This window comes from Zeugodacus cucurbitae, chromosome 3 (genome assembly GCF_028554725.1).
Source record: "Zeugodacus cucurbitae isolate PBARC_wt_2022May chromosome 3, idZeuCucr1.2, whole genome shotgun sequence".
NCBI lineage: Eukaryota > Metazoa > Arthropoda > Insecta > Diptera > Tephritidae > Zeugodacus > Zeugodacus cucurbitae.
The window spans coordinates 35,051,416-35,123,504 of NC_071668.1; the positions used below are offsets into that span (position 1 = coordinate 35,051,416).

At 23.7% G+C, this 72,089-nt stretch overlaps 4 protein-coding genes across 4 annotated transcripts; 2 read left to right on the forward strand and 2 right to left on the reverse strand.

Moving 5' to 3' along the window:
• Nucleotides 1-9,569: 9,569 nt before the first annotated feature.
• Nucleotides 9,570-10,956, forward strand: LOC128920303 (uncharacterized). Its single transcript, XM_054227376.1, has 3 exons — nucleotides 9,570-9,785; nucleotides 9,846-9,968; nucleotides 10,043-10,956. The coding sequence occupies exons 1-3, from the start codon at nucleotides 9,753-9,755 to the stop codon at nucleotides 10,793-10,795; spliced, it is 909 nt and encodes a 302-aa protein (XP_054083351.1). The 5' UTR covers nucleotides 9,570-9,752; the 3' UTR covers nucleotides 10,796-10,956.
• Nucleotides 10,938-12,487, reverse strand: LOC128920302 (putative nuclease HARBI1). The gene is made up of 3 exons (XM_054227375.1): nucleotides 12,252-12,487; nucleotides 11,809-12,182; nucleotides 10,938-11,743 (listed from the first exon to the last, which is right to left on the reverse strand). The coding sequence occupies exons 1-3, from the start codon at nucleotides 12,424-12,426 to the stop codon at nucleotides 10,985-10,987; spliced, it is 1,308 nt and encodes a 435-aa protein (XP_054083350.1). The 5' UTR covers nucleotides 12,427-12,487; the 3' UTR covers nucleotides 10,938-10,984.
• A 1,747-nt stretch (nucleotides 12,488-14,234) lies between these two features.
• LOC128920301 (uncharacterized) lies at nucleotides 14,235-15,622 on the forward strand. Its single transcript, XM_054227374.1, has 3 exons — nucleotides 14,235-14,451; nucleotides 14,512-14,634; nucleotides 14,709-15,622. The coding sequence occupies exons 1-3, from the start codon at nucleotides 14,419-14,421 to the stop codon at nucleotides 15,459-15,461; spliced, it is 909 nt and encodes a 302-aa protein (XP_054083349.1). The 5' UTR covers nucleotides 14,235-14,418; the 3' UTR covers nucleotides 15,462-15,622.
• LOC128920300 (putative nuclease HARBI1) lies at nucleotides 15,604-17,153 on the reverse strand. Its single transcript, XM_054227373.1, has 3 exons — nucleotides 16,918-17,153; nucleotides 16,475-16,848; nucleotides 15,604-16,409 (listed from the first exon to the last, which is right to left on the reverse strand). Exons 1-3 carry the CDS (start codon nucleotides 17,090-17,092, stop codon nucleotides 15,651-15,653), a joined length of 1,308 nt encoding a protein of 435 aa, XP_054083348.1. The 5' UTR covers nucleotides 17,093-17,153; the 3' UTR covers nucleotides 15,604-15,650.
• Nucleotides 17,154-72,089: the final 54,936 nt, after the last annotated feature.

Here is a 72,089-nt window from a genome sequence, read left to right on the forward strand (position 1 = left end):
TAATCAACTTGCAGGGAAGTGAACTTTGATCTTAAATCTGATAAAATACAAAATAAATGATTATGAAAAAATATTCCTTATGTTTTTATTTGTCGATATTCAACTTGCAAGAAAGTGAACTTTGATCATAAATCTGATAAATACAAAATAAATGATTATGAATACATATTCTTTATGTTTTTATTTGTCGATAATCAACTTGCAAGAAAATGAACTTTGATCATAAATCTGATAAATTACAAAATACATGATTATGTATAAATATTCTTTATGTTTTTATTTGTCGATAAAATACTTGCAAGAAAGTGAACTTTGATCTTAAATCTGATAAAAATACAAAATAAATGATTATGAATAAATACTCATTAAGATTTTATTTGTCGATAATCAAATTGCAAGAAAGTGAATTTTGATCTTAAATCTGATAATAATACAAAATAAATGATTATGAATAAATACTCATTATGTTTTTAATTGTCGATAATCAAATTGCAAGAAAGTGAACTTTGATCTTAAATCTAATAAAAATACAAAATAAATGATTATGAATAAATTTTCCTTATGTTTTTATTTGTCGATAAAATACTTGCAAGAAAGTGAAATTTGATCTTAAATCTGATAAAAATACAAAATAAATGATTATGAATAAATATTCATTATGTTTTTATTTGTCGATAATCAACTTGCAAAAAAGTGAACTTTGATCTTAATTCTGATAAAAATACAAACTAAATGATTATGAATAAATGTTCTTTATGTTTTTATTTGTCGATATTCAACTTGCAAGAAAGTGAACTTTGATCTTAAATCTGATAAAAATACAAAATAAATGATTATGAATAAATGCCATTTATGTTTTTATTTGTCGATAAAGAACTTGGAAGAAAGTGAACTTTGATCTTAAATCTGATAAAATACAAAATACATGATAATGAATAAATATTCTTTATGTTTTTATTTGTCGATATTCAACTTGCAAGAAAGTGAACTTTGATCATAAATCTCATAAATACAAAATAAATGATTATGAATACATATTCTTTATGTTTTTATTTGTCGATAATCAACTTGCAAGAAAATGAACTTTGATCATAAATCTGATAAAATACAAAATACATGATTATGTATAAATATTCTTTATGTTTTTATTTGTCGATAAAATACTTGCAAGAAAGTGAACTTTCATCTTAAATCTGATAAAAATACAAAATAAATGATTATGAATAAATACTAATTATGTTTTTAATTGTCGATAATCAAATTACAAGATAGTGAATTTTGATCTTAAATCTGATAAAAATACAAAATAAATGATTATAAATAAATGTTCATTATGTTTCTATTTGTCGATAAACAACTTGCAAGAAAGTGATCTTTGATCTTAAATCTGATAAAATACAAAAAAAAGGATTATAAATAAATATTCATTATGTTTTTATTTGTCGATATTCAACTTGCAAGAAAGTGAACTTTGATCTTAAATCTGATAAAAATACAAAATAAATGATTATGAATAAATGCTATTTATATTTTTATTTGTCGATAAAGAACTTGCAAGACATTGAACTTGTATCTTAAATCTGATAAAATACAAAATAAATGATTATGAATAAATATTCTTTATGTTTTTATTTTTCGATAATCAACTTGCAAGAAATGATTATGAATAAATGCTATTTATATTTCTATTTGTCGATAAAGAACTGGCAAGAAAGTGAACTTTGATCTTAAATCTTATAAAATACAAAATAAATGATTATGAATATGTTTCTATTTGTCGATAAACAACTTGCAAGAAAGTGAACTTTGATCTTAAATCTGATAAAAATACAAAATAAATGATTATGAATAAATACTCATTATGTTTTTATTTGTCCATAATGAAATTGCAAGAAAGTGAACTTTGATCTTAAATCTGATAAAAATACAAAATAAATGATTATGAATAAATACTCATTATGTTTTTATTTGTCGATAATTAAATTGCAAGAAAGTGAACATTGATCTTAAATCTGATAAAATACAAAATACATGATTATGAATAAATATTCTTTATGTTTTTATTTGTCGATAATCAACTTGCAAGAAAGTGAACCTTGATCATAAATCTGATAAAATACAAAATAAATGATTATGAATAAATATTCTTTATGTTTTTATTTGTCGATATTCAACTTGTAAGAAAGTGAACTTTGATCTTAAATCTGATAAAATACAAAATAAATGATTATGAATAAATACTCTTTATGTTTTTATTTGTCGATATTCAACTTGCAGGGAAGTGAACTTTGATCTTAAATCTGATAAAATACCAAATAAATGATTATGAATAAGAGCTATTTATGTTTTTATTTGTCGATATTCAACTTGCAAGAAAGTGAACTTTGATCTTAAATCTAATAAAAATACAAAATAAATGAAAAATAAATATTCTTTATGTTTTTATTTGTCGATAAAATACTTGCAAGAAAGTGAACTTTGATCTTAAATCTGATAAAAATACAAAATAAATGATTATGAATAAATACTCATTATGTTTTTATTTGTCGATAATCAAATTGCAAGAAAGTGAATTTTGATCTTAAATCTGATAATAATACAAAATAAATGATTATGAATAAATACTCATTATGTTTTTAATTGTCGATAATCAAATTGCAAGAAAGTGAGCTTTGATCTTAAATCTGATAAAAATACAAAATAAATGATTATGAATAAATACTCATTATGTTTTTATTTGTCGATAATCAACTTGCAGGGAAGTGAACTTTGATCTTAAATCTGATAAAATACAAAATAAATGATTATGAAAAAATATTCCTCATGTTTTTATTTGTCGATAATCAACTTGCAAGAAAATGAACTTTGATCATAAATCTGATAAATTACAAAATACATGATTATGTATAAATATTCTTTATGTTTTTATTTGTCGATAAAATACTTGCACGAAAGTGAACTTTGATCTTAAATCTGATAAAAATACAAAATAAATGATTATGAATAAATACTCATTATGTTTTTATTTGTCGATATTCAACTTGCAAGAAAGTGAACTTTGATCATAAATCTGATAAATACAAAATAAATGATTATGAATACATATTCTTTATGTTTTTATTTGTCGATAATCAACTTGCAAGAAAATGAACTTTGATCATAAATCTGATAAATTACAAAATACATGATTATGTATAAATATTCTTTATGTTTTTATTTGTCGATAAAATACTTGCAAGAAAGTGAACTTTGATCTTAAATCTGATAAAAATACAAAATAAATGATTATGAATAAATACTCATTAAGATTTTATTTGTCGATAATCAAATTGCAAGAAAGTGAATTTTGATCTTAAATCTGATAATAATACAAAATAAATGATTATGAATAAATACTCATTATGTTTTTAATTGTCGATAATCAAATTGCAAGAAAGTGAACTTTGATCTTAAATCTAATAAAAATACAAAATAAATGATTATGAATAAATTTTCCTTATGTTTTTATTTGTCGATATTCAACTTGCAAGAAAGTGAACTTTGATCTTAAATATGATAAAATACAAAATAAAGGATTATAAATAAATATTCATTATGTTTTTAATTGTCGATAATCAAATTGCAAGAAAGTGAACTTTGATCTTAAATCTGATGAAATACAAAATACATGATTATGTATAAATATTCTTTATGTTTTTATTTGTCGATAAAATACTTGCAAGAAAGTGAAATTTGATCTTAAATCTGATAAAAATACAAAATAAATGATTATGAATAAATATTCATTATGTTTTTATTTGTCGATAATCAACTTGCAAAAAAGTGAACTTTGATCTTAATTCTGATAAAAATACAAACTAAATGATTATGAATAAATGTTCTTTATGTTTTTATTTGTCGATAAAGAACTTGGAAGAAAGTGAACTTTGATCTTAAATCTGATAAAATACAAAATACATGATAATGAATAAATATTCTTTATGTTTTTATTTGTCGATATTCAACTTGCAAGAAAGTGAACTTTGATCATAAATCTCATAAATACAAAATAAATGATTATGAATACATATTCTTTATGTTTTTATTTGTCGATAATCAACTTGCAAGAAAATGAACTTTGATCATAAATCTGATAAAATACAAAATACATGATTATGTATAAATATTCTTTATGTTTTTAATTGTCGATAAAATACTTGCAAGAAAGTGAACTTTCATCTTAAATCTGATAAAAATACAAAATAAATGATTATGAATAAATACTAATTATGTTTTTAATTGTCGATAATCAAATTACAAGATAGTGAATTTTGATCTTAAATCTGATAAAAATACAAAATAAAATATTATAAATAAATGTTCATTATGTTTCTATTTGTCGATAAACAACTTGCAAGAAAGTGATCTTTGATCTTAAATCTGATAAAATACAAAAAAAAGGATTATAAATAAATATTCATTATGTTTTTATTTGTCGATATTCAACTTGCAAGAAAGTGAACTTTGATCTTAAACCTGATAAAAATACAAAATAAATGATTATGAATAAATGCTATTTATATTTTTATTTGTCGATAAAGAACTTGCAAGACATTGAACTTGTATCTTAAATCTGATAAAATACAAAATAAATGATTATGAATAAATATTCTTTATGTTTTTATTTTTCGATAATCAACTTGCAAGAAATGATTATGAATAAATGCTATTTATATTTCTATTTGTCGATAAAGAACTGGCAAGAAAGTGAACTTTGATCTTAAATCTTATAAAATACAAAATAAATGATTATGAATATGTTTCTATTTGTCGATAAACAACTTGCAAGAAAGTGAACTTTGATCTTAAATCTGATAAAAATACAAAATAAATGATTATGAATAAATACTCATTATGTTTTTATTTGTCGATAATGAAATTGCAAGAAAGTGAACTTTGATCTTAAATCTGATAAAAATACAAAATAAATGATTATGAATAAATACTCATTATGTTTTTATTTGTCGATAATTAAATTGCAAGAAAGTGAACATTGATCTTAAATCTGATAAAATACAAAATACATGATTATGAATAAATATTCTTTATGTTTTTATTTGTCGATAATCAACTTGCAAGAAAGTGAACCTTGATCATAAATCTGATAAAATACAAAATAAATGATTATGAATAAATATTCTTTATGTTTTTATTTGTCGATATTCAACTTGTAAGAAAGTGAACTTTGATCTTAAATCTGATAAAAATACAAAATAAATGATTATGAATAAATACTCTTTATGTTTTTATTTGTCGATATTCAACTTGCAGGGAAGTGAACTTTGATCTTAAATCTGATAAAATACCAAATAAATGATTATGAATAAGAGCTATTTATGTTTTTATTTGTCGATATTCAACTTGCAAGAAAGTGAACTTTGATCTTAAATCTAATAAAAATACAAAATAAATGAAAAATAAATATTCTTTATGTTTTTATTTGTCGATAAAATACTTGCAAGAAAGTGAACTTTGATCTTAAATCTGATAAAAATACAAAATAAATGATTATGAATAAATACTCATTATGTTTTTATTTGTCGATAATCAAATTGCAAGAAAGTGAATTTTGATCTTAAATCTGATAATAATACAAAATAAATGATTATGAATAAATACTCATTATGTTTTTAATTGTCGATAATCAAATTGCAAGAAAGTGAGCTTTGATCTTAAATCTGATAAAAATACAAAATAAATGATTATGAATAAATACTCATTATGTTTTTATTTGTCGATAATCAACTTGCAGGGAAGTGAACTTTGATCTTAAATCTGATAAAATACAAAATAAATGATTATGAAAAAATATTCCTTATGTTTTTATTTGTCGATAATCAACTTGCAAGAAAATGAACTTTGATCATAAATCTGATAAATTACAAAATACATGATTATGTATAAATATTCTTTATGTTTTTATTTGTCGATAAAATACTTGCAAGAAAGTGAACTTTGATCTTAAATCTGATAAAAATACAAAATAAATGATTATGAATAAATACTCATTATGTTTTTATTTGTCGATATTCAACTTGCAAGAAAGTGAACTTTGATCATAAATCTGATAAATACAAAATAAATGATTATGAATACATATTCTTTATGTTTTTATTTGTCGATAATCAACTTGCAAGAAAATGAACTTTGATCATAAATCTGATAAATTACAAAATACATGATTATGTATAAATATTCTTTATGTTTTTATTTGTCGATAAAATACTTGCAAGAAAGTGAACTTTGATCTTAAATCTGATAAAAATACAAAATAAATGATTATGAATAAATACTCATTAAGATTTTATTTGTCGATAATCAAATTGCAAGAAAGTGAATTTTGATCTTAAATCTGATAATAATACAAAATAAATGATTATGAATAAATACTCATTATGTTTTTAATTGTGGATAATCAAATTGCAAGAAAGTGAACTTTGATCTTAAATCTAATAAAAATACAAAATAAATGATTATGAATAAATTTTCCTTATGTTTTTATTTGTCGATATTCAACTTGCAAGAAAGTGAACTTTGATCTTAAATATGATAAAATACAAAATAAAGGATTATAAATAAATATTCATTATGTTTTTAATTGTCGATAATCAAATTGCAAGAAAGTGAACTTTGATCATAAATCTCATAAATACAAAATAAATGATTATGAATACATATTCTTTATGTTTTTATTTGTCGATAAAATACTTGCAAGAAAGTGAACTTTGATCTTAAATCTGATAAAATACAAAATACATGATTATGTATAAATATTCTTTATGTTTTTATTTGTCGATAAAATACTTGCAAGAAAGTGAAATTTGATCTTAAATCTGATAAAAATACAAAATAAATGATTATGAATAAATATTCATTATGTTTTTATTTGTCGATAATCAACTTGCAAAAAAGTGAACTTTGATCTTAATTCTGATAAAAATACAAAATAAATGATTATGAATAAATGTTCTTTATGTTTTTATTTGTCGATATTCAACTTGCAAGAAAGTGAACTTTGATCTTAAATCTGATAAAAATACAAAATAAATGATTATGAATAAATGCCATTTATGTTTTTATTTGTCGATAAAGAACTTGGAAGAAAGTGAACTTTGATCTTAAATCTGATAAAATACAAAATACATGATAATGAATAAATATTCTTTATGTTTTTATTTGTCGATATTAAACTTGCAAGAAAGTGAACTTTGATCATAAATCTCATAAATACAAAATAAATGATTATGAATACATATTCTTTATGTTTTTATTTGTCGATAATCAACTGGCAAGAAAATGAACTTTGATCATAAATCTGATAAAATACAAAATACATGATTATGTATAAATATTCTTTATGTTTTTATTTGTCGATAAAATACTTGCAAGAAAGTGAACTTTGATCTTAAATCTGATAAAAATACAAAATAAATGATTATGAATAAATACTAACTATGTTTTTAATTGTCGATAATCAAATTACAAGATAGTGAATTTTGATCTTAAATCTGATAAAAATACAAAATAAATGATTATAAATAAATGTTCATTATGTTTCTATTTGTCGATAAACAACTTGCAAGAAAGTGATCTTTGATCTTAAATCTGATAAAATACAAAAAAAAAGGATTATAAATAAATATTCATTATGTTTTTATTTGTCGATATTCAACTTGCAAGAAAGTGAACTTTGATCTTAAATCTGATAAAAATACAAAATAAATGATTATGAACAAATGCTATTTATATTTTTATTTGTCGATAAAGAACTTGCAAGACATTGAACTTGTATCTTAAATCTGATAAAATACAAAATAAATGATTATGAATAAATATTCTTTATGTTTTTATTTTTCGATAATCAACTTGCAAGAAATGATTATGAATAAATGCTATTTATATTTCTATTTGTCGATAAAGAACTGGCAAGAAAGTGAACTTTGATCTTAAATCTTATAAAATACAAAATAAATGATTATGAATATGTTTCTATTTGTCGATAAACAACTTGCAAGAAAGTGAACTTTGATCTTAAATCTGATAAAAATACAAAATAAATGATTATGAATAAATACTCATTATGTTTTTATTTGTCGATAATGAAATTGCAAGAAAGTGAACTTTGATCTTAAATCTGATAAAAATACAAAATAAATGATTATGAATAAATACTCATTATGTTTTTATTTGTCGATAATTAAATTGCAAGAGAGTGAACATTGATCTTAAATCTGATAAAATACAAAATACATGATTATGAATAAATATTCTTTATGTTTTTATTTGTCGATAATCAACTTGCAAGAAAGTGAACTTTGATCACAAATCTGATAAAATACAAAATAAATGATTATGAATAAATATTCTTTATGTTTTTATTTGTCGATATTCAACTTGTAAGAAAGTGAACTTTGATCTTAAATCTGATAAAAATACAAAATAAATGATTATGAATAAATACTCATTATGTTTTTATTTGTCGATATTCAACTTGCAGGGAAGTGAACTTTGATCTTAAATCTGATAAAATACAAAATAAATGATTATGAATAAGTGCTATTTATGTTTTTATTTGTCGATATTCAACTTGCAAGAAAGTGAACTTTGATCTTAAATCTAATAAAAATACAAAATAAATGAAAAATAAATATTCTTTATGTTTTTATTTGTCGATAAAATACTTGCAAGAAAGTGAACTTTGATATAAATCTGATAAAAATACAAAATAAATGATTATGAATAAATACTCATTATGTTTTTATTTGTCGATAATCAAATTGCAAGAAAGTGAATTTTGATCTTAAATCTGATAATAATACAAAATAAATGATTATGAATAAATACTCATTATGTTTTTAATTGTCGATAATCAAATTGCAAGAAAGTGAACTTTGATCTTAAATCTAATAAAAATACAAAATAAATGATTATGAATAAATTTTCCTTATGTTTTTATTTGTCGATATTCTACTTGCCAGAAAGTGAACTTTGATCTTAAATATGATAAAATACAAAATACATGCTTATGAATAAATATTCATTATGTTTTTAATTGTCGATAATCAAATTGCAAGAAAGTGAACTTTGATCTTAAATCTGATAAAATACAAAATACATGATTATGTATAAATATTCTTTATGTTTTTATTTGTCGATAAAATACTTGCAAGAAAGTGAACTTTGATCTTAAATCTGATAAAAATACAAAATAAATGATTATGAATAAATATTCATTATGTTTTTATTTGTCGATAATCAACTTGCAAAAAAGTGAACTTTGATCTTAATTCTGATAAAAATACAAAATAAATGATTATGAATAAATGTTCTTTATGTTTTTATTTGTCGATATTCAACTTGCAAGAAAGTGAACTTTGATCTTAAATCTGATAAAAATACAAAATAAATGATTATGAATAAATGCCATTTATGTTTTTATTTGTCGATAAAATACTTGGAAGAAAGTGAACTTTGATCTTAAATCTGATAAAATACAAAATACATGATAATAAATAAATATTCTTTAAGGGTATTCGTTTAAACGTGTAAAAGCCCCGTAAACCTCTTAAACCGTGTATATTTACGAATGCGTAAAAATCTGGCAGCAACTTATATGGAAATTCATTTAAACACATTACGCACCAATGTCAGTGTGTAAAGAACACTTGTAAATTTACGATATTGCAAAAGCAACCCTACCAAACGACCAGCTGATGAATATTATTGTGAAAATTAAAATGGAAAAGGTAAGAATGAAACTCGGAACATAAATTTTATTTAATTGTTGCAATTGTTTTATATTTCAGGATAAAAAGTTAAAGCAAAAGCGTCTACGGCTGAAACCGTCCCATCGCTGGACAGAGTCGCAGTCCCTGCAGCTGTTGCAAGCAGTATCCGACGCAATTAAAGATAGTCCAGAATCTTTTGAGGTAAGGGTTTTAGAAAAGTGAAAATGTTTAGGTACATATGTTTGTTTTAACACGAATTTACGCATATCTTCCAGAAACCGACCTCCCAAAGGTTTTACGAAAAATTGCAGCAAAATACACCGGCACTTCAATCTGTCGTTTGCGTAGCTATGAAAAGCAAAATGAGGTATCTCAAAGCGTTGTACGTTGCCGCGGCAGCCTGGAAAAACAAAACTGGGTCTGGACTACTCGCTAATGGTGACGAGTCAAGCGTATCAGCGCATGTCAACAAAATTTGTCCCAACTTTGACTTACTGGAAGTTATCTTCGGGCAACGCAAAAATGTAAATCCCGGAGTAATTTTTGAAAGCACTGACAGCATTGAAGTACTGGCTGATTCCCCTTGTGCTGATAGTTCGTTAAACGATACCATCGATTCCTACGACTTGTGTGCGCTCGATTGTGAGGATTTAGTTGACCCAATATTACCTATAAGTATAAGTAGCGATTGCAGTGCCGCCGCCGCGGCAACTTCTACACCACAAAGTTCGTTGGACTTTAGAAGTTCAACAAAAAAACCAAAAAGAAAGAGTGAAGCCCCGTTCAATAAATTGATTTTTATTCAGGAGAAAAGGTTGGAATTAGAAGTTAAGAAAATAGAATTAGAAAAAGAAAAAGAAAAGAATGAGGTCGAGTTGAAAAGAATTGAACTGAATAATCAATTAGAAATGAAAAGAATTGAAACTGAATCAGAAAAAGAAACCAAACTGGAAATTGAAAAACTGAAACTTGCTAGTGAAGAACGCATTAAAATGTTTGAAATAGAGTTAAAGTTAAAATCAAAATAAATGTGAAACTTTAAGAGATTTCACATGGTACTTTTTTCGCAAATTTAAAAGATCTCATAGCAAAATACATGTATATTTGAATGTAACTAAATGTTAATAGGCACAGAAGCACTTTTTATTTTTCTGTAAATAAAAGCATATATTAATGGATTTTAAAGATATGTAAACATGAGTTTCAATACTTTATTTTTAAGTTTCCATTAGTGATAACAATGAAAGGCGCTTAGATGCACCTTCAACTGTTGGTAAGTTTTGATCCCCAGGCTCGTCGACTTCACTGTTTTCACTAATGCTTTCTTCGTCAACATCAAAACCACCGTCGTTTTCTTTTAATATAATATTGTGCAATATCGCACAAACTAATATCCACCGGCATGCAAACTTTACCGAATTATCACTCTTTATTTGAATTTTGAGTTCTTTCAAGCTATTAAAACGTTCTTTCAATAAACCAAAGCAATGCTCAATTCTTATTCGGTACTGGCTGAACGTTCTGTTGAACAGAATTCGTTGATTCAAGGTGCCTTCCGTTGCGTTTATTCTAAAAGGAGTAATAAGGGTCGAAGTTAATTTATATGCACTGTCTGCAGCTAACCACTCTGATCCTGTTAGCATTTCAGTGGCGTTTGTGGATAGCTCGCAATTGTTGTATATCCTAGCGTCGTGAACACTACCGGGATACCCCAATACCATATGACGAATTACTAGTTTGTGGTCAACCACACATTGAGCCTTAAGTGAATATATATGCTTGCGAGAAAAATATGCTTCGCAATCTACAGTGGGTTTTTCCGCCAATTTTATCTCCGTTCCATCTACGTAGCCAACACAATGTGGTAGCTCACTGAGTGTTTGAACAACTAAAGCTCTACGCTCTACAGGGTCCGGCCAAAACAGAAACTGAGTTTTCCTTTTAATAATTGCATCAAATACCCTGTTGGTCATGACCTATTGAGAAATTTAAAATACAGCTGAAACACATATTTTAACCGATACATATGTAAATAGCTCACCTGTATTACTCCACCATCGCTAATACCAAACAAACTAGCAATTTTAGTAATTGTTGCTCCTTCTCCACATGAACCCAGTCGGTACATTACTACAGCCAATTGAATTTGGATAGGAAACTGTTTACATGAACGTGGACCATTGAACACTTCGTCATCCTTTATCAGATCAATGATAAAATCAAATGTGGTTTTGCTGACTCGCACAATTTCTCGAAACCTGTTTTCATCCAAATGCGGTAATACATCTATTAAAAAGTTGGGTGATTTTGGGACAGAATGATGAACAAATGTAGATCCATATCTAAAATATGCAGCAGCTGCCAATGCAAAGCTAAAGTCTTCCATAATTTCATCTTCCTTTTTGCGTTGGATTTCTGAAATCATTTATATATTTATGTATATATGCGCCTTTAAAAAATGTAGCATTGACGCAAAACAATTACCGTCATGTTTTCCAAACAGCTCCAACATTAACAAATCAAATACTAGTGATTTTTCGCAAAGTTGAATAAATTTTGCTTTTTCGCTAACTTTCGGCATTTTAATATTTTGACACCCAAACAGCTGTTTAATACATAAATAAGTGGCATTTACACAAAGAATTTGAAGTGCGTTCATGTAACACACTGCGTATTTGCATAAATTTATGCGATGGGTAACATTACACGTTTAAACGAATACCCTTTTTATGTTTTTATTTGTCGATATTCAACTTGCAAGAAAGTGAACTTTGATCATAAATCTCATAAATACAAAATAAATGATTATGAATACATATTCTTTATGTTTTTATTTGTCGATAATCAACTTGCAAGAAAATGAACTTTGATCATAAATCTGATAAAATACAAAATACATGATTATGTATAAATATTCTTTATGTTTTTATTTGTCGATAAAATACTTGCAAGAAAGTGAACTTTGATCTTAAATCTGATAAAAATACAAAATAAATGATTATGAATAAATACTCATTATGTTTTTATTTGTCGATAATGAAATTGCAAGAAAGTGAACTTTGATCTTAAATCTGATAAAAATACAAAATAAATGATTATGAATAAATACTCATTATGTTTTTATTTGTCGATAATTAAATTGCAAGAAAGTGAACATTGATCTTAAATCTGATAAAATACAAAATACATGATTATGAATAAATATTCTTTATGTTTTTATTTGTCGATAATCAACTTGCAAGAAAGTGAACTTTGATCATAAATCTGATAAAATAAAAAATAAATGATTATGAATAAATATTCTTTATGTTTTTATTTGTCGATATTCAACTTGTAAGAAAGTGAACTTTGATCTTCAATCTGATAAAAATACAAAATAAATGATTATGAATAAATACTCATTTTGTTTTTATTTGTCGATAATCAACTTGCAGGGAAGTGAACTTTGATCTTAAATCTGATAAAATACAAAATAAATGATTATGAATAAGTGCTATTTATGTTTTTATTTGTCGATATTCAACTTGCAAGAAAGTGAACTTTGATCTTAAATCTAATAAAAATACAAAATAAATGAAAAATAAATAATCTTTATGCTTTTATTTGTCGATAAAATACTTGCAAGAAAGTGAACTTTGATCTTAAATCTGATAAAAATACAAAATAAATGACTATGAATAAATACTCATTATGTTTTTATTTGTCGATAATCAAATTGCAGGAAAGTGAATTTTGATCTTAAATCTGATAATAATACAAAATAAATGATTATGAATAAATACTCATTATGTTTTTAATTGTCGATAATCAAATTGCAAGAAAGTGAACTTTGATCTTAAATCTAATAAAAATACAAAATAAATGATTATGAATAAATTTTCCTTATGTTTTTATTTGTCGATATTCAACTTGCAAGAAAGTGAACTTTGATCTTAAATATGATAAAATACAAAATACATGCTTATGAATAAATATTCATTATGTTTTTAATTGTCGATAATCAAATTGCAAGAAAGTGAACTTTGATCTTAAATCTGATAAAATACAAAATACATGATTATGTATAAATATTCTTTATGTTTTTATTTGTCGATAAAATACTTGCAAGAAAGTGAACTTTGATCTTAAATCTGATAAAAATACAAAATAAATGATTATGAATAAATATTCATTATGTTTTTATTTGTCGATAATCAACTTGCAAAAAAGTGAACTTTGATCTTAATTCTGATAAAAATACAAAATAAATGATTATGAATAAATGTTCTTTATGTTTTTATTTGTCGATATTCAACTTGCAAGAAAGTGAACTTTGATCTTAAATCTGATAAAAATACAAAATAAATGATTATGAATAAATGCCATTTATGTTTTTATTTGTCGATAAAATACTTGGAAGAAAGTGAACTTTGATCTTAAATCTGATAAAATACAAAATACATGATAATAAATAAATATTCTTTAAGGGTATTCGTTTAAACGTGTAAAAGCCCCGTAAACCTCTTAAACCGTGTATATTTACGAATGCGTAAAAATCTGGCAGCAACTTATATGGAAATTCATTTAAACACATTACGCACCAATGTCAGTGTGTAAAGAACACTTGTAAATTTACGATATTGCAAAAGCAACCCTACCAAACGACCAGCTGATGAATATTATTGTGAAAATTAAAATGGAAAAGGTAAGAATGAAACTCGGAACATAAATTTTATTTAATTGTTGCAATTGTTTTATATTTCAGGATAAAAAGTTAAAGCAAAAGCGTCTACGGCTGAAACCGTCCCATCGCTGGACAGAGTCGCAGTCCCTGCAGCTGTTGCAAGCAGTATCCGACGCAATTAAAGATAGTCCAGAATCTTTTGAGGTAAGGGTTTTAGAAAAGTGAAAATGTTTAGGTACATATGTTTGTTTTAACACGAATTTACGCATATCTTCCAGAAACCGACCTCCCAAAGGTTTTACGAAAAATTGCAGCAAAATACACCGGCACTTCAATCTGTCGTTTGCGTAGCTATGAAAAGCAAAATGAGGTATCTCAAAGCGTTGTACGTTGCCGCGGCAGCCTGGAAAAACAAAACTGGGTCTGGACTACTCGCTAATGGTGACGAGTCAAGCGTATCAGCGCATGTCAACAAAATTTGTCCCAACTTTGACTTACTGGAAGTTATCTTCGGGCAACGCAAAAATGTAAATCCCGGAGTAATTTTTGAAAGCACTGACAGCATTGAAGTACTGGCTGATTCCCCTTGTGCTGATAGTTCGTTAAACGATACCATCGATTCCTACGACTTGTGTGCGCTCGATTGTGAGGATTTAGTTGACCCAATATTACCTATAAGTATAAGTAGCGATTGCAGTGCCGCCGCCGCGGCAACTTCTACACCACAAAGTTCGTTGGACTTTAGAAGTTCAACAAAAAAACCAAAAAGAAAGAGTGAAGCCCCGTTCAATAAATTGATTTTTATTCAGGAGAAAAGGTTGGAATTAGAAGTTAAGAAAATAGAATTAGAAAAAGAAAAAGAAAAGAATGAGGTCGAGTTGAAAAGAATTGAACTGAATAATCAATTAGAAATGAAAAGAATTGAAACTGAATCAGAAAAAGAAACCAAACTGGAAATTGAAAAACTGAAACTTGCTAGTGAAGAACGCATTAAAATGTTTGAAATAGAGTTAAAGTTAAAATCAAAATAAATGTGAAACTTTAAGAGATTTCACATGGTACTTTTTTCGCAAATTTAAAAGATCTCATAGCAAAATACATGTATATTTGAATGTAACTAAATGTTAATAGGCACAGAAGCACTTTTTATTTTTCTGTAAATAAAAGCATATATTAATGGATTTTAAAGATATGTAAACATGAGTTTCAATACTTTATTTTTAAGTTTCCATTAGTGATAACAATGAAAGGCGCTTAGATGCACCTTCAACTGTTGGTAAGTTTTGATCCCCAGGCTCGTCGACTTCACTGTTTTCACTAATGCTTTCTTCGTCAACATCAAAACCACCGTCGTTTTCTTTTAATATAATATTGTGCAATATCGCACAAACTAATATCCACCGGCATGCAAACTTTACCGAATTATCACTCTTTATTTGAATTTTGAGTTCTTTCAAGCTATTAAAACGTTCTTTCAATAAACCAAAGCAATGCTCAATTCTTATTCGGTACTGGCTGAACGTTCTGTTGAACAGAATTCGTTGATTCAAGGTGCCTTCCGTTGCGTTTATTCTAAAAGGAGTAATAAGGGTCGAAGTTAATTTATATGCACTGTCTGCAGCTAACCACTCTGATCCTGTTAGCATTTCAGTGGCGTTTGTGGATAGCTCGCAATTGTTGTATATCCTAGCGTCGTGAACACTACCGGGATACCCCAATACCATATGACGAATTACTAGTTTGTGGTCAACCACACATTGAGCCTTAAGTGAATATATATGCTTGCGAGAAAAATATGCTTCGCAATCTACAGTGGGTTTTTCCGCCAATTTTATCTCCGTTCCATCTACGTAGCCAACACAATGTGGTAGCTCACTGAGTGTTTGAACAACTAAAGCTCTACGCTCTACAGGGTCCGGCCAAAACAGAAACTGAGTTTTCCTTTTAATAATTGCATCAAATACCCTGTTGGTCATGACCTATTGAGAAATTTAAAATACAGCTGAAACACATATTTTAACCGATACATATGTAAATAGCTCACCTGTATTACTCCACCATCGCTAATACCAAACAAACTAGCAATTTTAGTAATTGTTGCTCCTTCTCCACATGAACCCAGTCGGTACATTACTACAGCCAATTGAATTTGGATAGGAAACTGTTTACATGAACGTGGACCATTGAACACTTCGTCATCCTTTATCAGATCAATGATAAAATCAAATGTGGTTTTGCTGACTCGCACAATTTCTCGAAACCTGTTTTCATCCAAATGCGGTAATACATCTATTAAAAAGTTGGGTGATTTTGGGACAGAATGATGAACAAATGTAGATCCATATCTAAAATATGCAGCAGCTGCCAATGCAAAGCTAAAGTCTTCCATAATTTCATCTTCCTTTTTGCGTTGGATTTCTGAAATCATTTATATATTTATGTATATATGCGCCTTTAAAAAATGTAGCATTGACGCAAAACAATTACCGTCATGTTTTCCAAACAGCTCCAACATTAACAAATCAAATACTAGTGATTTTTCGCAAAGTTGAATAAATTTTGCTTTTTCGCTAACTTTCGGCATTTTAATATTTTGACACCCAAACAGCTGTTTAATACATAAATAAGTGGCATTTACACAAAGAATTTGAAGTGCGTTCATGTAACACACTGCGTATTTGCATAAATTTATGCGATGGGTAACATTACACGTTTAAACGAATACCCTTTTTATGTTTTTATTTGTCGATATTCAACTTGCAAGAAAGTGAACTTTGATCATAAATCTCATAAATACAAAATAAATGATTATGAATACATATTCTTTATGTTTTTATTTGTCGATAATCAACTTGCAAGAAAATGAACTTTGATCATAAATCTGATAAAATACAAAATACATGATTATGTATAAATATTCTTTATGTTTTTATTTGTCGATAAAATACTTGCAAGAAAGTGAACTTTGATCTTAAATCTGATAAAAATACAAAATAAATGATTATGAATAAATACTCATTATGTTTTTATTTGTCGATAATGAAATTGCAAGAAAGTGAACTTTGATCTTAAATCTGATAAAAATACAAAATAAATGATTATGAATAAATACTCATTATGTTTTTATTTGTCGATAATTAAATTGCAAGAAAGTGAACATTGATCTTAAATCTGATAAAATACAAAATACATGATTATGAATAAATATTCTTTATGTTTTTATTTGTCGATAATCAACTTGCAAGAAAGTGAACTTTGATCATAAATCTGATAAAATAAAAAATAAATGATTATGAATAAATATTCTTTATGTTTTTATTTGTCGATATTCAACTTGTAAGAAAGTGAACTTTGATCTTCAATCTGATAAAAATACAAAATAAATGATTATGAATAAATACTCATTTTGTTTTTATTTGTCGATAATCAACTTGCAGGGAAGTGAACTTTGATCTTAAATCTGATAAAATACAAAATAAATGATTATGAATAAGTGCTATTTATGTTTTTATTTGTCGATATTCAACTTGCAAGAAAGTGAACTTTGATCTTAAATCTAATAAAAATACAAAATAAATGAAAAATAAATAATCTTTATGCTTTTATTTGTCGATAAAATACTTGCAAGAAAGTGAACTTTGATCTTAAATCTGATAAAAATACAAAATAAATGACTATGAATAAATACTCATTATGTTTTTATTTGTCGATAATCAAATTGCAGGAAAGTGAATTTTGATCTTAAATCTGATAATAATACAAAATAAATGATTATGAATAAATACTCATTATGTTTTTAATTGTCGATAATCAAATTGCAAGAAAGTGAACTTTGATCTTAAATCTAATAAAAATACAAAATAAATGATTATGAATAAATTTTCCTTATGTTTTTATTTGTCGATATTCAACTTGCAAGAAAGTGAACTTTGATCTTAAATATGATAAAATACAAAATACATGCTTATGAATAAATATTCATTATGTTTTTAATTGTCGATAATCAAATTGCAAGAAAGTGAACTTTGATCTTAAATCTGATAAAATACAAAATACATGATTATGTATAAATATTCTTTATGTTTTTATTTGTCGATAAAATACTTGCAAGAAAGTGAACTTTGATCTTAAATCTGATAAAAATACAAAATAAATGATTATGAATAAATATTCATTATGTTTTCATTTGTCGATAATCAACTTGCAAAAAAGTGAACTTTGATCTTAATTCTGATAAAAATACAAAATAAATGATTATGAATAAATGTTCTTTATGTTTTTATTTGTCGATATTCAACTTGCAAGAAAGTGAACTTTGATCTTAAATCTGATAAAAATACAAAATAAATGATTATGAATAAATGCCATTTATGTTTTTATTTGTCGATAAAGAACTTGGAAGAAAGTGAACTTTGATCTTAAATCTGATAAAATACAAAATACATGATAATGAATAAATATTCTTTATGTTTTTATTTGTCGATATTCAACTTGCAAGAAAGTGAACTTTGATCATAAATCTCATAAATACAAAATAAATGATTATGAATACATATTCTTTATGTTTTTATTTGTCGATAATCAACTTGCAAGAAAATGAACTTTGATCATAAATCTGATAAAATACAAAATACATGATTATGTATAAATATTCTTTATGTTTTTATTTGTCGATAAAATACTTGCAAGAAAGTGAACTTTGATCTTAAATCTGATAAAAATACAAAATAAATGATTATGAATAAATACTCATTATGTTTTTATTTGTCGATAATTAAATTGCAAGAAAGTGAACTTTGATCTTAAATCTGATAAAAATACAAAATAAATGATTATGAATAAATACTCATTATGTTTTTATTTGTCGATAATTAAATTGCAAGAAAGTGAACATTGATCTTAAATCTGATAAAATACAAAATACATGATTATGAATAAATATTCTTTATTTTTCTATTTGTCGATACACAATTTGCAAGAAAGTGAACTTTGATCTTAAATCTGATAAAATACAAAATAAATGATTATGAATAAATACTCATTATGTTTTTATTTGTCGATAATCAAATTGCATGAAAGTGAACTTTGGTCTTAAATCTGATAAAAATACAAAATAAATGATTATGAATAAGTGCTATTTATGTTTTTATTTGTCGATAAACAACTTGCAAGTAAGTGAACTTTGATCTTAAAATATTTGTCGATAAAGAACTCGCAAGAAAGTGAACTTTTATCTTAAATCTGATAAAATACAAAATAAATGATTATGAGTAAATATTCTATATGTTTTTGTTTGTCGATAATCAACTTGCAAGAAAGTGAACTTTGATCATTTATCTGATAAAATACAAAATAAATTATTATGAATAAATATTCTTTATGTTTTTATTTGTCGATAATCAACTTGCAAGAAAGTGGACTTTGATCTTAAATCTGATAAAAATACAAAATAAATGATTATGAATAAATACTCATTATGTTTTTATTTGTCGATAATCAACTTGCAGGGAAGTGAACTTTGATCTTAAATCTGATAAAATACAAAATAAATGATTATGAATAAGTGCTATTTATGTTTTTATTTGTCGATATTCAACTTGCAAGAAAGTGAACTTTGATCATTTATCTGATAAAATACAAAATAAATTATTATGAATAAATATTCTTTATGTTTTTATTTGTCGATAATCAACTTGCAAGAAAGTGGACTTTGATCTTAAATCTGATAAAAATACAAAATAAATGATTATGAATAAATACTCATTATGTTTTTATTTGTCGATAATCAACTTGCAGGGAAGTGAACTTTGATCTTAAATCTGATAAAATACAAAATAAATGATTATGAATAAGTGCTATTTATGTTTTTATTTGTCGATATTCAACTTGCAAGAAAGTGAGTTTTGATCATAAATCTGATAAATACAAAATAAATGATTATGAATACATATTCTTTATGTTTTTATTTGTCGATAATCAACTTGCAAGAAAATGAACTTTGATCATAAATCTGATAAAATACAAAATACATGATTATGTATAAATATTCTTTATGTTTTTATTTGTCGATAAAATACTTGCAAGAAAGTGAACATTGATCTTAAATCTGATAAAATACAAAATAAATGATTATGAATAAATATTCTTTATGTTTTTATTTGTCGATATTCAACTTGCAAGAAAGTGAACTTTAATCTTAAATCTAATAAAAATACAAAATAAATGATTATGAATAAATTTTCCTTATGTTTTTATTTGTCTATATTCAACTTGCAAGAAAGTGAACTTTGATCTTAAATATGATAAAATACAAAATACATGCTTATGAATAAATATTCATTATGTTTTTAGTTGTCGATAATCAAATTGCAAGAAAGTGAACTTTGATCTTAAATCTAATAAAAATACAAAATAAATGATTATGAACAAATTTTCCTTATGTTTTTATTTGTCGATATTCAACTTGCAAGAAAGTGAACTTTGATCTTAAATATGATAAAATACAAAATACATGCTTATGAATAAATATTCATTATGTTTTTAATTGTCGATAATCAAATTGCAAGAAAGTGAACTTTGATCTTAAATCTGATAAAATACAAAATACATGATTATGTATAAATATTCTTTATGTTTTTATTTGTCGATAAAATACTTGCACGAAAGTGAACTTTGATCTTAAATCTGATAAAAATACAAAATATATGATTATGAATAAATATTCATTATGTTTTTATTTGTCGATAATCAACTTGCAAAAAAGTGAACTTTGATCTTAATTCTGATAAAAATACAAAATAAATGATTATGAATAAATGTTCTTTATGTTTTTATTTGTCGATATTCAACTTGCAAGAAAGTGAACTTTGATTTTAAATCTGATAAAAATACAAAATAAATGATTATGAATAAATGCCATTTATGTTTTTATTTGTCGATAAAGAACTTTGAAGAAAGTGAACTTTGAACTTAAATCTGATAAAATACAAAATACATGATAATGAATAAATATTCTTTATGTTTTTATTTGTCGATAATCAACTTGCAAGAAAATGAACTTTGATCATAAATCTGATAAAATACAAAATAAATGATTATGAATAAATATTCTTTATGTTTTTATTTGTCGATATTCAACTTGTCAGAAAGTGAACTTTGATCTTAAATCTGATAAAAATACAAAATACATGCTTATGAATAAATATTCATTATGTTTTTAATTGTCGATAATCAAATTGCAAGAAAGTGAACTTTGATCTTAAATCTGATAAAATACAAAATACATGATTATGTATAAATATTCTTTATGTTTTTATTTGTCGATAAAATACTTGCACGAAAGTGAACTTTGATCTTAAATCTGATAAAAATACAAAATATATGATTATGAATAAATATTCATTATGTTTTTATTTGTCGATAATCAACTTGCAAAAAAGTGAACTTTGATCTTAATTCTGATAAAAATACAAAATAAATGATTATGAATAAATGTTCTTTATGTTTTTATTTGTCGATATTCAACTTGCAAGAAAGTGAACTTTGATTTTAAATCTGATAAAAATACAAAATAAATGATTATGAATAAATGCCATTTATGTTTTTATTTGTCGATAAAGAACTTGGAAGAAAGTGAACTTTGAACTTAAATCTGATAAAATACAAAATACATGATAATGAATAAATATTCTTTATGTTTTTATTTGTCGATAATCAACTTGCAAGAAAATGAACTTTGATCATAAATCTGATAAAATACAAAATAAATGATTATGAATAAATATTCTTTATGTTTTTATTTGTCGATATTCAACTTGTCAGAAAGTGAACTTTGATCTTAAATCTGATAAAAATACAAAATAAATGATTATGAATAAATGCTATTTATATTTTTATTTGTCGATAAAGAACTTGCAAGACATTGAACTTGTATCTTAAATCTGATAAAATACAAAATAAATGATTATGAATAAATATTCTTTATGTTTTTATTTTCCGATAATCAACTTGCAAGAAAGTGAACTTTGATCTTAAATCTGATAAAATACAAAATACATGATTATGAATAAATGCCATTTATGTTTTTATTTGTCGATAAAGAACTTGGAAGATAGTGAACTTTGATCTTAAATCTGATAAAATACAAAATACATGATAATGAATAAATATTCTTTATGTTTTTATTTGTCGATAATCAACTTGCAAGAAAGTGAACTTTGATCATAAATCTGATAAAATACAAAATAAATGATTATGAATAAATATTCTTTATGTTTTTATTTGTCGATATTCAACTTGTAAGAAAGTGAACTTTGATCTTAAATCTGATAAAAATACAAAATAAATGATTATGAACAAATACTCATTATGTTTTTATTTGTCGATAATCAACTTGCAGGGAAGTGAACTTTGATCTTAAATCTGATAAAATACAAAATAAATGATTATGAATAAATATTCCTTATGTTTTTATTTGTCGATATTCAACTTGCAAGAAAGTGAACTTTGATCATAAATCTCATAAATACAAAATAAATGATTCTGAATACATATTCTTTATGTTTTTATTTGTCGATAATCAACTTGCAAGAAAATGAACTTTGATCTTAAATCTGATAAAATACAAAATAAATGATTATGAATAAATATTCATTATGTTTTTATTTGTCGATAATCAACTTGCAAGAAAGTGAACTTTGATCTTAATTCTGATAAAAATACAAAATAAATGATTATGAATAAATGCTATTTATGTTTTTATTTGTCGATAAAGAACTTGCAAAACATTGAACTTGTATCTTAATTCTGATAAAAATACAAAATAAATGAATATGAATAAATGTTCTTTATGTTTTTATTTGTCGATATTCAACTTGCTAGAAAGTGAACTTTGATCTTAAATCTGATAAAAATACAAAATAAATGATTATGAATAAATACTCATTATGTTTTTATTTGTCGATAATCAACTTGCAGGGAAGTGAATTTGATCTTAAATCTGATAAAATACACAATAAATGATTATGAATAAATTTTCCTTATGTTTTTATTTGTCGATATTCAACTTGCAAGGAAGTGAACTTTGATCATAAATCTGATAAATACAAAATAAATGATTATGAATACATATTCTTTATGTTTTTATTTGTCGAGAATCAACTTGCAAGAAAGTGAACTTTGATCTTAATTCTGATAAAAATACAAAATAAATGATTATGAATAAATGCTATATATATTTTTATTTGTCGATAAAGAACTTGCAAGACATTGAACTTGTATCTTAAATCTGATAAAATACAAAATAAATGATTATGAATAAATATTCTTTATGTTTTTATTTTCCGATAATCAACTTGCAAGAAAGTGAACTTTGATCTTAAATCTGATAAAATACAAAATACATGATTATGAATAAATGCCATTTATGTTTTTATTTGTCGATAAAGAACTTGGAAGAAAGTGAACTTTGATCTTAAATCTGATAAAATACAAAATACATGATAATGAATAAATATTCTTTATGTTTTTATTTGTCGATAATCAACTTGCAAAAAAGTGAACTTTGATCTTAATTCTGATAAAAATACAAAATAAATGATTATGAATAAATATTCTTTATGTTTTTATTTGTCGATAATCAACTTGCAAGAAAATGAACTTTGATCATAAATCTGATAAAATACAAAATAAATGATTATGAATAAATATTCTTTATGTTTTTATTTGTCGATATTCAACTTGTCAGAAAGTGAACTTTGATCTTAAATCTGATAAAAATACAAAATAAATGATTATGAATAAATGCTATTTATATTTTTATTTGTCGATAAAGAACTTGCAAGACATTGAACTTGTATCTTGAATCTGATAAAATACAAAATAAATGATTATGAATAAATATTCTTTATGTTTTTATTTTCCGATAATCAACTTGCAAGAAAGTGAACTTTGATCTTAAATCTGATAAAATACAAAATACATGATTATGAATAAATGCCATTTATGTTTTTATTTGTCGATAAAGAACTTGGAAGAAAGTGAACTTTGATCTTAAATCTGATAAAATACAAAATACATGATAATGAATAAATATTCTTTATGTTTTTATTTGTCGATAATCAACTTGCAAGAAAGTGAACTTTGATCATAAATCTGATAAAATACAAAATAAATGATTATGAATAAATATTCTTTATGTTTTTATTTGTCGATATTCAACTTGTAAGAAAGTGAACTTTGATCTTAAATCTGATAAAAATACAAAATAAATGATTATGAACAAATACTCATTATGTTTTTATTTGTCGATAATCAACTTGCAGGGAAGTGAACTTTGATCTTAAATCTGATAAAATACAAAATAAATGATTATGAATAAATATTCCTTATGTTTTTATTTGTCGATATTCAACTTGCAAGAAAGTGAACTTTGATCATAAATCTCATAAATACAAAATAAATGATTCTGAATACATATTCTTTATGTTTTTATTTGTCGATAATCAACTTGCAAGAAAATGAACTTTGATCTTAAATCTGATAAAATACAAAATAAATGATTATGAATAAATATTCATTATGTTTTTATTTGTCGATAATCAACTTGCAAGAAAGTGAACTTTGATCTTAATTCTGATAAAAATACAAAATAAATGATTATGAATAAATGCTATTTATGTTTTTATTTGTCGATAAAGAACTTGCAAAACATTGAACTTGTATCTTAATTCTGATAAAAATACAAAATAAATGATTATGAATAAATGTTCTTTATGTTTTTATTTGTCGATATTCAACTTGCTAGAAAGTGAACTTTGATCTTAAATCTGATAAAAATACAAAATAAATGATTATGAATAAATACTCATTATGTTTTTATTTGTCGATAATCAACTTGCAGGGAAGTGAATTTGATCTTAAATCTGATAAAATACAAAATAAATGATTATGAATAAATTTTCCTTATGTTTTTATTTGTCGATATTCAACTTGCAAGGAAGTGAACTTTGATCATAAATCTGATAAATACAAAATAAATGATTATGAATACATATTCTTTATGTTTTTATTTGTCGAGAATCAACTTGCAAGAAAGTGAACTTTGATCTTAATTCTGATAAAAATACAAAATAAATGATTATGAATAAATGTTCTTTATGTTCTTATTTGTCGATATTCAACTTGCTAGAAAGTGAACTTTGATCTTAAATCTGATATAAATACAAAATACATGATTATGAATAAATATTCATTATGTTTTTAATTGTCGATAATCAAATTGCAAGAAAGTGAACTTTGATCTTAAATCTGATAAAAATACAAAATAAATGATTATGAATAAATGCCATTTATGTTTTTATTTGTCGATAAAGAACTTGGAAGAAAGTGAACTTTGATCTTAAATCTGATAAAATACAAAATACATGATAATGAATAAATATTCTTTATGTTTTTATTTGTCGATATTCAACTTGCAAGAAAGTGAACTTTGATCTTAATTCTGATAAAAATACAAAATAAATGATTATGAATAAATGTTCTTTATGTTTTTATTTGTCGATATTCAACTTGCAAGAAAGTGAACTTTGATCTTAAATCTGATAAAAATACAAAATAAATGATTATGAATAAATGCCATTTATGTTTTTATTTGTCGATAAAGAACTTGGAAGAAAGTGAACTTTGATCTTAAATCTGATAAAATACAAAATACATGATAATGAATAAATATTCATTATGTTTTTATTTGTCGATAATCAACTTGCAAAGAAGTGAACTTTGATCTTAATTCTGATAAAAATACAAAATAAATGATTATGAATAAATGTTCTTTATGTTTTTATTTGTCGATATTCAACTTGCAAGAAAGTGAACTTTGATCTTAAATCTGATAAAAATACAAAATAAATGATTATGAATAAATGCCATTTATGTTTTTATTTGTCGATAAAGAACTTGGAAGAAAGCGAACTTTGATCTTAAATCTGATAAAAATACAAAATAAATGATTATGAATAAATTTTCCTTATGTTTTTATTTGTCGATATTCAAATTGCAAGAAAGTGAACTTTGATCTTAAATTTGATAAAAATACAAAATAAATGATTATGAATACATTTTCCTTATGTTTTTGTTTGTCGATATTCAACTTGCAAGAAAGTGAACTTTGATCTTAAATATGATAAATACAAAATACATGATTATGAATAAATACTCATTATGTTTTTATTTGTCGATAATCAAATTGCAAGATAGTGAATTTTGATCTTAAATCTGATAATAATACAAAATAAATGATTATGAATAAATACTCATTATGTTTTTAATTGTCGATAATCAAATTGCAAGAAAGTGAACTTTGATCTTAAATCTGATAAAAATACAAAATAAATGATTATGAATAAATGTTCTTTATGTTTTTATTTGTCGATATTCAACTTGCAAGAAAGTGAACTTTGATCTTAATTCTGATAAAAATACAAAATAAATGATTATGAATAAATGTTCTTTATGTTTTTATTTGTCGATATTCAACTTGCAAGAAAGTTAATTTTGATCTTAAATCTGATAATAATACAAAATAAATGATTATGAATAAATACTCATTATGTTTTTAATTGTCGATAATCAAATTGCAAGAAAGTGAACTTTGATCTTAAATCTGATAAAAATACAAAATAAATGATTATGAACAAATGCCATTTATGTTTTTATTTGTCGATAAAGAACTTGGAAGAAAGTGAACTTTGATCTTAAATCTGATAAAATACAAAATACATGATAATGAATAAATATTCATTATGTTTTTATTTGTCGATAATCAACTTGCAAAGAAGTGAACTTTGATCTTAATTCTGATAAAAATACAAAATAAATGATTATGAATAAATGTTCTTTATGTTTTTATTTGTCGATATTCAACTTGCAAGAAAGTGAACTTTGATCTTAAATCTGATAAAAATACAAAATAAATGATTATGAATAAATGCCATTTATGTTTTTATTTGTCGATAAAGAACTTGGAAGAAAGTGAACTTTGATCTTAAATCTGATAAAATACAAAATACATGATAATGAATAAATATTCTTTATGTTTTTATTTGTCGATATTCAACTTGCAAGAAAGTGAACTTTGATCATAAATCTCATAAATACAAAATAAATGATTATGAATACATATTCTTTATGTTTTTATTTGTCCATAATCAACTTGCAAGAAAGTGAACTTTGATCATAAATCTGATAAAAATTTAAAATAAATGATTATGAATAAATATTCTTTATGTTTCTATTTGTCGATAAACAACTTGCAAGAAAGTGAACTTTGATCTCAAATCTGATAAAAATACAAAATAAATGATGATAAATGCAATTTATGTTTTTATTTTTCGATAATCAACTTGTAAGGAAGTGAACTTTGATCATAAATCTGATAAAATACAAAATAAATGGTTATGAATAAATATTCTATATGTTTCTATTTGTCGATAAACAACCTGCAAGAAAGTGAACTTTGATAAAAATACAAAATAAATGATTATGAATAAATACTCATTATGTTTTTATTTGTCGATAATCAAATTGCACGAAAGTGAACTTTGATCTTAAATCTGATAAAAATACAAAATAAATGATGATAAATGCAATTTATATTTTTATTTGTCGATAATCAACTTGTGAGGAAGTGAACTTTGATCATAAATCTGATAAAATACAAAATAAATGATTATGAATCAATATTCTTTATGTTTTTATTTGACGATAATCAACTTGCAAGAAAGTAACTTTGATCATAAATGTGATAAAATACAAAATACATGATTATGAATAAATATTCTTTATGTTTTTATTTGTCGATAATCAACTTGCAAGAAAGTGAACTTTGATCATAAATCTGATAAAATACAAAATAAATGATTATGAATATATTCTATTTATGTTTTTATTTGTCGATAATCAATTTGCAAGAAAGTGAACTTTGATCATAAATCTGATACAAATTTAAAATAAATGATTATGAATAAATAGTCATTATGTTTTTATTTGTCGATAATCAACTTGCAAGAAAGTGAACTTTGATCTTAAATCTGATAAAAATATAAAATAAATGATTATGAATAAATATTCTTTATGTTTCTATTTGTCGATAAACAACTTGCAAGAAAGTGAACTTTGATCTTAAATCTGATAAAAATACTAAAGTTCCGACGATGTTGAGTGTTAAATTATGACTGACTTTATTCAATAAGGATAAACATGTCTTTACAATGAGAATAGAAATGAAAGATAATACAAAAAGTAGTATACAGGGTTGCGTGAGGTACAAAGTTGTAATCTGAAGTACTTATTAATCTAATACTATTTATTACGAACTACTTCGCCTCCACAACACCTCCTCTCGAAGTAGAGAGTTTATTATTTGTGATTGCGTTCGATAAGGCCCAAATTCGATGAACAGATATTATGCTTCATATGTGTAAGACCCTTGGTAAATATGTCCGCTGGCATTTCCTGTGTTGACATATATTCTAATATAATCGCCTTATCTCGAACGCAGTCCCGAATGAAGTGATGTCGTATGTCGATGTGTTTCGTTCGAGGATGGAAATTTGAATATACCGCTAACTTTTGTGCGCTTTGGTTATCGTTAAATAGTCTGACGCAGGTACAATTGATTCCCACCTCTTTCAGAGTCAAATATAGAGCTTCTTTAGCTGCCTCAGTTATAGCGATGTATTCTGATTCAGTACTGGAAAGTGAAACTGTACGTTGTTTTCTTGCTTCCCAACTTATAGACGAACCAGCAAATACATATGCGTAGCCTGAATACGACCGTCTGTCTGATGGGTTGGCGCCCCAATCAGCATCGACTACACCATACAAATCTGCCCCTGTCTTTTTGTACAGCAAACCATGTTGTAATGTGCCCTTGATGTATCGTAATATTCTCTTCGCTGATTTCCAGTGCTCTTCAGTGTAGTTACTATTGAATTGGCTCATGAAATTCACTGCATACGCTATGTCCGGCCTCGTAGACACCGCCAAGTACATCAAGGCACCGATTAAACTTTGATATGGGTATTTCCCCATAATCGCCTCATCTTTTGTCGTAGGCATTGTGAGTTTGCAATTCGCTTCTATTGGCGTCTTCGAAGGATTGCACTGCGACATACCGAATCGCTCCAATATTGATTCAGCATATGCCTTTTGCGATAAAAATATTTCGCCTTTTAATGTTACCACCTTCTCGATGCACGTAGAAACATGGATCAAATTTTGTCCAATTTCGTTGAGAGTTAATGATAATTTCTGATACCACATTAACCCTGATTGACGCAGTCCGTATAATGCCTTCTTTACTAGACATACCGGGTTTGCTCGTTGTAATGCTGTTCTCCACTCTTTCGCAGTTTGCTGTATTTCGTTGCTATATTTCGTCAAACCTTTTAAACCAACTGGTTGACCTCGTTGAATTTTCTTCAACACGCTAATAAGTAAATCTGGAATATCCATGTAGATACTTTCGTTTAGATCCCCATTCAGGTACGCGGTAATCACATCCATCTGATGTATCTGGAGATCCAGCTCTGTACTCAGCGCCGTAAAGAGTCGTACTGAAGTTGACCGTGCAACTGGAGAGGACACTTCATGAAAGTCTTCCCCTGGGCGTTGAGCGTACCCCTTTGCAACTAGTCTAACTTTCTTTAGATTATTATCTTTCGTACGGAACACGAACTTGTTACCAATTACTTTGCTGCCCGTTGGCTTTTCTATTATTTGCCAAGTTCTGTTCCTCATGTGTGCCAAAAGTTCGTCTTCAAGCGCCTTTACCCATGTAGATGCGCCCTCGGATTTTAATGCTTCCGTTAGAGTTTGCGGATCCCCAGTTACAAGGTTTGTCTCATTGCACTCATAAAACTCGTCTGGATTAGTGGCATCCTCCTCTGAATCGACGTCAGCTATTAAATGGTGATACACTTTTCGTGGTCGCCCTCGCTTTCCCGTACGCACATATCTTGGTCTTCCTCTACGATGCGGAGCACCTTCCGCGTTTGCTTCACAATTAGTTTCATCTATCGACTCTTCGTTATTATATTCAACCGCGCTGTCTTTATTGTTATTTTCAAAAATCACGTATATTTTTCTTTCTGTTACAGAATCCTTTTCATTTTCGTACTCAAATTCTTCAAAAGTTTCGTTAAAACCCGATTTATCGATAAATTTTACATCGCGACTTATAATGATGCACCTTTTGGTCTCTGAATATAATCGATATGCTTTTGACTCACATGAGTAGCCAACAAATATACATGGCTCCGCGCGCGATTCAAATTTTCCTTTTGCAGCATTTTTCTTAAGGACGTATGCTTTCGTACCAAATATCTTCATATACGACACTGTCGGATTTCGTGTGGTCCATACCCGGTATGGAACTTTACCCGTTGTTCTCGTTACACAACGATTTCGAATATAACACGCCGTATTTACCGCTTCGGCCCAAAACGATGGAGGTGCACCCGCATGTTTCATCATGCACCTGGCCATCTCAACGAGAGTTCTATTTTTGCGTTCCGCCATACCGTTTTGTTGCGGAGTATACGGTGCCGTAAGACGACGTTTGATTCCGCACTCATTTAAAAATTTATTAAATTCATTATTACAATATTCACGCCCGTTGTCCGATTGCAACGCTTTAATTTTCTTTCCCGTGAATGTTTCAACTTTTGCTTTATATTCTTTAAAAACGTCAAGTACATTCGATTTTTGCTTTATGAAAAAGATTTCACACCACCTTGACTTTTCGTCAATGAATGTCACGAAATATTTCGCACCGCCATGGGACGCACTCCTCATTGGCCCACACACGTCGCTGTGTACAATCTCTAACAGATCGTCAACTCTATTTTCGTTTGATTTAGGAAAAGCCGCGCGTACTTGCTTTTCACTAGCACAGATTTCACATTCGGATAGTTTCTCAGTTTGCTTAAACTTTAACCCGTATACCGAACCGTTTGCCATAGATTTCAAATCGCGTTCGTTAACGTGACCCATTCTGTAATGCCACAAAGCAATACTGTTTTTTGTATTTACCAAATTCGCGAAATTTTTCGATGTTTTTAAATAATACAAATTGCCAATTCTTTCGGCTTCCAATATAATTCTATTGTCACTGTTCATAATCACGGCTTCGTTCTTTTTGAACTTCACTGAACAGCCCTTGTCGGTAATTTTAGCAACCGATAACAAATTCGTACGTAAGTCAGCTACATGTAAAACGTTGTCTAAGTTCAATTCAATTTGTTTTCCGCGAACGTTAGCCGTAGTGCACACTTTACCAACACCACTTATCTTTGTTGAACAATTGTTTGCTAAGCTTAGTTCGTCATTCACTTTCTTGACATTTTCAAAAAAGTTTTGATTTGCAGTCATATGAGATGTACAACCACTGTCTAAACACCATCTCATATTTCCTATAGGGGCGGCAAATGCTTTTTCCATTGTGCTTAATGTCACTTTTGCCGTTTCGTTTGTTTCTTCATTAACACGCGTGTTTTGTTTTTGTTGTTTGTTGTTGCAATTCCTCGCGAAATGTCCCGGTTTACCGCACCGATAGCAATTTTTTGTTTGCTTTGAATTTCGATTAACGTACGATTTGCTTTGTCCTTTCTTTATGTAAAGCACATTATTATCTTCTACTTTGTCTTCTTTTGATTTTCGCGATTCATGCTCTTCGAGAATTTTCACACGAAGAACCTCCGGCTTCGGCAGTTCGTCTCGCGTTTCGACTGCACATCTAAATGTCTCGTATGACGCCGGTAAACTGTACAACAACAAAATTGCTAGTAGCTCATCGCCAATAGCGACGCCTATTTCTTTTAGCTTTGCTACAGCATCGAAGAATCCGTTAAGATGTTCTCGAACTTTTTCGTCTTCTGACATACGCGACAACGCTACACGTTTAAGTAACGTTGCTTTTATAGCTGGCCCCTTTGATTGGAATGTCGATTCCAACCTAGTCCAAATTTCACGTGCACTTTTGCACTCCGAAATCAACCCAAGTTCTGATGGCGTTATCGCCAATATAATGTCCGCTGATGCCTTTTGATCAGCATTTTTCCATTCAGGGAGTTTCGCTTCATCTGTGGGACGCACCTTCGTGCCGTCTGCATATTCCCACAAGTCATTTTTTATCAAAATTGCCCGCATTTGTAATTTCCACGAGTCAAAATTTTCCGCGTTTAGTGGCTCGATTCTTACTACACCAGCCATTATGCTTAATCATTAATTTAAGTTTTCTCACTATAAAATAATCGTTATCTTATTTTATAAGATCGTTCGCAATCACGTGGAACCTGGGCCCATAACCTAAAGTTCCGACGATGTTGAGTGTTAAATTATGACTGACTTTATTCAATAAGGATAAACATGTCTTTACAATGAGAATAGAAATGAAAGATAATACAAAAAGTAGTATACAGGGTTGCGTGAGGTACAAAGTTGTAATCTGAAGTACTTATTAATCTAATACTATTTATTACGAACTACTTCGCCTCCACAACAAATACAAAATAAATGATTATGAATAAATACTCATTATGTTTTTATTTGTCGATAATCCACTTGCAAGAAAGTGAACTTTGATCATAAATATGATAAAATACAAAATACATGATTATGAATAAATATTCTTTATGTTTTTATTTGTCGATAATCAACTGGCAAGAAAGTGAACATTGATCATAAATATGATAAAATACAAAATAAATGATTATGAATATATGCTATTTATGTTTTTATTTGTCGATAAAGAACTTGCAAGAAAGTGAACTTTGATCTTAAATCTTATAAAATACAAAATAAATGATTATGAATACATATTCTTTATGTTTTTATTTGACGATAATCAACTTGCAAGAAAGTGAACTTTGATCATAAATGTGATAAAATACAAAATACATGATTATGAATAAATATTCTTTATGTTTTTATTTGTCGATAATCAACTTGCAAGAAAGTGAACATTGATCATAAATCTGATAAAATACAAAATAAATGATTATGAATATATTCTATTTATGTTTTTATTTGTCGATAATCAATTTGCAAGAAAGTGAACTTTGATCATAAATCTGATAAAAATTTAAAATAAATGATTATGAATAAATAGTCATTATGTTTTTATTTGTCGATAAAGAACTTGGAAGAAAGTAAACTTTGATCTTAAATCTGATAAAATACAAACTAAATGAGTATGAATAAATATTCTTTATGTTTCTATTTGTCGATAAACAGCTTGCAAGAAAGTGAACTTTGATCTTAAATCTGATAAAAATACAAAATAAATGATTATGAATAAATGCTATTTATGTTTTTATTTGTCGATAAACAACTTGCAAGAAAGTGAACTTTGATCTTAAATCTGATAAAAATACAAAATAAATGATTATGAATAAATGCTATTTATATTTTTATTTGTCGATAAAGAACTTGCAAGAAAGTGAACTTTGATCTTAAATCTTATAAAATACAAAATAAATGATTATGAATACATATTCTTTATGTTTTTATTTGACGATAGTCAACTTGCAAGATTCACTTTCTGGAAGAAAGATCTTAAATCTGATAAAATACAAAATAAATGATTATGAATAAATACTCATTATGTTTTTATTTGTCGATAATCAACTTGCAAGAAAGTGAACTTTGATCTTAAATCTGATAAAAATACAAAATAAATGATTATGAATAAATGTTCTTTATGTTTTTATTTGTCGATATTCAACTTGCTAGAAAGTGAACTTTGATCTTAAATCTGATAAAAATACAAAATAAATGATTATGAATAAATACTCATTATGTTTTTATTTGTCGATAATCAACTTGCAGGGAAGTGAACTTTGATCTTAAATCTGATAAAATACAAAATACATGATAATGAATAAATTTTCCTTATGTTTTTATTTGTCGATAATCAACTTGCTAGAAAGTGAACTTTGATCTTAAATCTGATAAAAATACAAAATAAATGATTATGAATAAATGCCATTTATGTTTTTCTTTGTCGATAAAGAACTTGGAAGAAAGTGAACTTTGATCTTAAATCTGATAAAATACAAAATACATGATAATGAATAAATATTCTTTATGTTTTTATTTGTCGATATTCAACTTGCAAGAAAGTGAACTTTGATCTTAATTCTGATAAAAATACAAAATAAATGATTATGAATAAATCTTCTTTATGTTTTTATTTGTCGATATTCAACTTGCAAGAAAGTGAACTTTGATCATAAATCTGATAAAAACTTAAAATAAATGATTATGAATAAATATTCTTTATGTTTTTATTTGTCGATAATCAACTTGCAAGAAAGTTAACTTTGATCTTAAATCTGATAAAAATACAAAATAAATGATTATGAATAAATACTCATTATTTTTTATTTGTCGATATTCAACTTGCAAGAAAGTGAACTTTGATCATAAATCTGATAAATACAAAATAAATGATTATGAATACATATTCTTTATGTTTTTATTTGTCGATAATCAACTTGCTAGAAAGTGAACTTTGATCTTAAATCTGATAAAAATACAAAATAAATGATTATGAATAAATGCCATTTATGTTTTTCTTTGTCGATAAAGAACTTGGAAGAAAGTGAACTTTGATCTTAAATCTGATAAAATACAAAATACATGATAATGAATAAATATTCTTTATGTTTTTATTTGTCGATATTCAACTTGCAAGAAAGTGAACTTTGATCTTAAATCTGATAAAAATACAAAATAAATGATTATGAATAAATGCCATTTATGTTTTTATTTGTCGATAAAGAACTTGGAAGAAAGTGAACTTTGATCATAAATCTGATAAAAATACAAAATAAATAATTATGAATAAATTTTCCTTATGTTTTTATTTGTCGATATTCAACTTGGAAGAAAGTGAACTTTGATCTTAAATCTGATAAAATACAAAATACATGATAATGAATAAATATTCTTTATGTTTTTATTTGTCGATATTCAACTTGCAAGAAAGTGAACTTTGATCTTAATTCTGATAAAAATACAAAATAAATGATTATGAATAAATGTTCTTTATGTTTTTATTTGTCGATATTCAACTTGCAAGAAAGTGAACTTTGATCTTAAATCTGATAAAAATACAAAATAAATGATTATGAATAAATGCCATTTATGTTTTTATTTGACGATAAAGAACTTGGAAGAAAGTGAACTTTGATCATAAATCTGATAAAAATACAAAATAAATGATTATGAATAAATTTTCCTTATGTTTTTATTTGTCGATATTCAACTTGCAAGAAAGTGAACTTTGATCTTAAATCTGATAAAAATACAAAATAAATGATTATGAATAAATTTTCCTTATGTTTTTATTTGTCGATATTCAACTTGCAAGAAAGTGAACTTTGATTTTAAATATGATAAATACAAAATACATGATTATGAATAAATACTCATTATGTTTTTATTTGTCGATAATCAAATTGCAAGATAGTGAATTTTGATCTTAAATCTGATAATAATACAAAATAAATGATTATGAATAAATACTCATTATGTTTTTAATTGTCGATAATCAAATTGCAAGAAAGTGAACTTTGATCTTAAATCTGATAAAAATACAAAATAAATGATTATGAATAAATGTTCTTTATGTTTTTATTTGTCGATATTCAACTTGCAAGAAAGTGAACTTTGATCTTAATTCTGATAAAAATACAAAATAAATGATTATGAATAAATGTTCTTTATGTTTTTATTTGTCGATATTCAACTTGCAAGAAAGTGAATTTTGATCTTAAATCTGATAATAATACAAAATAAATGATTATGAATAAATACTCAATATGTTTTTAATTGTCGATAATCAAATTGCAAGAAAGTGAACTTTGATCGTAAATCTGATAAAAATACAAAATAAATGATTATGAATAAATGCCATTTATGTTTTTATTTCTCGATAAAGAACTTGGATGAAAGTGAACTTTGATCTTAAATCTGATAAAATACAAAATACATGATAATGAATAAATATTCATTATGTTATTATTTGTCGATAATCAACTTGCAAAAAAGTGAACTTTGATCTTAATTCTGATAAAAATACAAAATAAATGATTATGAATAAATGTTCTTTATGTTTTTATTTGTCGATATTCAACTTGCAAGAAAGTGAACTTTGATCTTAAATCTGATAAAAATACAAAATAAATGATTATGAATAAATGCCATTTATGTTTTTATTTGTCGATAAAGAACTTGGAAGAAAGTGAACTTTGATCTTAAATCTGATAAAATACAAAATACATGATAATGAATAAATATTCTTTATGTTTTTATTTGTCGATATTCAACTTGCAAGAAAGTGAACTTTGATCATAAATCTCATAAATACAAAATAAATGATTATGAATACATATTCTTTATGCTTTTATTTGTCCATAATCAACTTGCAAGAAAGTGAACTTTGATCATAAATCTGATAAAAATTTAAAATAAATGATTATGAATAAATCTTCTTTATGTTTCTATTTGTCGATAAACAACTTGCAAGAAAGTGAACTTTGATCTTAAATCTGATAAAAATACAAAATAAATGATTATGAATAAATACTCATTATGTTTTTATTTGTCGATAATGAAATTGCACGAAAGTGAACTTTGATCTTAAATCTGATAAAAATACAAAATAAATGATGATAAATGCAATTTATGTTTTTATTTTTCGATAATTAACTTGTAAGGAAGTGAACTTTTATCATAAATCTGATAAAATACAAAATAAATGGTTATGAATAAATATTCTATATGTTTCTATTTGTCGATAAACAACCTGCAAGAAAGTGAGCTTTGATCTTAAATCTGATAAAAATACAAAATAAATGATTATGAATAAATACTCATTATGTTTTTATTTGTCGATAATCAAATTGCACGAAAGTGAACTTTGATCTTAAATCTGATAAAAATACAAAATAAATGATGATAAATGCAATTTATGTTTTTATTTGTCGATAATCAACTTGTAAGGAAGTGAACTTTGATCATAAATCTGATAAAAATACAAAATAAATGATTATGAATAAATACTCATTATGTTTTTATTTGACGATAATCAACTTGCAAGAAAGTGAACTTTGATCATAAATGTGATAAAATACAAAATACATGATTATGAATAAATATTCTTTATGTTTTTATTTGTCGATAATCAACTTGCAAGAAAGTGAACTTTGATCATAAATCTGATAAAATACAAAATAAATGATTATGAATATATTCTATTTATGTTTTTATTTGTCGATAATCAATTTGCAAGAAAGTGAACTTTGTTCATAAATCTGATAAAAATTTAAAATAAATGATTATGAATAAATAGTCAATATGTTTTTATTTGTCGATAATCAACTTGCAAGAAAGTGAACTTTGATCTTAAATCTGATAAAAATATAAAATAAATGATTATGAATAAATATTCTTTATGTTTCTATTTGTCGATAAACAACTTGCAAGAAAGTGAACTTTGATCTTAAATCTGATAAAAATACAAAATAAATGATTATGAATAAATACTCATTATGTTTTTATTTGTCGATAATCCACTTGCAAGAAAGTGAACTTTGATCATAAATATGATAAAATACAAAATACATGATTATGAATAAATATTCTTTATGTTTTTATTTGTCGATAATCAACTTGCAAGAAAGTGAACATTGATCATAAATCTGATAAAATACAAAATAAATGATTATGAATATATGCTATTTATGTTTTTATTTGTCGATAAAGAACTTGCAAGAAAGTGAACTTTGATCTTAAATCTTATAAAATACAAAATAAATGATTATGAATACATATTCTTTATGTTTTTATTTGACGATAATCAACTTGCAAGAAAGTGAACTTTGATCATAAATGTGAGAAAATACAAAATACATGATTATGAATAAATATTCTTTATGTTTTTATTTCTCGATAATCAACTTGCAAGAAAGTGAACATTGATCATAAATCTGATTAAATACAAAATAAATGATTATGAATATATTCTATTTATGTTTTTATTTGTCGATATTCAACTTGCAAGAAAGTGAACTTTGATCTTAAATCTGATAAAAATACAAAATAAATGATTATGAATAAATTTTCCTTATGTTTTTATTTGTCGATATTCAACTTGCTAGAAAGTGAACTTTGATCTTAAATCTGATAAAAATACAAAATAAATGATTATGAATAAATACTCATTATGTTTTTATTTGTCGATAATCAACTTGCAGGGAAGTGAACTTTGATCTTAAATCTGATAAAATACAAAATAAATGATTATGAATAAATTTTCCTTATGTTTTTATTTGCCGATATTCAACTTGCAAGAAAGTGAACTTTGATCTTAAATATGATAAAATACAAAATAAATGATTATGAATAAATGCTATTTATGTTTTTATTTGTCGATAAACAACTTGCAAGAAAGTGAACTTTGCTCTTAAATCTGATAAAAATACAAAATAAATGATTATGAATAAATGCTATTTATGTTTTCATTTGTCGATAAACAACTTGCAAGAAAGTGAACTTTGATCTTAAATCTGATAAAAATACAAAATAAATGATTATGAATAAATGCTCTTTATATTTTTATTTGTCGATAAAGAACTTGCAAGAAAGTGAACTTTGATCTTAAATCTTATAAAATACAAAATAAATATTCTTTATGTTTCTATTTGTCGATAAACAACTTGCAAGAAAGTGAACTTTGATCTTAAATCTGATAAAAATACAAAATAAATGATTATGAATAAATACTCATTATGTTTTTATTTGTCGATAATGAAATTGCAAGAAAGTGAACTTTGATCTTAAATCTGATAAAAATACAAAATAAATGATTATGAATAAATATTATTTATGTTTCTATTTGTCGATAAACAACTTGCAAGAAAGTGAACTTTGATCTTAAATCTGATAAAAATACAAAATAAATGGTTATGAATAAATACTCATTATGTTTTTATTTGTCGATAATGAAATTGCAAGAAAGTGAACTTTGATCTTAAATCTGATAAAAATATAAAATAAATGATTATGAATAAATACTCATTATGTTTTTATTTGTCGATAATTAAATTGCAAGAAAGTGATACATGATTATGAATATATAAAATACAAAATAAATGATTATGAATAAATATTCTTTATGTTTCTATTTGTCGATAAACAACTTGCAAGAAAGTGAACTTTGATCTTAAATCTGATAAAAATACAAAATAAATGATTATGAATAAATACTCATTATGTTTTTATTTGTCGATAATGAAATTGCAAGAAAGTGAACTTTGATCTTAAATCTGATAAAAATACAAAATAAATGATTATGAATAAATATTATTTATGTTTCTATTTGTCGATAAACAACTTGCAAGAAAGTGAACTTTGATCTTAAATCTGATAAAAATACAAAATAAATGGTTATGAATAAATACTCATTATGTTTTTATTTGTCGATAATGAAATTGCAAGAAAGTGAACTTTGATCTTAAATCTGATAAAAATATAAAATAAATGATTATGAATAAATACTCATTATGTTTTTATTTGTCGATAATTAAATTGCAAGAAAGTGAACTTTGATCTTAAATCTGATAAAATACAAAATACATGATTATGAATAAATATTCTTTATGTTTTTATTTGTCGATAATCAACTTGCAAAAAAGTTAACTTTGATCTTAAATCTGATAAAAATACAAAATAAATGATTATGAATAAATACTCATTATGTTTTTATTTGTCGATATTCAACTTGCAAGAAAGTGAACTTTGATCATAAATCTGATAAATACAAAATAAATGATTATGAATACATATTCTTTATGTTTTTATTTGTCGATAATCAACTTGCAAGAAAGTGAACTTTGATCTTAATTCTGATAAAAATACAAAATATATGATTATGAATAAATGTTCTTTATGTTTTTATTTGTCGATATTCAACTTGCTAGAAAGTGAACTTTGATCTTAAATCTGATAAAAATACAAAATACATGATTATGAATAAATATTCATTATGTTTTTAATTGTCGATAATCAAATTGCAAGAAAGTGAACTTTGATCTTAAATCTGATAAAAATACAAAATAAATGATTATCAATAAATACCATTTATGTTTTTATTTGTCGATAAAGAACTTGGAAGAAAGTGAACTTTGATCTTAAATCTGATAAAATACAAAATACATGATAATGAATAAATATTCTTTATGTTTTTATTTGTCGATATTCAACTTGCAAGAAAGTGAACTTTGATCTTAATTCTGATAAAAATACAAAATAAATGATTAGGAATAAATGTTCTTTATGTTTTTATTTGTCGATATTCAACTTGCAAGAAAGTGAACTTTGATCTTAAATCTGATAAAAATACAAAATAAATGATTATGAATAAATGCCATTTATGTTTTTATTTGTCGATAAAGAACTTGGAAGAAAGTGAACTTTGATCATAAATCTGATAAATATACAAAATAAATGATTATGAATAAATTTTCCTTATGTTTTTATTTGTCGATATTCAACTTGCAAGAAAGTGAACTTTGATCTTAAATCTGATAAAAATACAAAATAAATGATTATGAATAAATTTTTCTTATGTTTTTATTTGTCGATATTCAACTTGCAAGAAAGTGAACTTTGATCTTAAATATGATAAATACAAAATACATGATTATGAATAAATACTCATTATGTTTTTATTTGTCGATAATCAAATTGCAAGATAGTGAATTTTGATCTTAAATCTGATAATAATACAAAATAAATGATTATGAATAAATACTCATTATGTTTTTAATTGTCGATAATCAAATTGCAAGAAAGTGAACTTTGATCTTAAATCTGATAAAAATACAAAATAAATGATTATGAATAAATGTTCTTTATGTTTTTATTTGTCGATATTCAACTTGCAAGAAAGTGAACATTGATCTTAATTCTGATAAAAATACAAAATAAATGATTATGAATAAATGTTCTTTATGTTTTTATTTGTCGATATTCAACTTGCAAGAAAGTGAATTTTGATCTTAAATCTGATAATAATACAAAATAAATGATTATGAATAAATACTCAATATGTTTTTAATTGTCGATAATCAAATTGCAAGAAAGTGAACTTTGATCGTAAATCTGATAAAAATACAAAATAAATGATTATGAATAAATGCCATTTATGTTTTTATTTCTCGATAAAGAACTTGGAAGAAAGTGAACTTTGATCTTAAATCTGATAAAATACAAAATACATGATAATGAATAAATATTCATTATGTTTTTATTTGTCATTAATCAACTTGCAAAAAAGTGAACTTTGATCTTAATTCTGATAAAAATACAAAATAAATGATTATGAATAAATGTTCTTTATGTTTTTATTTGTCGATATTCAACTTGCAAGAAAGTGAACTTTGATCTTAAATCTGATAAAAATACAAAATAAATGATTATGAATAAATGCCATTTATGTTTTTATTTGTCGATAAAGAACTTGGAAGAAAGTGAACTTTGATCTTAAATCTGATAAAATACAAAATACATGATAATGAATAAATATTCTTTATGTTTTTATTTGTCGATATTCAACTTGCAAGAAAGTGAACTTTGATCATAAATCTCATAAATACAAAATAAATGATTATGAATACATATTCTTTATGTTTTTATTTGTCCATAATCAACTTGCAAGAAAGTGAACTTTGATCATAAATCTGATAAAAATTTAAAATAAATGATTATGAATAAATCTTCTTTATGTTTCTATTTGTCGATAAACAACTTGCAAGAAAGTGAACTTTGATCTTAAATCTGATAAAAATACAAAATAAATGATTATGAATAAATACTCATTATGTTTTTATTTTAGTTTTATCTGATAATAATACAAAATAAATGATTATGAATAAATACTCATTATGTTTTTAATTGTCGATAATCAAATTGCAAGAAAGTGAACTTTGATCATAAATCTCATAAATACAAAATAAATGATTATGAATACATATTCTTTATGCTTTTATTTGTCCATAATCAACTTGCAAGAAAGTGAACTTTGATCTTAAATATGATAAATACAAAATACATGATTATGAATAAATACTCATTATGTTTTTATTTGTCGATAATCAAATTGCAAGATAGTGAATTTTGATCTTAAATCTGATAATAATACAAAATAAATGATTATGAATAAATACTCATTATGTTTTTAATTGTCGATAATCAAATTGCAAGAAAGTGAACTTTGATCTTAAATCAGATAAAAATACAAAATAAATGATTATGAATAAATGTTCTTTATGTTTTTATTTGTCGATATTCAACTTGCAAGAAAGTGAACTTTGATCTTAAATCTGATAAAAATACAAAATAAATGATTATGAATAAATTCCATTTATGTTTTTATTTGTCGATAAAGAACTTGGAAGAAAGTGAACTTTGATCATAAATCTGATAAAAATACAAAATAAATGATTATGAATAAATTTTCCTTATGTTTTTATTTGTCGATATTCAACTTGCAAGAAAGTGAACTTTGATCTTAAATCTGATAAAAATACAAAATAAATGATTATGAATAAATTTTCCTTATGTTTTTATTTGTCGATATTCAACTTGCAAGAAAGTGAACTTTGATCTTAAATATGATAAATACAAAATACATGATTATGAATAAATACTCATTATGTTTTTATTTGTCGATAATCAAATTGCAAGATAGTGAATTTTGATCTTAAATCTGATAATAATACAAAATAAATGATTATGAATAAATACTCATTATGTTTTTAATTGTCGATAATCAAATTGCAAGAAAGTGAACTTTGATCTTAAATCTGATAAAAATACAAAATAAATGATTATGAATAAATGTTCTTTATGTTTTTATTTGTCGATATTCAACTTGCAAGAAAGTGAACTTTGATCTTAATTCTGATAAAAATACAAAATAATTGATTATGAATAAATGTTCTTTATGTTTTTATTTGTCGATATTCAACTTGCAAGAAAGTGAATTTTGATCTTAAATCTGATAATAATACAAAATAAATGATTATGAATAAATACTCAATATGTTTTTAATTGTCGATAATCAAATTGCAAGAAAGTGAACTTTGATCGTAAATCTGATAAAAATACAAAATAAATGATTATGAATAAATGCCATTTATGTTTTTATTTCTCGATAAAGAACTTGGAAGAAAGTGAACTTTGATCTTAAATCTGATAAAATACAAAATACATGATAATGAATAAATATTCATTATGTTTTTATTTGTCGATAATCAACTTGCAAAAAAGTGAACTTTGATCTTAATTCTGATAAAAATACAAAATAAATGATTATGAATAAATGTTCTTTATGTTTTTATTTGTCGATATTCAACTTGCAAGAAAGTGAACTTTGATCTTAAATCTGATAAAAATACAAAATAAATGATTATGAATAAATGCCATTTATGTTTTTATTTGTCGATAAAGAACTTGGAAGAAAGTGAACTTTGATCTTAAATCTGATAAAATACAAAATACATGATAATGAATAAATATTCTTTATGTTTTTATTTGTCGATATTCAACTTGCAAGAAAGTGAACTTCGATCATAAATCTCATAAATACAAAATAAATGATTATGAATATATATTCTTTATGTTTTTATTTGTCCATAATCAACTTGCAAGAAAGTGAACTTTGATCATAAATCCGATAAAAATTTAAAATAAATGATTATGAATAAATCTTCTTTATGTTTCTATTTGTCGATAAACAACTTGCAAGAAAGTGAACTTTGATCTTAAATCTGATAAAAATACAAAATAAATGATTATGAATAAATACTCATTATGTTTTTATTTTAGTTTTTTCTGATAATAATACAAAATAAATGATTATGAATAAATACTCATTATGTTTTTAATTGTCGATAATCAAATTGCAAGAAAGTGAACTTTGATCGTAAATCTGATAAAAATACAAAATAAATGATTATGAATAAATGCCATTTATGTTTTTATTTCTCGATAAAGAACTTGGAAGAAAGTGAACTTTGATCTTAAATCTGATAAAATACAAAATACATGATAATGAATAAATATTCATTATGTTTTTATTTGTCGATAATCAACTTGCAAAAAAGTGAACTTTGATCATAATTCTGATAAAAATACAAAATAAATGATTATGAATAAATGTTCTTTATGTTTTTATTTGTCGATATTCAACTTGCAAGAAAGTGAACTTTGATCTTAAATCTGATAAAAATACAAAATAAATGATTATGAATAAATGCCATTTATGTTTTTATTTGTCGATAAAGAACTTGGAAGAAAGTGAACTTTGATCTTAAATCTGATAAAATACAAAATACATGATAATGAATAAATATTCTTTATGTTTTTATTTGTCGATATTCAACTTGCAAGAAAGTGAACTTTGATCATAAATCTCATAAATACAAAATAAATGATTATGAATACATATTCTTTATGTTTTTATTTGTCCATAACCAACTTGCAAGAAAGTGAACTTTGATCATAAATCTGATAAAAATTTAAAATAAATGATTATGAATAAATCTTCTTTATGTTTCTATTTGTCGATAAACAACTTGCAAGAAAGTGAACTTTGATCTTAAATCTGATAAAAATACAAAATAAATGATTATGAATAAATACTCATTATGTTTTTATTTTAGTTTTATCTGATAATAATACAAAATAAATGATTATGAATGAATACTCATTATGTTTTTAATTGTCGATAATCAAATTGCAAGAAAGTGAACTTTGATCATAAATCTCATAAATACAAAATAAATGATTATGAATACATATTCTTTATGCTTTTATTTGTCCATAATCAACTTGCAAGAAAGTGAACTTTGATCTTAAATATGATAAATACAAAATACATGATTATGAATAAATACTCATTATGTTTTTATTTGTCGATAATCAAATTGCAAGATAGTGAATTTTGATCTTAAATCTGATAATAATACAAAATAAATGATTATGAATAAATACTCATTATGTTTTTAATTGTCGATAATCAAATTGCAAGAAAGTGAACTTTGATCTTAAATCAGATAAAAATACAAAATAAATGATTATGAATAAATGTTCTTTATGTTTTTATTTGTCGATATTCAACTTGCAAGAAAGTGAACTTTGATCTTAAATCTGATAAAAATACAAAATAAATGATTATGAATAAATGCCATTTATGTTTTTATTTGTCGATAAAGAACTTGGAAGAAAGTGAACTTTGATCATAAATCTGATAAAAATACAAAATAAATGATTATGAATAAATTTTCCTTATGTTTTTATTTGTCGATATTCAACTTGCAAGAAAGTGAACTTTGATCTTAAATCTGATAAAAATACAAAATAAATGATTATGAATAAATTTTCCTTATGTTTTTATTTGTCGATATTCAACTTGCAAGAAAGTGAACTTTGATCTTAAATATGATAAATACAAAATACATGATTATGAATAAATACTCATTATGTTTTTATTTGTCGATAATCAAATTGCAAGATAGTGAATTTTGATCTTAAATCTGATAATAATACAAAATAAATGATTATGAATAAATACTCATTATGTTTTTAATTGTCGATAATCAAATTGCAAGAAAGTGAACTTTGATCTTAAATCTGATAAAAATACAAAATAAATGATTATGAATAAATGTTCTTTATGTTTTTATTTGTCGATATTCAACTTGCAAGAAAGTGAACTTTGATCTTAATTCTGATAAAAATACAAAATAATTGATTATGAATAAATGTTCTTTATGTTTTTATTTGTCGATATTCAACTTGCAAGAAAGTGAATTTTGATCTTAAATCTGATAATAATACAAAATAAATGATTATGAATAAATGCCATTTATGTTTTTATTTCTCGATAAAGAACTTGGAAGAAAGTGAACTTTGATCTTAAATCTGATAAAATACAAAATACATGATAATGAATAAATATTCATTATGTTTTTATTTGTCGATAATCAACTTGCAAAAAAGTGAACTTTGATCTTAATTCTGATAAAAATACAAAATAAATGATTATGAATAAATGTTCTTTATGTTTTTATTTGTCGATATTCAACTTGCAAGAAAGTGAACTTTGATCTTAAATCTGATAAAAATACAAAATAAATGATTATGAATAAATGCCATTTATGTTTTTATTTGTCGATAAAGAACTTGGAAGAAAGTGAACTTTGATCTTAAATCTGATAAAATACAAAATACATGATAATGAATAAATATTCATTATGTTTTTATTTGTCGATAATCAACTTGCAAAAAAGTGAACTTTGATCTTAATTCTGATAAAAATACAAAATAAATGATTATGAATAAATACTCAATATGTTTTTAATTGTCGATAATCAAATTGCAAGAAAGTGAACTTTGATCGTAAATCTGATAAAAATACAAAATAAATGATTATGAATAAATGCCATTTATGTTTTTATTTCTCGATAAAGAACTTGGAAGAAAGTGAACTTTGATCTTAAATCTGATAAAATACAAAATACATGATAATGAATAAATATTCATTATGTTTTTATTTGTCGATAATCAACTTGCAAAAAAGTGAACTTTGATCTTAATTCTGATAAAAATACAAAATAAATGATTATGAATAAATGTTCTTTATGTTTTTATTTGTCGATATTCAACTTGCAAGAAAGTGAACTTTGATCTTAAATCTGATAAAAATACAAAATAAATGATTATGAATAAATGCCATTTATGTTTTTATTTGTCGATAAAGAACTTGGAAGAAAGTGAACTTTGATCTTAAATCTGATAAAATACAAAATACATGATAATGAATAAATATTCTTTATGTTTTTATTTGTCGATATTCAACTTGCAAGAAAGTGAACTTTGATCATAAATCTCATAAATACAAAATAAATGATTATGAATACATATTCTTTATGTTTTTATTTGTCCATAATCAACTTGCAAGAAAGTGAACTTTGATCATAAATCTGATAAAAATTTAAAATAAATGATTATGAATAAATCTTCTTTATGTTTCTATTTGTCGATAAACAACTTGCAAGAAAGTGAACTTTGATCTTAAATCTGATAAAAATACAAAATAAATGATTATGAATAAATACTCATTATGTTTTTAATTGTCGATAATCAAATTGCAAGAAAGTGAACTTTGATCGTAAATCTGATAAAAATACAAAATAAATGATTATGAATAAATGCCATTTATGTTTTTATTTCTCGATAAAGAACTTGGAAGAAAGTGAACTTTGATCTTAAATCTGATAAAATACAAAATACATGATAATGAATAAATATTCATTATGTTTTTATTTGTCGATAATCAACTTGCAAAAAAGTGAACATTGATCATAATTCTGATAAAAATACAAAATAAATGATTATGAATAAATGTTCTTTATGTTTTTATTTGTCGATATTCAACTTGCAAGAAAGTGAACTTTGATCTTAAATCTGATAAAAATACAAAATAAATGATTATGAATAAATGCCATTTATGTTTTTATTTGTCGATAAAGAACTTGGAAGAAAGTGAACTTTGATCTTAAATCTGATAAAATACAAAATACATGATAATGAATAAATATTCTTTATGTTTTTATTAGTCGATATTCAACTTGCAAGAAAGTGAACTTTGATCATAAATCTCATAAATACAAAATAAATGATTATGAATACATATTCTTTATGCTTTTATTTGTCCATAATCAACTTGCAAGAAAGTGAACTTTGATCTTAAATATGATAAATACAAAATACATGATTTTGAATAAATACTCATTATGTTTTTATTTGTCGATAATCAAATTGCAAGATAGTGAATTTTGATCTTAAATCTGATAATAATACAAAATAAATGATTATGAATAAATACTCATTATGTTTTTAATTGTCGATAATCAAATTGCAAGAAAGTGAACTTTGATCTTAAATCTGATAAAAATACAAAATAAATGATTATGAATAAATGTTCTTTTTGTTTTTATTTGTCGATATTCAACTTGCAAGAAAGTGAACTTTGATCTTAAATCTGATAAAAATACAAAATAAATGATTATGAATAAATGCCATTTATGTTTTTATTTGTCGATAAAGAACTTGGAAGAAAGTGAACTTTGATCATAAATCTGATAAAAATACAAAATAAATGATTATGAATAAATTTTCCTTATGTTTTTATTTGTCGATATTCAACTTGCAAGAAAGTGAAATTTGATCTTAAATCAGATAAAAATACAAAATAAATGATTATGAATAAATTTTCCTTATGTTTTTATTTGTCGATATTCAACTTGCAAGAAAGTGAACTTTGATCTTAAATATGATAAATACAAAATACATGATTATGAATAAATACTCATTATGTTTTTATTTGTCGATAATCAAATTGCAAGATAGTGAATTTTGATCTTAAATCTGATAATAATACAAAATAAATGATTATGAATAAATACTCATTATGTTTTTAATTGTCGATAATCAAATTGCAAGAAAGTGAACTTTGATCTTAAATCTGATAAAAATACAAAATAAATGATTATGAATAAATGTTCTTTATGTTTTTATTTGTCGATATTCAACTTGCAAGAAAGTGAACTTTGATCTTAATTCTGATAAAAATACAAAATAAATGATTATGTATAAATGTTCTTTATGTTTTTATTTGTCGATATTCAACTTGCAAGAAAGTGAATTTTGATCTTAAATCTGATAATAATACAAAATAAATGATTATGAATAAATACTCAATATGTTTTTAATTGTCGATAATCAAATTGCAAGAAAGTGAACTTTGATCGTAAATCTGATAAAAATACAAAATAAATGATTATGAATAAATGCCATTTATGTTTTTATTTCTCGATAAAGAACTTGGAAGAAAGTGAACTTTGATCTTAAATCTGATAAAATACAAAATACATGATAATGAATAAATATTCATTATGTTTTTATTTGTCGGTAATCAACTTGGAAGAAAGTGAACTTTGATCTTAAATCTGATAAAATACAAAATACATGATAATGAATAAATATTCTTTATGTTTTTATTTGTCGATATTCAACTTGCAAGAAAGTGAACTTTGATCATAAATCTCATAAATACAAAATAAATGATTATGAATACATATTCTTTAAGTTTTTATTTGTCCATAATCAACTTGCAAGAAAGTGAACTTTGATCATAAATCTGATAAAAATTTAAAATAAATGATTATGAATGAATCTTCTTTATGTTTCTAGTTGTCGATAAACAACTTGCAAGAAAGTGAACTTTGATCTTAAATCTGATAAAAATACAAAATAAATGATTATGAATAAATACTCATTATGTTTTTATTTTAGTTTTATCTGATAATAATACAAAATAAATGATTATGAATAAATACTCATTATGTTTTTAATTGTCGATAATCAAGTTGCAAGAAACTGAACTTTGATCGTAAATCTGATAAAAATACAAAATAAATGATTATGAATAAATGCCATTTATGTTTTTATTTCTCGATAAAGAACTTGGAAGAAAGTGAACTTTGATCTTAAATCTGATAAAATACAAAATACATGATAATGAATAAATATTCATTATGTTTTTATTTGTCGATAATCAACTTGCAAAAAAGTGAACTTTGATCATAATTCTGATAAAAATACAAAATAAATGATTATGAATAAATGTTCTTTATGTTTTTATTTGTCGATATTCAACTTGCAAGAAAGTGAACTTTGATCTTAAATCTGATAAAAATACAAAATAAATGATTATGAATAAATGCCATTTATGTTTTTATTTGTCGATAAAGAACTTGGAAGAAAGTGAACTTTGATCGTAAATCTGATAAAAATACAAAATAAATGATTATGAATAAATACTCATTATGTTTTTATTTTAGTTTTATCTGATAATAATACAAAATAAATGATTATGAATAAATACTCATTATGTTTTTATTTGTCGATAATCAACTTGCAAAAAAGTGAACTTTGATCATAATTCTGATAAAAATACAAAATAAATGATTATGAATAAATGTTCTTTATGTTTTTATTTGTCGATATTCAACTTGCAAGAAAGTGAACTTTGATCATAAATCTGATAAAAATTTAAAATAAATGATTATGAATAAATCTTCTTTATGTTTCTATTTGTCGATAAACAACTTGCAAGAAAGTGAACTTTGATCTTAAATCTGATAAAAATACAAAATAAATGATTATGAATAAATACTCATTATGTTTTTAATTGTCGATAATCAAATTGCAAGAAAGTGAACTTTGATCATAAATCTCATAAATACAAAATAAATGATTATGAATACATATTCTTTATGCTTTTATTTGTCCATAATCAACTTGCAAAAAAGTGAACTTTGATCATAAATCTGATAAAAATTTAAAATAAATGATTATGAATACATATTCTTTATGCTTTTATTTGTCCATAATCAACTTGCAAGAAAGTGAACTTTGATCTTAAATATGATAAATAGAAAATACATGATTATGAATAAATACTCATTATGTTTTTATTTGTCGATAATCAAATTGCAAGATAGTGAATTTTGATCTTAAATCTGATAATAATACAAAATAAATGATTATGAATAAATACTCATTATGTTTTTAATTGTCGATAATCAAATTGCAAGAAAGTGAACTTTGATCTTAAATCTGATAAAAATACAAAATAAATGATTATGAATAAATGTTCTTTTTGTTTTTATTTGTCGATATTCAACTTGCAAGAAAGTGAACTTTGATCTTAAATCTGATAAAAATACAAAATAAATGATTATGAATAAATGCCATTTATGTTTTTATTTGTCGATAAAGAACTTGGAAGAAAGTGAACTTTGATCATAAATCTGATAAAAATACAAAATAAATGATTATGAATAAATTTTCCTTATGTTTTTATTTGTCGATATTCAACTTGCAAGAAAGTGAACTTTGATCTTAAATCAGATAAAAATACAAAATAAATGATTATGAATAAATTTTCCTTATGTTTTTATTTGTCGATATTCAACTTGCAAGAAAGTGAACTTTGATCTTAAATATGATAAATACAAAATACATGATTATGAATAAATACTCATTATGTTTTTATTTGTCGATAATCAAATTGCAAGATAGTGAATTTTGATCTTAAATCTGATAATAATACAAAATAAATGATTATGAATAAATACTCATTATGTTTTTAATTGTCGATAATCAAATTGCAAGAAAGTGAACTTTGATCTTAAATCTGATAAAAATACAAAATAAATGATTATGAATAAATGTTCTTTATGTTTTTATTTGTCGATATTCAACTTGCAAGAAAGTGAACTTTGATCTTAATTCTGATAAAAATACAAAATAAATGATTATGAATAAATGTTCTTTATGTTTTTATTTGTCGATATTCAACTTGCAAGAAAGTGAATTTTGATCTTAAATCTGATAATAATACAAAATAAATGATTATGAATAAATACTCAATATGTTTTTAATTGTCGATAATCAAATTGCAAGAAAGTGAACTTTGATCGTAAATCTGATAAAAATACAAAATAAATGATTATGAATAAATGCCATTTATGTTTTTATTTCTCGATAAAGAACTTGGAAGAAAGTGAACTTTGATCTTAAATCTGATAAAATACAAAATACATGATAATGAATAAATATTCATTATGTTTTTATTTGTCGATAATCAACTTGGAAGAAAGTGAACTTTGATCTTAAATCTGATAAAATACAAAATACATGATAATGAATAAATATTTTTTATGTTTTTATTTGTCGATATTCAACTTGCAAGAAAGTGAACTTTGATCATAAATCTCATAAATACAAAATAAATGATTATGAATACATATTCTTTATGTTTTTATTTGTCCATAATCAACTTGCAAGAAAGTGAACTTTGATCATAAATCTGATAAAAATTTAAAATAAATGATTATGAATAAATTTTCCTTATGTTTTTATTTGTCGATATTCAACTTGCAAGAAAGTGAACTTTGATCTTAAATATGATAAATACAAAATACATGATTATGAATAAATACTCATTATGTTTTTATTTGTCGATAATCAAATTGCAAGATAGTGAATTTTGATCTTAAATCTGATAATAATACAAAATAAATGATTATGAATAAATACTCATTATGTTTTTAATTGTCGATAATCAAATTGCAAGAAAGTGAACTTTGATCTTAAATCTGATAAAAATACAAAATAAATGATTATGAATAAATGTTCTTTATGTTTTTATTTGTAGATATTCAACTTGCAAGAAAGTGAACTTTGATCTTAATTCTGATAAAAATACAAAATAAATGATTATGAATAAATGTTCTTTATGTTTTTATTTGTCGATATTCAACTTGCAAGAAAGTGAATTTTGATCTTAAATCTGATAATAATACAAAATAAATGATTATGAATAAATACTCAATATGTTTTTAATTGTCGATAATCAAATTGCAAGAAAGTGAACTTTGATCGTAAATCTGATAAAAATACAAAATAAATGATTATGAATAAATGCCATTTATGTTTTTATTTCTCGATAAAGAACTTGGAAGAAAGTGAACTTTGATCTTAAATCTGATAAAATACAAAATACATGATAATGAATAAATATTCATTATGTTTTTATTTGTCGATAATCAACTTGGAAGAAAGTGAACTTTGATCTTAAATCTGATAAAATACAAAATACATGATAATGAATAAATATTTTTTATGTTTTTATTTGTCGATATTCAACTTGCAAGAAAGTGAACTTTGATCATAAATCTCATAAATACAAAATAAATGATTATGAATACATATTCTTTATGTTTTTATTTGTCCATAATCAACTTGCAAGAAAGTGAACTTTGATCATAAATCTGATAAAAATTTAAAATAAATGATTATGAATGAATCTTCTTTATGTTTCTATTTGTCGATAAACAACTTGCAAGAAAGTGAACTTTGATCTTAAATCTGATAAAAATACAAAATAAATGATTATGAATAAATACTCATTATGTTTTTATTTTAGTTTTATCTGATAATAATACAAAATAAATGATTATGAATAAATACTCATTATGTTTTTAATTGTCGATAATCAAATTGCAAGAAAGTGAACTTTGATCGTAAATCTGATAAAAATACAAAATAAATGATTATGAATAAATGCCATTTATGTTTTTATTTCTCGATAAAGAACTTGGAAGAAAGTGAACTTTGATCTTAAATCTGATAAAATACAAAATACATGATAATGAATAAATATTCATTATGTTTTTATTTGTCGATAATCAACTTGCAAAAAAGTGAACTTTGATCATAATTCTGATAAAAATACAAAATAAATGATTATGAATAAATGTTCTTTATGTTTTTATTTGTCGATATTCAACTTGCAAGAAAGTGAACTTTGATCTTAAATCTGATAAAAATACAAAATAAATGATTATGAATAAATGCCATTTATGTTTTTATTTCTCGATAAAGAACTTGGAAGAAAGTGAACTTTGATCTTAAATCTGATAAAATACAAAATACATGATAATGAATAAATATTCATTATGTTTTTATTTGTCGATAATCAACTTGCAAAAAAGTGAACTTTGATCATAATTCTGATAAAAATACAAAATAAATGATTATGAATAAATGTTCTTTATGTTTTTATTTGTCGATATTCAACTTGCAAGAAAGTGAACTTTGATCTTAAATCTGATAAAAATACAAAATAAATGATTATGAATAAATGCCATTTATGTTTTTATTTGTCGATAAAGAACTTGGAAGAAAGTGAACTTTGATCGTAAATCTGATAAAAATACAAAATAAATGATTATGAATAAATACTCATTATGTTTTTATTTTAGTTTTATCTGATAATAATACAAAATAAATGATTATGAATAAATACTCATTATGTTTTTATTTGTCGATAATCAACTTGCAAAAAAGTGAACTTTGATCATAATTCTGATAAAAATACAAAATAAATGATTATGAATAAATGTTCTTTATGTTTTTATTTGTCGATATTCAACTTCCAAGAAAGTGAACTTTGATCATAAATCTGATAAAAATTTAAAATAAATGATTATGAATAAATCTTCTTTATGTTTCTATTTGTCGATAAACAACTTGCAAGAAAGTGAACTTTGATCTTAAATCTGATAAAAATACAAAATAAATGATTATGAATAAATACTCATTATGTTTTTAATTGTCGATAATCAAATTGCAAGAAAGTGAACTTTGATCATAAATCTCATAAATACAAAATAAATGATTATGAATACATATTCTTTATGCTTTTATTTGTCCATAATCAACTTGCAAAAAAGTGAACTTTGATCATAAATCTGATAAAAATTTAAAATAAATGATTATGAATACATATTCTTTATGCTTTTATTTGTCCATAATCAACTTGCAAGAAAGTGAACTTTGATCTTAAATATGATAAATACAAAATACATGATTATGAATAAATACTCATTATGTTTTTATTTGTCGATAATCAAATTGCAAGATAGTGAATTTTGATCTTAAATCTGATAATAATACAAAATAAATGATTATGAATAAATACTCATTATGTTTTTAATTGTCGATAATCAAATTGCAAGAAAGTGAACTTTGATCTTAAATCTGATAAAAATACAAAATAAATGATTATGAATAAATGTTCTTTTTGTTTTTATTTGTCGATATTCAACTTGCAAGAAAGTGAACTTTGATCTTAAATCTGATAAAAATACAAAATAAATGATTATGAATAAATGCCATTTATGTTTTTATTTGTCGATAAAGAACTTGGAAGAAAGTGAACTTTGATCATAAATCTGATAAAAATACAAAATAAATGATTATGAATAAATTTTCCTTATGTTTTTATTTGTCGATATTCAACTTGCAAGAAAGTGAACTTTGATCTTAAATCAGATAAAAATACAAAATAAATGATTATGAATAAATATTTTTTATGTTTTTATTTGTCGATATTCAACTTGCAAGAAAGTGAACTTTGATCTTAAATATGATAAATACAAAATACATGATTATGAATAAATACTCATTATGTTTTTATTTGTCGATAATCAAATTGCAAGATAGTGAATTTTGATCTTAAATCTGATAATAATACAAAATAAATGATTATGAATAAATACTCATTATGTTTTTAATTGTCGATAATCAAATTGCAAGAAAGTGAACTTTGATCTTAAATCTGATAAAAATACAAAATAAATGATTATGAATAAATGTTCTTTATGTTTTTATTTGTCGATATTCAACTTGCAAGAAAGTGAACTTTGATCTTAATTCTGATAAAAATACAAAATAAATGATTATGAATAAATGTTCTTTATGTTTTTATTTGTCGATATTCAACTTGCAAGAAAGTGAATTTTGATCTTAAATCTGATAATAATACAAAATAAATGATTATGAATAAATACTCAATATGTTTTTAATTGTCGATAATCAAATTGCAAGAAAGTGAACTTTGATCGTAAATCTGATAAAAATACAAAATAAATGATTATGAATAAATGCCATTTATGTTTTTATTTCTCGATAAAGAACTTGGAAGAAAGTGAACTTTGATCTTAAATCTGATAAAATACAAAATACATGATAATGAATAAATATTCATTATGTTTTTATTTGTCGATCATCAACTTGGAAGAAAGTGAACTTTGATCTTAAATCTGATAAAATACAAAATACATGATAATGAATAAATATTCTTTATGTTTTTATTTGTCGATATTCAACTTGCAAGAAAGTGAACTTTGATCATAAATCTCATAAATACAAAATAAATGATTATGAATACATATTCTTTATGTTTTTATTTGTCCATAATCAACTTGCAAGAAAGAGAACTTTGATCATAAATCTGATAAAAATTTAAAATAAATGATTATGAATGAATCTTCTTTATGTTTCTATTTGTCGATAAACAACTTGCAAGAAAGTGAACTTTGATCTTAAATCTGATAAAAATACAAAATAAATGATTATGAATAAATACTCATTATGTTTTTATTTTAGTTTTATCTGATAATAATACAAAATAAATGATTATGAATAAATACTCATTATGTTTTTAATTGTCGATAATCAAATTGCAAGAAAGTGAACTTTGATCGTAAATCTGATAAAAATACAAAATAAATGATTATGAATAAATGCCATTTATGTTTTTATTTCTCGATAAAGAACTTGGAAGAAAGTGAACTTTGATCTTAAATCTGATAAAATACAAAATACATGATAATGAATAAATATTCATTATGTTTTTATTTGTCGATAATCAACTTGCAAAAAAGTGAACTTTGATCATAATTCTGATAAAAATACAAAATAAATGATTATGAATAAATGTTCTTTATGTTTTTATTTGTCGATATTCAACTTGCAAGAAAGTGAACTTTGATCTTAAATCTGATAAAAATACAAAATAAATGATTATGAATAAATGCCATTTATGTTTTTATTTGTCGATAAAGAACTTGGAAGAAAGTGAACTTTGATCTTAAATCTGATAAAATACAAAATACATGATAATGAATAAATATTCTTTATGTTTTTATTTGTCGATATTCAACTTGCAAGAAAGTGAACTTTGATCATAAATCTCATAAATACAAAATAAATGATTATGAATACATATTCTTTATGTTTTTATTTGTCCATAATCAACTTGCAAGAAAGTGAACTTTGATCATAAATCTGATAAAAATTTAAAATAAATGATTATGAATAAATCTTTTTTATGTTTCTATTTGTCGATAAACAACTTGCAAGAAAGTGAACTTTGATCTTAAATCTGATAAAAATACAAAATAAATGATTATGAATAAATACTCATTATGTTTTTATTTTAGTTTTATCTGATAATAATACAAAATAAATGATTATGAATAAATACTCATTATGTTTTTAATTGTCGATAATCAAATTGCAAGAAAGTGAACTTTGATCATAAATCTCATAAATACAAAATAAATGATTATGAATACATATTCTTTATGCTTTTATTTGTCCATAATCAACTTGCAAGAAAGTGAACTTTGATCTTAAATATGATAAATACAAAATACATGATTATGAATAAATACTCATTATGTTTTTATTTGTCGATAATCAAATTGCAAGATAGTGAATTTTGATCTTAAATCTGATAATAATACAAAATAAATGATTATGAATAAATACTCATTATGTTTTTAATTGTCGATAATCAAATTGCAAGAAAGTGAACTTTGATCTTAAATCTGATAAAAATACAAAATAAATGATTATGAATAAATGCCATTTATGTTTTTATTTGTCGATAAAGAACTTGGAAGAAAGTGAACTTTGATCATAAATCTGATAAAAATACAAAATAAATGATTATGAATAAATTTTCCTTATGTTTTTATTTGCCGATATTCAACTTGCAAGAAAGTGAACTTTGATCTTAAATCAGATAAAAATACAAAATAAATGATTATGAATAAATTTTCCTTATGTTTTTATTTGTCGATATTCAACTTGCAAGAAAGTGAACTTTGATCTTAAATATGATAAATACAAAATACATGATTATGAATAAATACTCATTATGTTTTTATTTGTCGATAATCAAATTGCAAGATAGTGAATTTTGATCTTAAATCTGATAATAATACAAAATAAATGATTATGAATAAATACTCATTATGTTTTTAATTGTCGATAATCAAATTGCAAGAAAGTGAACTTTGATCTTAAATCTGATAAAAATACAAAATAAATGATTATGAATAAATGTTCTTTATGTTTTTATTTGTCGATATTCAACTTGCAAGAAAGTGAACTTTGATCTTAATTCTGATAAAAATACAAAATAAATGATTATGAATAAATGTTCTTTATGTTTTTATTTGTCGATATTCAACTTGCAAGAAAGTGAATTTTGATCTTAAATCTGATAATAATACAAAATAAATGATTATGAATAAATACTCAATATGTTTTTAATTGTCGACAATCAAATTGCAAGAAAGTGAACTTTGATCGTAAATCTGATAAAAATACAAAATAAATGATTATGAATAAATGCCATTTATGTTTTTATTTCTCGATAAAGAACTTGGAAGAAAGTGAACTTTGAACTTAAATCTGATAAAATACAAAATACATGATAATGAATAAATATTCATTATGTTTTTATTTGTCGATAATCAACTTGGAAGAAAGTGAACTTTGATCTTAAATCTGATAAAATACAAAATACATGATAATGAATAAATATTCTTTATGTTTTTATTTGTCGATATTCAACTTGCAAGAAAGTGAACTTTGATCATAAATCTCATAAATACAAAATAAATGATTATGAATACATATTCTTTATGTTTTTATTTGTCCATAATCAACTTGCAAGAAAGTGAACTTTGATCATAAATCTGATAAAAATTTAAAATAAATGATTATGAATGAATCTTCTTTATGTTTCTATTTGTCGATAAACAACTTGCAAGAAAGTGAACTTTGATCTTAAATCTGATAAAAATACAAAATAAATGATTATGAATAAATACTCATTATGTTTTTAATTGTCGATAATCAAATTGCAAGAAAGTGAACTTTGATCGTAAATCTGATAAAAATACAAAATAAATGATTATGAATAAATGCCATTTATGTTTTTATTTCTCGATAAAGAACTTGGAAGAAAGTGAACTTTGATCTTAAATCTGATAAAATACAAAATACATGATAACGAATAAATATTCATTATGTTTTTATTTGTCGATAATCAACTTGCAAAAAAGTGAACTTTGATCATAATTCTGATAAAAATACAAAATAAATGATTATGAATAAATGTTCTTTATGTTTTTATTTGTCGATATTCAACTTGCAAGAAAGTGAACTTTGATCTTAAATCTGATAAAAATACAAAATAAATGATTATGAATAAATTCCATTTATGTTTTTATTTGTCGATAAAGAACTTGGAAGAAAGTGAACTTTGATCTTAAATCTGATAAAATACAAAATACATGATAATGAATAAATATTCTTTATGTTTTTATTTGTCGATATTCAACTTGCAAGAAAGTGAACTTTGATCACAAATCTCATAAATACAAAATAAATGATTATGAATACATATTCTTTATGTTTTTATTTGTCCATAATCAACTTGCAAGAAAGTGAACTTTGATCATAAATCTGATAAAAATTTAAAATAAATGATTATGAATAAATCTTCTTTATGTTTCTATTTGTCGATAAACAACTTGCAAGAAAGTGAACTTTGATCTTAAATCTGATAAAAATACAAAATAAATGATTATGAATAAATGTTCTTTATGTTTTTATTTGTCGGTATTCAACTTGCAAGAACGTGAATTTTGATCTTAAATCTGATAATAATACAAAATAAATGATTATGAATAAATACTCAATATGTTTTTAATTGTCGATAATCAAATTGCAAGAAAGTGAACTTTGATCGTAAATCTGATAAAAATACAAAATAAATGATTATGAATAAATGCCATTTATGTTTTTATTTCTCGATAAAGAACTTGGAAGAAAGTGAACTTTGATCTTAAATCTGATAAAATACAAAATACATGATAATGAATAAATATTCATTATGTTTTTATTTGTCGATAATCAACTTGCAAAAAAGTGAACTTTGATCATAATTCTGATAAAAATACAAAATAAATGATTATGAATAAATGTTCTTTATGTTTTTATTTGTCGATATTCAACTTGCAAGAAAGTGAACTTTGATCTTAAATCTGATAAAAATACAAAATAAATGATTATGAATAAATGCCATTTATGTTTTTATTTGTCGATAAAGAACTTGGAAGAAAGTGAACTTTGATCTTAAATCTGATAAAATACAAAATACATGATAATGAATAAATATTCTTTATGTTTTTATTTGTCGATATTCAACTTGCAAGAAAGTGAACTTTGATCATAAATCTCATAAATACAAAATAAATGATTATGAATACATATTCTTTATGTTTTTATTTGTCCATAATCAACTTGCAAGAAAGTGAACTTTGATCATAAATCTGATAAAAATTTAAAATAAATGATTATGAATAAATCTTCTTTATGTTTCTATTTGTCGATAAACAACTTGCAAGAAAGTGAACTTTGATCTTAAATCTGATAAAAATACAAAATAAATGATTATGAATAAATACTCATTATGTTTTTATTTTAGTTTTATCTGATAATAATACAAAATAAATGATTATGAATAAATACTCATTATGTTTTTAATTGTCGATAATCAAATTGCAAGAAAGTGAACTTTGATCATAAATGTCATAAATACAAAATAAATGATTATGAATACATATTCTTTATGCTTTTATTTGTCCATAATCAACTTGCAAGAAAGTGAACTTTGATCTTAAATATGATAAATACAAAATACATGATTATGAATAAATACTCATTATGTTTTTATTTGTCGATAATCAAATTGCAAGATAGTGAATTTTGATCTTAAATCTGATAATAATACAAAATAAATGATTATGAATAAATACTCATTATGTTTTTAATTGTCGATAATCAAATTGCAAGAAAGTGAACTTTGATCTTAAATCTGATAAAAATACAAAATAAATGATTATGAATAAATGTTCTTTATGTTTTTATTTGTCGATATTCAACTTGCAAGAAAGTGAACTTTGATCTTAAATCTGATAAAAATACAAAATAAATGATTATGAATAAATGCCATTTATGTTTTTATTTGTCGATAAAGAACTTGGAAGAAAGTGAACTTTGATCATAAATCTGATAAAAATACAAAATAAATGATTATGAATAAATTTTCCTTATGTTTTTATTTGTCGATATTCAACTTGCAAGAAAGTGAACTTTGATCTTAAATCTGATAAAAATACAAAATAAATGATTATGAATAAATTTTCCTTATGTTTTTATTTGTCGATATTCAACTTGCAAGAAAGTGAACTTTGATCTTAAATATGATAAATACAAAATACATGATTATGAATAAATACTCATTATGTTTTTATTTGTCGATAATCAAATTGCAAGATAGTGAATTTTGATCCTAAATCTGATAATAATACAAAATAAATGATTATGAATAAATACTCATTATGTTTTTAATTGTCGATAATCAAATTGCAAGAAAGTGAACTTTGATCTTAAATCTGATAAAAATACAAAATAAATGATTATGAATAAATGTTCTTTATGTTTTTATTTGTCGATATTCAACTTGCAAGAAAGTGAACTTGATCTTAATTCTGATAAAAATACAAAATAAATGATTATGAATAAATGTTCTTTATGTTTTTATTTGTCGATATTCAACTTGCAAGAAAGTGAATTTTGATCTTAAATCTGATAATAATACAAAATAAATGATTATGAATAAATACTCAATATGTTTTTAATTGTCGATAATCAAATTGCAAGAAAGTGAACTTTGATCGTAAATCTGATAAAAATACAAAATAAATGATTATGAATAAGTGCCATTTATGTTTTTATTTCTCGATAAAGAACTTGGAAGAAAGTGAACTTTGATCTTAAATCTGATAAAATACAAAATACATGATAATGAATAAATATTCATTATGTTTTTATTTGTCGATAATCAACTTGCAAAAAAGTGAACTTTGATCTTAATTCTGATAAAAATACAAAATAAATGATTATGAATAAATGTTCTTTATGTTTTTATTTGTCGATATTCAACTTGCAAGAAAGTGAACTTTGATCTTAAATCTGATAAAAATACAAAATAAATGATTATGAATAAATGCCATTTATGTTTTTATTTGTCGATAAAGAACTTGGAAGAAAGTGAACTTTGATCTTAAATCTGATAAAATACAAAATACATGATAATGAATAAATATTCTTTATGTTTTTATTTGTCGATATTCAACTTGCAAGAAAGTGAACTTTGATCATAAATCTCATAAATACAAAATAAATGATTATGAATACATATTCTTTATGTTTTTATTTGTCCATAATCAACTTGCAAGAAAGTGAACTTTGATCATAAATCTGATAAAAATTTAAAATAAATGATTATGAATAAATCTTCTTTATGTTTCTATTTGTCGATAAACAACTTGCAAGAAAGTGAACTTTGATCTTAAATCTGATAAAAATACAAAATAAATGATTATGAATAAATACTCATTATGTTTTTATTTTAGTTTTATCTGATAATAATACAAAATAAATGATTATGAATAAATACTCATTATGTTTTTAATTGTCGATAATCAAATTGCAAGAAAGTGAACTTTGATCGTAAATCTGATAAAAATACAAAATAAATGATTATGAATAAATGCCATTTTTGTTTTTATTTCTCGATAAAGAACTTGGAAGAAAGTGAACTTTGATCTTAAATCTGATAAAATACAAAATACATGATAATGAATAAATATTCATTATGTTTTTATTTGTCGATAATCAACTTGTTAAAAAGTGAACTTTGATCATAATTCTGATAAAAATACAAAATAAATGATTATGAATAAATGTTCTTTATGTTTTTATTTGTCGATATTCAACTTGCAAGAAAGTGAACTTTGATCTTAAATCTGATAAAAATACAAAATAAATGATTATGAATAAATGCCATTTATGTTTTTATTTGTCGATAAAGAACTTGGAAGAAAGTGAACTTTGATCTTAAATCTGATAAAATACAAAATACATGATAATGAATAAATATTCTTTATGTTTTTATTTGTCGATATTCAACTTGCAAGAAAGTGAACTTTGATCATAAATCTCATAAATACAAAATAAATGATTATGAATACATATTCTTTATGTTTTTATTTGTCCATAATCAACTTGCAAGAAAGTGAACTTTGATCATAAATCTGATAAAAATTTAAAATAAATGATTATGAATAAATCTTCTTTATGTTTCTATTTGTCGATAAACAACTTGCAAGAAAGTGAACTTTGATCTTAAATCTGATAAAAATACAAAATAAATGATTATGAATAAATACTCATTATGTTTTTATTTTAGTTTTATCTGATAATAATACAAAATAAATGATTATGAATAAATACTCATTATGTTTTTAATTGTCGATAATCAAATTGCAAGAAAGTGAACTTTGATCATAAATCTCATAAATACAAAATAAATGATTATGAATACATATTCTTTATGCTTTTATTTGTCCATAATCAACTTGCAAGAAAGTGAACTTTGATCTTAAATATGATAAATACAAAATACATGATTATGAATAAATACTCATTATGTTTTTATTTGTCGATAATCAAATTGCAAGATAGTGAATTTTGATCTTAAATCTGATAATAATACAAAATAAATGATTATGAATAAATACTCATTATGTTTTTAATTGTCGATAATCAAATTGCAAGAAAGTGAACTTTGATCTTAAATCTGATAAAAATACAAAATAAATGATTATGAATAAATGTTCTTTATGTTTTTATTTGTCGATATTCAACTTGCAAGAAAGTGAACTTTGATCTTAAATCTGATAAAAATACAAAATAAATGATTATGAATAAATGCCATTTATGTTTTTATTTGTCGATAAAGAACTTGGAAGAAAGTGAACTTTGATCATAAATCTGATAAAAATACAAAATAAATGATTATGAATAAATTTTCCTTATGTTTTTATTTGTCGATATTCAACTTGCAAGAAAGTGAACTTTGATCTTAAATCTGATAAAAATACAAAATAAATGATTATGAATAAATTTTCCTTATGTTTTTATTTGTCGATATTCAACTTGCAAGAAAGTGAACTTTGATCTTAAATATGATAAATACAAAATACATGATTATGAATAAATACTCATTATGTTTTTATTTGTCGATAATCAAATTGCAAGATAGTGAATTTTGATCTTAAATCTGATAATAATACAAAATAAATGATTATGAATAAATGTTCTTTATGTTTTTATTTGTCGATATTCAACTTGCAAGAAAGTGAATTTTGATCTTAAATCTGATAATAATACAAAATAAATGATTATGAATAAATACTCAATATGTTTTTAATTGTCGATAATCAAATTGCAAGAAAGTGAACTTTGATCGTAAATCTGATAAAAATACAAAATAAATGATTATGAATAAATGCCATTTATGTTTTTATTTCTCGATAAAGAACTTGGAAGAAAGTGAACTTTGATCTTAAATCTGATAAAATACAAAATACATGATAATGAATAAATATTCATTATGTTTTTATTTGTCGATAATCAACTTGGAAGAAAGTGAACTTTGATCTTAAATCTGATAAAATACAAAATACATGATAATGAATAAATATTCTTTATGTTTTTATTTGTCGATATTCAACTTGCAAGAAAGTGAACTTTGATCATAAATCTCATAAATACAAAATAAATGATTATGAATACATATTCTTTATGCTTTTATTTGTCCATAATCAACCTGCAAGAAAGTGAACTTTGATCATAAATCTGATAAAAATTTAAAATAAATGATTATGAATGAATCTTCTTTATGTTTCTATTTGTCGATAAACAACTTGCAAGAAAGTGAACTTTGATCTTAAATCTGATAAAAATACAAAATAAATGATTATGAATAAATACTCATTATGTTTTTATTTTAGTTTTATCTGATAATAATACAAAATAAATGATTATGAATAAATACTCATTATGTTTTTAATTGTCGATAATCAAATTGCAAGAAAGTGAACTTTGATCGTAAATCTGATAAAAATACAAAATAAATGATTATGAATAAATGCCATTTATGTTTTTATTTCTCGATAAAGAACTTGGAAGAAAGTGAACTTTGATCTTAAATCTGATAAAATACAAAATACATGATAATGAATAAATATTCATTATGTTTTTATTTGTCGATAATCAACTTGCAAAAAAGTGAACTTTGATCATAATTCTGATAAAAATACAAAATAAATGATTATGAATAAATGTTCTTTATGTTTTTATTTGTCGATATTCAACTTGCAAGAAAGTGAACTTTGATCTTAAATCTGATAAAAATACAAAATAAATGATTATGAATAAATGCCATTTATGTTTTTATTTGTCGATAAAGAACTTGGAAGAAAGTGAACTTTGATCTTAAATCTGATAAAATACAAAATACATGATAATGAATAAATATTCTTTATGTTTTTATTTGTCGATATTCAACTTGCAAGAAAGTGAACTTTGATCATAAATCTCATAAATACAAAATAAATGATTATGAATAAATCTTCTTTATGTTTCTATTTGTCGATAAACAACTTGCAAGAAAGTGAACTTTGATCTTAAATCTGATAAAAATACAAAATAAATGATTATGAATAAATACTCATTATGTTTTTATTTTAGTTTTATCTGATAATAATACAAAATAAATGATTATGAATAAATGCCATTTATGTTTTTATTTCTCGATAAAGAACTTGGAAGAAAGTGAACTTTGATCTTAAATCTGATAAAATACAAAATACATGATAATGAGTAAATATTCATTATGTTTTTATTTGTCGATAATCAACTTGCAAAAAAGTGAACTATGATCATAATTCTGATAAAAATACAAAATAAATGATTATGAATAAATGTTCTTTATGTTTTTATTTGTCGATAATCAAATTGCAAGATAGTGAATTTTGATCCTAAATCTGATAATAATACAAAATAAATGATTATGAATAAATGTTCTTTATGTTTTTATTTGTCGATATTCAACTTGCAAGAAAGTGAACTTGATCTTAATTCTGATAAAAATACAAAATAAATGATTATGAATAAATGTTCTTTATGTTTTTATTTGTCGATATTCAACTTGCAAGAAAGTGAATTTTGATCTTAAATCTGATAATAATACAAAATAAATGATTATGAATAAATACTCAATATGTTTTTAATTGTCGATAATCAAATTGCAAGAAAGTGAACTTTGATCGTAAATCTGATAAAAATACAAAATAAATGATTATGAATAAATGCCATTTATGTTTTTATTTCTCGATAAAGAACTTGGAAGAAAGTGAACTTTGATCTTAAATCTGATAAAATACAAAATACATGATAATGAATAAATATTCATTATGTTTTTATTTGTCGATAATCAACTTGCAAAAAAGTGAACTTTGATCTTAATTCTGATAAAAATACAAAATAAATGATTATGAATAAATGTTCTTTATGTTTTTATTTGTCGATATTCAACTTGCAAGAAAGTGAACTTTGATCTTAAATCTGATAAAAATACAAAATCAATGATTATGAATAAATGCCATTTATGTTTTTATTTGTCGATAAAGAACTTGGAAGAAAGTGAACTTTGATCTTAAATCTGATAAAATACAAAATACATGATAATGAATAAATATTCTTTATGTTTTTATTTGTCGATATTCAACTTGCAAGAAAGTGAACTTTGATCATAAATCTCATAAATACAAAATAAATGATTATGAATACATATTCTTTATGTTTTTATTTGTCCATAATCAACTTGCAAGAAAGTGAACTTTGATCATAAATCTGATAAAAATTTAAAATAAATGATTATGAATAAATCTTCTTTATGTTTCTATTTGTCGATAAACAACTTGCAAGAAAGTGAACTTTGATCTTAAATCTGATAAAAATACAAAATAAATGATTATGAATAAATACTCATTATGTTTTTATTTTAGTTTTATCTGATAATAATACAAAATAAATGATTATGAATAAATACTCATTATGTTTTTAATTGTCGATAATCAAATTGCAAGAAAGTGAACTTTGATCGTAAATCTGATAAAAATACAAAATAAATGATTATGAGTAAATGCCATTTATGTTTTTATTTCTCGATAAAGAACTTGGAAGAAAGTGAACTTTGATCTTAAATCTGATAAAATACAAAATACATGATAATGAATAAATATTCATTATGTTTTTATTTGTCGATAATCAACTTGCAAAAAAGTGAACTTTGATCATAATTCTGATAAAAATACAAAATAAATGATTATGAATAAATGTTCTTTATGTTTTTATTTGTCGATATTCAACTTGCAAGAAAGTGAACTTTGATCTTAAATCTGATAAAAATACAAAATAAATGATTATGAATAAATGCCATTTATGTTTTTATTTGTCGATAAAGAACTTGGAAGAAAGTGAACTTTGATCTTAAATCTGATAAAATACAAAATACATGATAATGAATAAATATTCTTTATGTTTTTATTTGTCGATATTCAACTTGCAAGAAAGTGAACTTTGATCATAAATCTCATAAATACAAAATAAATGATTATGAATACATATTCTTTATGTTTTTATTTGTCCATAATCAACTTGCAAGAAAGTGAACTTTGATCATAAATCTGATAAAAATTTAAAATAAATGATTATGAATAAATCTTCTTTATGTTTCTATTTGTCGATAAACAACTTGCAAGAAAGTGAACTTTGATCTTAAATCTGATAAAAATACAAAATAAATGATTATGAATAAATACTCATTATGTTTTTATTTTAGTTTTATCTGATAATAATACAAAATAAATGATTATGAATAAATACTCATTATGTTTTTAATTGTCGATAATCAAATTGCAAGAAAGTGAACTTTGATCATAAATCTCATAAATACAAAATAAATGATTATGAATACATATTCTTTATGCTTTTATTTGTCCATAATCAACTTGCAAGAAAGTGAACTTTGATCTTAAATATGATAAATACAAAATACATGATTATGAATAAATACTCATTATGTTTTTATTTGTCGATAATCAAATTGCAAGATAGTGAATTTTGATCTTAAATCTGATAATAATACAAAATAAATGATTATGAATAAATACTCATTATGTTTTTAATTGTCGATAATCAAATTGCAAGAAAGTGAACTTTGATCTTAAATCTGATAAAAATACAAAATAAATGATTATGAATAAATGTTCTTTATGTTTTTATTTGTCGATATTCAACTTGCAAGAAAGTGAACTTTGATCTTAAATCTGATAAAAATACAAAATAAATGATTATGAATAAATGCCATTTATGTTTTTATTTGTCGATAAAGAACTTGGAAGAAAGTGAACTTTGATCATAAATCTGATAAAAATACAAAATAAATGATTATGAATAAATTTTCCTTATGTTTTTATTTGTCGATATTCAACTTGCAAGAAAGTGAACTTTGATCTTAAATCTGATAAAAATACAAAATAAATGATTATGAATAAATTTTCCTTATGTTTTTATTTGTCGATATTCAACTTGCAAGAAAGTGAACTTTGATCTTAAATATGATAAATACAAAATACATGAATATGAATAAATACTCATTATGTTTTTATTTGTCGATAATCAAATTGCAAGACAGTGAATTTTGATCTTAAATCTGATAATAATACAAAATAAATGATTATGAATAAATGTTCTTTATGTTTTTATTTGTCGATATTCAACTTGCAAGAAAGTGAATTTTGATCTTAAATCTGATAATAATACAAAATAAATGATTATGAATAAATACTCAATATGTTTTTAATTGTCGATAATCAAATTGCAAGAAAGTGAACTTTGATCGTAAATCTGATAAAAATACAAAATAAATGATTATGAATAAATGCCATTTATGTTTTTATTTCTCGATAAAGAACTTGGAAGAAAGTGAACTTTGATCTTAAATCTGATAAAATACAAAATACATGATAATGAATAAATATTCATTATGTTTTTATTTGTCGATAATCAACTTGGAAGAAAGTGAACTTTGATCTTAAATCTGATAAAATACGAGATACATGATAATGAATAAATATTCTTTATGTTTTTATTTGTCGATAATCAAATTGCAAGACAGTGAATTTTGATCTTAAATCTGATAATAATACAAAATAAATGATTATGAATAAATGTTCTTTATGTTTTTATTTGTCGATATTCAACTTGCAAGAAAGTGAACTTTGATCATAAATCTCATAAATACAAAATAAATGATTATGAATACATATTCTTTATGTTTTTATTTGTCCATAATCAACTTGCAAGAAAGTGAACTTTGATCATAAATCTGATAAAAATTTAAAATAAATGATTATGAATGAATCTTCTTTATGTTTCTATTTGTCGATAAACAACTTGCAAGAAAGTGAACTTTGATCTTAAATCTGATAAAAATACAAAATAAATGATTATGAATAAATACTCATTATGTTTTTATTTTAGTTTTATCTGATAATAATACAAAATAAATGATTATGAATAAATACTCATTATGTTTTTAATTGTCGATAATCAAATTGCAAGAAAGTGAACTTTGATCGTAAATCTGATAAAAATACAAAATAAATGATTATGAATAAATGCCATTTATGTTTTTATTTCTCGATAAAGAACTTGGAAGAAAGTGAACTTTGATCTTAAATCTGATTAAATACAAAATACATGATAATGAATAAATATTCATTATGTTTTTATTTGTCGATAATCAACTTGCAAAAAAGTGAACTTTGATCATAATTCTGAAAAAAATACAAAATAAATGATTATGAATAAATGTTCTTTATGTTTTTATTTGTCGATATTCAACTTGCAAGAAAGTGAACTTTGATCTTAAATCTGATAAAAATACAAAATAAATGATTATGAATAAATGCCATTTATGTTTTTATTTGTCGATAAAGAACTTGGAAGAAAGTGAACTTTGATCTTAAATCTGATAAAATACAAAATACATGATAATGAATAAATATTCTTTATGTTTTTATTTGTCGATATTCAACTTGCAAGAAAGTGAACTTTGATCATAAATCTCATAAATACAAAATAAATGATTATGAATAAATCTTCTTTATGTTTCTATTTGTCGATAAACAACTTGCAAGAAAGTGAACTTTGATCTTAAATCTGATAAAAATACAAAATAAATGATTATGAATAAATACTCATTATGTTTTTATTTTAGTTTTATCTGATAATAATACAAAATAAATGATTATGAATAAATACTCATTATGTTTTTAATTGTCGATAATCAAATTGCAAGAAAGTGAACTTTGATCATAAATCTCATAAATGCAAAATAAATGATTATGAATACATATTCTTTATGCTTTTATTTGTCCATAATCAACTTGCAAGAAAGTGAACTTTGATCTTAAATATGATAAATACAAAATACATGATTATGAATAAATACTCATTATGTTTTTATTTGTCGATAATCAAATTGCAAGATAGTGAATTTTGATCTTAAATCTGATAATAATACAAAATAAATGATTATGAATAAATACTCATTATGTTTTTAATTGTCGATAATCAAATTGCAAGAAAGTGAACTTTGATCTTAAATCTGATAAAAATACAAAATAAATGATTATGAATAAATGTTCTTTATGTTTTTATTTGTTGATATTCAACTTGCAAGAAAGTGAACTTTGATCTTAAATCTGATAAAAATACAAAATAAATGATTATGAATAAATGCCATTTATGTTTTTATTTGTCGATAAAGAACTTGGAAGAAAGTGAACTTTGATCATAAATCTGATAAAAATACAAAATAAATGATTATGAATAAATTTTCCTTATGTTTTTATTTGTCGATATTCAACTTGCAAGAAAGTGAACTTTGATCTTAAATCTGATAAAAATACAAAATAAATGATTATGAATAAATTTTCCTTAGGTTTTTATTTGTCGATATTCCAATTGCAAGAAAGTGAACTTTGATCTAAAATATGATAAATACAAAATACATGATTATGAATAAATACTCATTATGTTTTTATTTGTCGATAATCAAATTGCAAGATAGTGAATTTTGATCTTAAATCTGATAATAATACAAAATAAATGATTATGAATAAATACTCATTATGTTTTTAATTGTCGATAATCAAATTGCAAGAAAGTGAACTTTGATCTTAAATTTGATAAAAATACAAAATAAATGATTATGAATAAATGTTCTTTATGTTTTTATTTGTCGATATTCAACTTGCAAGAAAGTGAACTTTGATCTTAATTCTGATAAAAATACAAAATAAATGATTATGAATAAATGTTCTTTATGTTTTTATTTGTCGATATTCAACTTGCAAGAAAGTGAATTTTGATCTTAAATCTGATAATAGTACAAAATAAATGATTATGAATAAATACTCAATATGTTTTTAATTGTCGATAATCAAATTGCAAGAAAGTGAACTTTGATCGTAAATCTGATAAAAATACAAAATAAATGATTATGAATAAATGCCATTTATGTTTTTATTTCTCGATAAAGAACTTGGAAGAAAGTGAACTTTGATCTTAAATCTGATAAAATACAAAATACATGATAATGAATAAATATTCATTATGTTTTTATTTGTCGATAATCAACTTGCAAAAAAGTGAACTTTGATCTTAATTCTGATAAAAATACAAAATAAATGATTATGAATAAATGTTCT

Coding starts and splice junctions, on each gene's coding strand:
- LOC128920303 (XM_054227376.1), top strand. CDS start 9,753: ATGAATATTATTGTGAAAATTAAAATGGAAAAG. Junction 9,786..9,845: donor TGAAAATTAAAATGGAAAAG/GTAAGAATGAAA, acceptor TTTATATTTCAG/GATAAAAAGTTAAAGCAAAA. Junction 9,969..10,042: donor ATAGTCCAGAATCTTTTGAG/GTAAGGGTTTTA, acceptor CATATCTTCCAG/AAACCGACCTCCCAAAGGTT.
- LOC128920302 (XM_054227375.1), bottom strand. CDS start 12,426: ATGAACGCACTTCAAATTCTTTGTGTAAATGCCACTTATTTATGTATT. Junction 12,183..12,251: donor GCTGTTTGGAAAACATGACG/GTAATTGTTTTG, acceptor AAATGATTTCAG/AAATCCAACGCAAAAAGGAA. Junction 11,744..11,808: donor GCGATGGTGGAGTAATACAG/GTGAGCTATTTA, acceptor ATTTCTCAATAG/GTCATGACCAACAGGGTATT.
- LOC128920301 (XM_054227374.1), top strand. CDS start 14,419: ATGAATATTATTGTGAAAATTAAAATGGAAAAG. Junction 14,452..14,511: donor TGAAAATTAAAATGGAAAAG/GTAAGAATGAAA, acceptor TTTATATTTCAG/GATAAAAAGTTAAAGCAAAA. Junction 14,635..14,708: donor ATAGTCCAGAATCTTTTGAG/GTAAGGGTTTTA, acceptor CATATCTTCCAG/AAACCGACCTCCCAAAGGTT.
- LOC128920300 (XM_054227373.1), bottom strand. CDS start 17,092: ATGAACGCACTTCAAATTCTTTGTGTAAATGCCACTTATTTATGTATT. Junction 16,849..16,917: donor GCTGTTTGGAAAACATGACG/GTAATTGTTTTG, acceptor AAATGATTTCAG/AAATCCAACGCAAAAAGGAA. Junction 16,410..16,474: donor GCGATGGTGGAGTAATACAG/GTGAGCTATTTA, acceptor ATTTCTCAATAG/GTCATGACCAACAGGGTATT.